The 67,899-nt window shown below is 37.8% G+C and overlaps 1 long non-coding RNA gene across 1 annotated transcript; it reads right to left on the bottom strand.

The window, feature by feature from the left end:
* Window positions 1-8,619: 8,619 nt before the first annotated feature.
* LOC109143930 lies at window positions 8,620-47,108 on the bottom strand. The gene is made up of 5 exons (XR_002044334.3): window positions 47,046-47,108; window positions 42,019-42,086; window positions 26,279-26,362; window positions 10,529-10,959; window positions 8,620-9,095 (listed from the first exon to the last, which is right to left on the bottom strand). It is a non-coding gene; the product is annotated as an uncharacterized LOC109143930 (long non-coding RNA).
* Window positions 47,109-67,899: the final 20,791 nt, after the last annotated feature.

Raw genomic sequence — 67,899 nt, 5'->3', positions numbered from 1 at the left:
TTTGAGCACAGCTGTTTAGAAGAAGGCTGGGTGCATTTCAAGGCTTATCACCTGGAATGCAGGTGATGTACTTCACTGCCTATTTATGGACATATTTAACACCAGGCTTTCTAAATATCCCTTAGGCTTCTTATTGTATGGTCTTCCTAGGCAACCCCAAAAAGGAAAGCGAGATGGAGTCTGAAAGGTCTCCATTATAAAGACTGAAAGGAAATATTCTTAGGTTTTTTTACATAGTTCTTTTTACAGGGCAGATATGCACCTTGCAGTCATGATTAAGCAACATGTATAATAGTTTTTACTTGTTTCCTTTCTCTGACTCAGGAATTAATGTAGTCAATGCTATGGGCCAAGAATTGTTCCTCTTATGTGTCTTTTTTTGTTGTGCAGTGAAAGCTACAATGTTGGTCACTCTTGACTTTAGATGAAAAAAATTTAAACCACTGATTTTTTTCCTTCTACTGGCATTGACCATGAAGATAATGCATTATCTTAAGATATATGGTATTCAGAGGAGTAAATAAGGTGTAATTATGCCACTGATGTTTTGTATGAATCTTAGGTTGATTTTGAGACCTGAACAGAGATTACAGTAGTCACAGATGTTACAACAGCTACAGAAATGAGATTTTAGAAGATTACCTCTCCAGTTGTCATTTGGTTAGTGTATTTAATGGGGTTGCCATAGTTTGAATTTGTAGGCAAGAAAGATGTTATTTTGCCCACTAGAGATTTCAGGGCATGATGGGTATCCTCTTCCAAAAGTTTTTTAAATTTTCTGTTTTAAATTAGTTTAGAGCTTCTAATAGTCTCTAAGCTATTTCTGTGAAGAAATGAGCCTAAATAAGAGCTAAAGGAATAGTTCTTTAGCCTATTTATATCTTACATATTTGGACAAAATGCTGAAAATGCCCTAAAGTATAACATTCTTTCCTTCAGAGCAAGCCTGAAACTCTGCAGCAGCCTTTGACTGCCCTGATAGTTCTGCCATAGCTGGTGGGAAAACCTGGGTGATATAGAAAAACAGAAAGATTATGATTACCACTGTAACTAAAATTAGCTAATTTTTTCTAAATGCCATCTCCGAAAACAATTACTGCCTATATAATTGTGTGTGTGGTGATCCATTGTCTGTGGAAATTCACACAAGAATTTGACTCAAACAAATATTCTAATAAATTCTTCACTAAGAAGTATGCACAGTACATAGTATTGTCTTTCCTTGGACTTAAGAAGTCAAGTGTAAAGAATTTTACAAATCTTTCAAAAGCTTCCCCTGATCCATTGAACTTAAAATAGATTAGTCTCAAGGGAAAGGCAACTTTCCAGACACTGCAATTATAGTGAATAATAGCAAGCCAGAGACATCTGTTTAATGGAAACCTACAGACCAGTATAGCTAACTACATAATTCACTTTTTCTTCCTCCTTGTAACAGGGATTCTGTCATGTGCTGCTGATCTTCTCAATACCAACATCTCTGCCTGGAACAAAAGTAAAAAAGAAAAAAAAAAAAGAAAAGAAAAAAAAAAGTAATAAGAGATGTATTTGACATGCAGTGGGAAAATGAAAAATTACAGGTGATTGAAATTAGCTCTTCACTCACCAGAGAGACTTGCAAGAGAACACTAGGAAGAGACATTTTACTCTGCTTCTGGAGGTACTCACCCAGATATTAATAAAACTGCTGTGCAGTGCCTTGAGGTCTCAACATCATAACTTTCACCAGGCAACTTGCTGAAGAGAATAATTATATACAAAGCATGTATTCCTCTATACAGCCTTTTAAGCAGTGGGATTAGCTCTTCTAAGCACAAGAAAGCTCCAAATAGGAGCAATTTCAGGGGATAAACCTAATGTTAAAAATTCCAAACCCCACCTATGCAGTGACTAAGACTGCAGCCACACTATGTTGTGCTATACTCCTTCAGTTGTCAGAAAAAAAGCATGGTTTAGGTCCTACATCTAAAGGAGCATGACTGCTACTTAGAAGAGATGTTAAAATAGGCTAGAAACTGCTTATAGTGTAACAAGCACCAGTGTAATTTCAGTGAGCCATAGCCTGTGTTAGGGAAACTTCCTCATCCAGGAGCCCCTCTGGCAGTCACACTCAACCACCTGAGCTGGGACTGAGGCCCCTTCCCAGCTACACACCCCACACTCACTCAGTCACACCAGGTTTCCTCACTGGCTCGACCCCAGGTTTCCCTGGAGTATAGCTTTGTCAAAGTTAGAACATGTAATTCGGATTGCTGAAGTATGCTGAGAAAGACATCACAGCTGTACTTGGCTGAACAGTGGGTTTTAAAATGGGCACAGGCTTCCCTGAACAGTTTCAAACATGGCTCATTTTTGGGCCTTCTGTGTAGTATTATTCTAATTTTATGTCATGGTGTTTTTCGCTTTCTTTCCCTTCCTGTGGGAAGGGTGCAGAATTTAGCATCAACTGAGGATGCAACAATAGCAACTGATGGATAACTCTCAAAAAACAAAACCCCACTATTTAGGTTCACTTCATTTGTTAGAAGAGTGTATCCTGAAAAGATCTGAAGCAACTGGAAATTTGTAAAGTAAATAATAGAAGAAAGATGATTCTGGTAATTTTTTTTGCAGCCATATATCACAAGAAAAACTGTATAACCAAGAAGCTTCCATTGGAAAACCCTTGAGCAAGCTTATGATGTAGAACTACTGTTTCTGGAATATAAATTCTCACCTATAGCAGCTGCTAGTACATAAATTTTGTTATGTCAGTGGCTGCTCATAAACCCTCATCATGATTTAGCCTACTCTCTCCTTTATGCAGTAGTCCTTTCCCACTGAATCCTTTTTAAAAATACTGAGGTAAGCAATTTACTGGGAAATATTAGGAACTCTCCATATTAATATACAGTCCAGAGAACTTCTATCCAGAAAAAAACAGGAAATAAAAAGTGTATTTGCCAGCATGCCAGTTACGTGTTGACTTCTCCAGAGACCCATCTCATTTCATGGCCATTTCATGCATACAGGAAACTACAGTCACCAGCCATATCTTGGCTCCTCAAGGTGCCCACCTTTCCTCACTCTATTTCTGGACTACTTCCTCTCAAAAGAAGGCACTATTCTGAACTCAGGCAGCAAATAAAGGGAATCTGAAATAACGTTCCTGGTCTTGTCTGTTGATTTTCAGGACTTGTGATTCTGCTAAGTTTTTGAGCTTAATGTACTGCCTTAATTTTTATGATTTTGAGCAAGATGTTTGTAGTCAGGAAGGAATACAATTATCATTAATCCTGTGCAGCCCTGAAAAATCAAGTTGGGGTGATTTGGCTGCCCAAAGTCAACAGCAGAGTTTTGGTATTAATAGGGGAATGTGCTACAGACTCTGTGATGCCTCCTTAAATCCACCAATGATTTTAGATCATTCAGAAGTTGAGCTAGTTAACCAGTTTAAATTTAGTCATTTAAGTTGTATGTGTAAGAGGCTGATGTTTAAATTCCAATCAAACTATTTTTTCTTCCTTAAAATAATTTTAAATAAAATCTTTAAATTATACATTATCAGTGTCCCTTAAAGTATGCATTTAATGACAGATTTGTAATGCCACATAACAATCTGTTCTATAACATATATAACACATTTGCTTTTTCCTCAGAGCATCTAAATATGTTTCTAAATCTTTTGAACCTATTTTCTTCCCTGACCTATATCTTATCATCTTTGATCCATAACACTTTATCACTACTCTGTGGCTTAATCAGAGTCAGTCTGGATGAGGCAGTAGCATTGCTCCAAAGCTCTTTAATCATTGTATTGAATTAATGCAATTACATGGCTGATGCATTAGAAATATCACGACTGGTCTCCATATTTGCAGCTCCTTTTGAGCCCTTTGCAGCCTTTTTTCTCCCCTTATCCTGGAGGCAGGATTTCCAGACTACACAGGCTTATCTGTTAATGTTACTAAACAAGGCAGTACATAGAGAGAGATGTTTGCAGTAGAAAGAAGGAAAAGAAAGAATAAATAGCACACTAGCAAATAAAATGTGTTGCTTTATTTTCTTAACTAAATGGAGTCACTATATGTATAATTGAAATGGGTTATGTATTCAAGAAAGAACTTTCACTGTTTCAATACCGCACTCCCAAGGTTTGAGATCCAAGTGCTTAGTTATACATTTAAATTGCATAAAAGAATTGTTCCTTGCAATAATGAAACACTGAGATCCTTGCATTTCAAAGGGAAAAGGCTCCAAGGGAGTTGAAGGTAACTCAGAGAGAAATATTCACAAGAATAAAATTTAATATAAAGCTACAAAGAAATAACTTCCTTTCGTAAGCAAAGTGGATTCTGGTAAGGGACAGGTCTGTTTTTTCCAGTGTTCCTTGTGGCTGCAGGATGTGGTACTACTTTTCAGGAAATTCTCATCAGAGTTGGATCAATACAGCCTTAATGGTATCAGTGGAATAATAGTAACAATTTTTGTTATCTGGAAATCTGTCCCTTCATATTTAATGCTTAACCTATTCAATTTTGTCTTCAGTTTTTAATGGTTACTATTCCCAAAGAGAATTCCACAATCCATGATTGCTTTAACCTATTTTAAATCAAAATGCATGAAATCCTGGCAGATATCTCTATAGAAAAAAAATTTCAACCGTGTCACTTTTAGAGCAGTACTGACAAATGGATTGGCAAGGTCTAATTAGAAATGCAACACTGATACAAACCAGATGCAGAATGATATGGGCACTCTATCAATAGGGGTTTAGCTGGTGTCCTGTTGTAAAGCTGATTGCCTGCTGATTCACAAACTTCATCACAACTACTTTCTTTTTTCCAGAATATGAAAAGAATTCTTTATTCTAAATTTAGTTCTGTGTAGCTAGGTAAAATTCAGAATAAAGCTATTGGTCCTATAATACTTGCTTGTGGTTTAGTTTTAATGAAAAATGTATTTTCAGTTAATGACATCAGTAATAATCATAACAATTTAGCTTTGACTTTTTTCTGTAGGTTTTGGTAAGGATGACTTTTCAGTATTATGAGGGCATTTAATTAGAAACATTCAACAAGTTGTTTTTAAATATATGATATTTACAATTGGAGGCTTTCAATTAGAAGCTGCTCCTTTTTTTTTGTTTCCAGCTGTTTGGCCTAAGATGTGAGAGGGAGGATTTAGGAAACCACAGAAATATGTGAGGAAGATGAAAAGACATGTCTGGTGGACAATGAAGAGCTTTGCGATCAGGATGTTGAGTGGAGGTAAATGGAGCATGAGGGAACTGAGATCAGTGGAGGATGTAGAAGAGGTCACAGCAAATGGGAGACATCCACAGAGTCAGAGAGACAGAAGGTGTGGGTGCATGCAGTGATTAGGGAGATGGAGAACTGAGGTAACAGGAAGAAAAAAGAAATGAAAAAAAAGTTAACTTCCCTCATGTATTCTTACCATATCCACCATATCCAACTCCCACACCCAGAAAAGTCCTTTTGCATAGTTGCTCATAGTACATGAGCTCTGGTTGGGTCAGGCTTGTATAAAGTGTGCTGGGGTTTAAACTTTCTCCAGCAGACTTTATTATTAACCCAGTTTAAACTGGTGTTCATTAAAGCAAATCATAAGCAGAAACTGCTGCCAATAGGGAGTTAATGTTGAAAGTATGCTTCAGTGGAGTCCAGCCAACAAAATACCCTTTTCCACACAAAAAATCATCACCTTTTGAAAACCCAAATGTTAGGGAGTCTGGTAATGAATGGTTCAAGAGATGCAGCCAGTTCACAACTGAAATGTAATCCTTCCTTACTCATTGCTACCCTACTCAGCATATGCCCACCCATCCCAGATTAAACGGTCCCAGAGTAAAGCTTGCAAAAAATGTATGCAAAGGTCAGAATAGCAAATTGCTATAAAAGGTCCACTGTGGGAATCAAGTATGACAGGTGATCAGTGTTAAGGAAACAAAGAATGTACTGTAAAGGCATTGCTCGCTCTCCCTGCCCCAAATGGCCTTGAAATGCTCTAGCTCAATAAGAAAATCTAATAATGTTCTGCCTTATTAATAAACACACCATTTTTATATTTCAATAGATTTCATTAGGACACTAGATTTGGCCTTCCCAATGTTAGTACAGGCTGCATATCAAATTGTTTCATATTTTTTGCCCATCTTGCAATGAAAAAGCAATATTCATTCTGTTATAATAAGGGCAGGAGGATGACTAAATTATCTTTTTATGCTGCATATGTAGGTAAAGGATCCTTTCCAAATCTGTTCTCTTTTTAGGGAGGATCTTACAGATCTCCTAAGACTGAACATGTTTTATGTTGTTCTCCTCTGGACAGAAATCAGACAAATCAGAACAGACCTTTTTTTTTATTTTTTTAAGTAAAAAGCAAATGCCTCTAGCCAGCAGTAATTGCATTTGCAGCTCTGAAGTTGCCTCTGGGTCTGTCATGCATCTAACTAAATATCCTTTTTCTCAGTGAATCACAGGGTTTCTTTGTTTTCAGCTAGTTACAAATGTCTTGTGCAATGCCTGTCCTGCAAAGCTATGAAAAATACTTCATACATCGTGAATAAAGATGGCAAATTTAAAGCTCATACAGCCAGGTGCAGACTGCCCGCTTTATGCACCTCATTTAGGAAATGCAATCCATTTTTCTATTAATTGTTGCCAGGTGACATTCTGTTTAGTCTGTACAGTCAATGGAGAGAAAGAGACACCTCATTTACACATCTTGACTTGTTCTTAATAGTGGACTCTACTCAAACCGGCTGGTTTTGGAGGTCACACTTAGATTTTGGATTCTTTTCCTGTAGTCATGAATCACAATATTGCAGAAAGCCTTTCCTATTTGGGTCCCAGTTCTGACTTCAAATACACAAGGAGACAGGATCTTGTAGTGACCCTGGCTGAAGCCTCCTGAGAGTTTTTCCTATCCTTGTAGAAGAGGTTGCTTTTTCCAAGAGAGCAGGGGGGACCACACAACAGCCGTCTGGCCTCAAGGAAAATCAAGTGATCTCATTGTGTTTGTATTGCTCTCATTGGGACGCTTCAAAAATGAGTGATAGCTGCCCCCGGTTTTGATTTTGTGGGCCTCCAAATTCCAAAAAGGAGAAGCAGAAACAATTCCACACCTCTGGAGGAAAAATGTTTCCTAGAATGTATGACTCATGCTCATGGATGTGGTCATCCCTTTCAAACAAAGCAAAGGAACAAAGCAACCTCATAGTGCTGAAAAACAGCAGAAAACTGCCTTTTAAAAAGAAATTAATTCACAAACAGTAAATATCTGGAAAACTCTGGAACTTCTCAAAATTTTCAGTCTTTTAGGTAGATAAAGCCATTCACTAAACAGTATCCACATAGTGTCAGCCAGTAGCATGTCATTGTCTTTTATGTGAAGAGTGATTTACAGTAATTACATACAGTTGTCAGGAGAAATAAAATTTGACTGCTGATATGAATTTAACCCATTTTCTCATTTGATAAAAAAGTCAGCTCTGTTGAGTAGAATTCAGTCTTCAACACAAACAAACAGTTTTCATTTTGTATAAAAAAGATACTTAACGATATAGCACTACAGTTCTTTGAATTCAAGATAGAGCATTTGTCAACTGCTTGATATAAATGACAGATGTTTATATGTAATAGAGCAGTGGAACAAATTTTGTTAAGAAGGGTATGAACCAGATGTTCACAATATTGGTTTTTTGAGAGCAAAATGTCTTTTTACATTGTCTATGACTCACGAGCCAAAAGAAAATGTGTTTATCATAGGAACTCACAGTTGAGACCTTATCCTTTCAGCAGCAACATAAAAATGATAAAGCATTGGACCTAAGAAAGTATCTAAACAGCTCCTACATTTTATACATACTTGTAGACCATGATATGAAATTTTTCATACTTTCTTTATCTGCATTATATCAGATTTAAATCTAAGCACAAAGGGTTTAAAAGCACTACTGCCTGTAACATCTGCTCAATTATTTTTAATCAATCATAATGAAATCTGGAGGATTTTGAGGAGTAAATATGACACAGTCCTTTGTTTTTTCTTCAGCTTTATTATTCTGTACACAGAAATCAAAGCATTTTAAATTGTCTGTGTTCCTCTTCGTGATACCTGCTCACTGTGTTGAAAAAGGGTTAAAAGATTTAATTTTCCTTAGTCCTTGTGGTACTTCTGGCAAAGTTTTCCTCCTCTGTTAATCGAAATGTGAATAGTAATCCAGAAACTGCAGATTTTATCCCAATTAACACTCAGAGTAGCTTGAAAAACAACAACCAAGACCACTTTAATTTCGACTTGCAGAATGTTGGATTTAATCCCCTGTTTTAGAGATTGAATTGGGGACATAGAATAGGGAGAGGGTCCCTTGTTAAAATAGATTAATTCTTTGAAAGTATGCAAGAGGTGGATGGAATGGAAGAGAGTCCCCTTTGATAAACATTCAGCATTCAGTTCCTCATTAGTCTGCTAAGGTTATGCATTTTGAGGGTCAAATGAATGTTGTTGGGCTAGAGAGACTTATTAACAGATGTCCATGCCAATCTTGAGACAGCATATTAGTCCAAGACCAGCAGTGTATCTAAAAACTTTCAGAAAATTGGCTGCATTTTGCAATCTTTTCACAACATTCTTTATGTCTTTTCTAACTGAGGTTATATACTGTGTTGCTTATGGTCACATTCCACACCAAAAATAGGATTCTAAAACCTCTGAGACTGCTTCTTTTTGGCAAAAATGATTATATGAAAGCTGAATTTGTCTTCCAACACACTTGACATAAATGGAGAACATTTTTATTTGCACTTAAGGCAGCTTTCACAGGTGCTTAAAGGTGCTTAAAATAGTGGCAAGATAAATTCATACTTTCTGATTCTTGTGTCCAAGGTTTAATATGATAGATGAAAAAAAAAAAAAAAAGAAAGACAGAGGAATGTCTTGTTAATTACAACATTATCTTTTTATATATAAGTTTGTCCTTCCTAGGATGTATGTCTATTCTAGTAATTTGATGCGACACTGAAGTGCTTAAGGAAAATCAATGATGTAGATGCCAAGACAGAGTGCAGGCGCCTTAGAAAGTTCTGTCCAATCTGCAGGAAACAAAAATGAATTATCAGTGATGGTGATAGCCCATGTGATAAAAAACAATAAAAGAACAAGTTATAGCTCAACACTGTTCATTCAAATATTTAAGGTCCTTTTGCAAGTATAAGAAATGGGAAGAACATATGATTTTCTTAGATCACTTTCACTGCATGAGGCATTGGCACTGCACTTCACTGGAGTGCAAAAATGCCAGCAAAGCTATAAGTCAGGTATTTGTAGTTTATTTTATTAGTACTATGCTGAACCGCAAAATAGATAAAACAGTTTTATGGCTTACATCTGGTTGAATAATAAAACATATGGCTCTGGAGTAAAGCATGTGCAGCTGTAATTTACTGTAAATATCCAACTCAAGATAGCTATGGAGATAAAAAACTTATGGCATGCACTCAGGGTTTATCCCACTATCCATCACTACTTGAATATTTATGACACTCTGACATTTGTGGTTTATATGTTAATTAACTATGTTTTAGGAGTTTTCTTTAGGGCATTTTCTTCTATGTACAACAGATATGAGTTTACAAGTAGTGGACACTTTTTCTCCCAATATACTGGTTTAGCACATCCTTCATTACAGAGTGATCGTAATAATAGGGTTACTATTGATATTGTAGGACATTTTCCAGTGTAGACTAAAATGTGACATCTTTCTAATGATTTATTTTAAAAATCCTTCTTTAATCATATTTTCTATGAACATGGACAAAGAGTTTCTTCTCTTGTTTTATTCTTTTGGGTAGTTCTGATAATAACAAAAGATTAAAATAATCACGCTTTGTTGCTTTTGGGGCAATACAACAAAATGTGGAATTTTTTTTTTTTTTATCTTTTTATATTTTGCATTCAAAAATCAAGAATACTGAACCTTTTTGGACCCTTTCATACAATTGTCTGTGACTGGACTGATAGGTAGTGTTTTTTGTTTGTGTTTTGGATTGACCTTTCTTTAATCATTTGATTGATTAGATGCGTTCTGTCTCAATTATTCCATCAACTTAAGTTCTAGCCAGACTGCAGTTCTGAATTTGGCATCTTAGCTTCAGAACTTGTTTCTGTGACTTTGGACAGGGATCTATGTCACAGCCCAGGTTAGAGAGAACTTTATTCCTGGTTTGAATCTGGATGTGGACAAAAGGGATTACACACCAGTGATACTACAATCACTATATCTGTATTGCAGTAAAATGTGGCATCAGACTTTGAAAGTTGTATTGATACCAATCAGCATTGATGCTAACAGCTAGACTGAACCCCAGCTACTGCTGAACCCAGAATACCGCTTTATTATTCCACTATCCCCTCCCATGGGCCTCTGGCACACTTTTGCTGTGCACCTAAATCTCCTTTCCAATTGCTGAAAGGTCTTAATGGATTTCTCTTAGCATCTAGTATCTCCTGCAGGCATGTGTTATACCTGTGAATAAAGGAATGCCATAGACACATAGATGGACTTCTTTTCTTCCTCTTTTCTCTATAGTTTTCCTCATTTTCAATACTCTTGTGGGAGAGATGCCACAGCATTGAATATTGACTTGAGTTTGACAGTTTCTACCTTCCCAGACACAGTAGTGAGTGGTAAAATTATCTCCAGGCTTCCTTAGTGGAACAGAGTTTTGCTTGGGAATACAGTTGTGCTTATGGAAACTGAGCTTGCTGATCCATTAGTCAGTGTCAGAAGGAATATCAGTGACTGAAGTAGTGAAAATAATTGCAAGAGAAGTCTGGAACAAGTGAAAGATGAAACCCTGTGTTTATCCAAAGAAGATTCCTGTAGTCAACATGAAACAGGGAGGCAATTGCTATCTCAGTTTGTCTGGAAAAACGTTCATGGGTATGTGACTGCTCCTGTAGAGAAAAAAAAAGAGAAAAATCAGAAGTCTCTATGAGACCCGGTGACACTGGGTCTGTTGTTGCAACTTATTTTCCCTTTCCTGCTCTGATAAATGCTTGTCCCAAGATCTTACTCCAATCAAAACTCCATACCTGAGGGGTGATTCATTATATAGTGCTGTCTTTTGGAGTTGTCTCTGAAAAACAGTTGCAGCTTTAAGGCAAAACAAAATGCAGTATGGATCCTTTAGGTGAAGTGAAGGGTAATAAGCAATACATATTTCCATAGGAATCCCATATGCGTAAGCAAGGACTTTCTGTTCTGTAGGACATTTAGTGATACTTTCTATGAAATCTAATCAGTTAGTGTCAATGCTATTTCATGCATGAGTTCTTCTCTTCTGTTACTCTAAGGCATTTTGCAACACCCCGTGTTTTATATGGACTGTGATCCAGCCAAGGATATGCTCATGCGTGGCTCCAGTGAGCTGCAAGCTGTGTGAGAAATGTTTGGTGTAACTTTAGTTTCTCCTATGGAGTGATGTATTATTCTGGGTTAGACATGGGGTTGAAGCTGTTGTTACCCAGGATTTTTTGTCGTTTCTGTGTGTCTAAGTCCTGATGCAAATATTTTTCTTTTTCAAAAGAGATGGGTTTTAATTCAGTGAGGTGTCTGGCCAGAGAAGTGCCAGGTGCGTTTCAGAGTTGATGCCGTTGAATTACTACTGCAATTTTTCTTCAACAGCTGGGGGGAGCAGGAGAGCCGGATTCTCTACCTGGCCCCATATTAGAATTCTCACCCCAATCATTTGCTCTAAAGGAACGTAAGGAAATCAAGAGGATGAAAATTAATCAAACAAAGAAGAAAGACTTACCCCCCCCCCCAACCATTGAAAGGCTTATCTTAAAGCAATTTCACAAGAAAATAAGATCAAAACCAAAGCAAATTGCATGCAACCTACGAACTCAGAAAAGCAACAATTACACAAGAGACTACACAAAAGACTATGCCCTATCATTAACTCTTCTTACTCAGCTACATTCTCAGTCAGTAATTATGACAGTCATGAACAGAAAATAGATTGATCACTGCAGAATCTCTTGGAAGACAAAGGAGAAAAAACCAACACATAAACCCAAAACAAAACAATAAGAAAATTTCTTATCAATAAAATTTCTGCCAAGCTACAGAAACAAATGAAATGCAAATTTAACAAATTAACTATGTGATTAACACACAGTGGGATCACTTCAGGCATTTTGCTTTGCTTCTCGCCAGAATGTAATCCTAGTGAGAGTTATTGCTGCATCAATATTTCCACAATGGTATCATAAAGAGAATTCAATGACATTATAGAAACTGCAGCCCTGTACTTTCAAAGCTGTAGTTTGAAACAAATTAGTGTTTTAAACATTAAGGCACTTTCATACTACTTGTTATATACCTTAGAGGGCAGAAGAAAAAAACTCAGCGGTCTTCTGGAGCCAATTGTGGGCTTGAATTTGACATCACTTTCATTCTGTTCCTTTTGAAAGCTGTCTTTGAGGCAGTGTTAGGCTCAACCTCTTTAGAATGATAAAAGCCTCCCATCAGTGTTGACTGGTCTGTAGGTTGGGATGCTAAAGCTTAAATGAAATGTATATTACCAAGTGTACACAGAATTCAGAATAAAACCAAAAAAATCCCTTTCTGATGCCTGCAGTTGGGGCCAGTGTTAAATAATCCAGCTCTTGTGGAGATTGTGGGAGGAAGGGAAGCCTTCTGTGTGCATCTAGTATTTTAGGAAGCTGAAGTTCATCTCCCTCCTGTGTGAAAGCAGATCTTTAAAAAGGATTGAACAGCAAACTATATTTAAATCAATGTCACCAACGCCACTTAATCACATGCAAGCTTAATAATTAAAATCACCCTTTGAATATAATTTTCAAACTAAAGAATGAGCAGTGGATTTTATTAATGATAGACTCTTACACTACTTTTTTTTCTTTCTTATTTCAGTCAGCTGTAGGTTTGTGTCCTAAAAGGTTTTACATGCAGATGTAAGGAAAACGTAGTGCTTACTCAAGCCAGCGGGGGATGATGGCTTAGACATTTTTGTGGCTGCTGTTAGGATTGCGAAACATCTTTAGTGCCACTTCACAGGATACTTCATTTCTTTTTTCAGACTTTCCCTATATAACGTCCAATTATCAGATTTTATGTGAGTGAAGCGATTTTCACTCTGAATGCATATTAAAGAGAACACATGTTTTCATTTTATGGACCTGTAACACTGAATCTTTACTAAAAGAGAATAAAATACTTATGAAAGGTTGTTACAGAGAGTGCACAGAAAAAGCAGTCTGGGTCTTATTTGCCAATTCCTTTGAGCAGTTACATTCCTCCTCCCATGTATCAATACACATGAATTTTCACTTATCATAGTTTCACTAAAAATTGCTGCTACACTGGTGATCAGTAGAGTCAATAGAGCCTTAACATAGATGGAAAAGGAGTAAAGACCACACTCTCAGCCACAGTGAAACGCTGAGGAATATGATGGGTTGAGAGGGGTTCTGAGAAATCTGAGAAAGGCTGCTGCTAACACAGACGTAATTCAGCACAAAGCCATGGCTCCCATGCACTGTAGTAGCTGGTGCTGACCATTTTGGCTTCTTCTGCAGTAGTAAATGAAACATGTCTGGGACTGTTCTCTGGCCAGCTGACAGGGAACAGCTAATGCCAGTGCTATTAAACTCTTCTTTCTCTCCTGCTAGGAATTGTCTCTGGCCAATGCTAACTCCTGAGCCATGCCCAGGCACAGGCCAAAAACGTGTCACTGGGTGCTGTGATGCTGGTACTCACTTAACAGCATTTACAGTCGATATTCAGTGCCTAGATATGTCTCTGGGTATGTGTCTTGGGACAATTGATTTTATTAGCTGGAACATAACCTAAACACTGAGCACAAGAAGTGGGTGCTGTCTTGATGTTTAACCTTCAGTTTATTAGGTGAAAATCTCTTATGTTTGTTTCTTATCTATGAAATGAACAAAAGCATTTCTGTACTTCACAGGCTACCAGGAGAATAAACATAATAAAAGACTAGGAATGGTATGATCGTGAGGCCTCTGATTTCTGTAATCAGAATAACTACATCCCTTCCTGTCCCATACTGTTTGTTCCATTCCAGAAGTTGAAAGGAATGAAGCAGATTAAAGTAGGATAACGGGTTGCTAGCTCAGAGAATTCCTTTGCCATCTGGGGAAATGTGTCAATTTTTCAGCTCTGCTTTCTCTACCAGATTGTGGTTACTGTTTTGGACCAGTATGTGTAAAAAAAAAAAACAAACCCTGCCTTTCCCCCATACTGAAAAGTCAACATTTTATTAATCCTATAATTCTTTTAATAGAATTTGTAAAGGAAAATTCTCTTCTTTTTAATAATCAGCCAGCCTAAATTCCAGCTTGGAATGTGCTCTTGTAGCCAAGGCATAAGTATAAAACCAGTGAAAAGGAGAGAAGAGATTTACAATGGAAATTCTGACAATCACTTTGCAATAATGGAGCTTGGAGACACCTGCTTTAATCAAGGTGGTGTGAATATTTAAAGTGGTCTATTTCTTGATTTTCAGTTCAGCTGATGAAATCATAATTTCCAGTGAAATAATTTTTTTCTTAGGGATGCATGAGGAGAAAAAAAGTGAATGATCCTAATTTTCTATTCACTTGGTAGAAATAGATTATAGCTTTTTTAACCCTCTTGATTCCAGGGCTGGCAGATGGAGCTGAAGGAATTGCTTTTGTTTAGAAGTGATTCTTTTGAGTGATAGTGCAGTGCAGATACAAGGCTGGCTTGGGGTAACAATAATTCATGTAGTATAACCACAGCATGGTTTCTCTCTGATGTGGGAATGATTTGCTAAACTTTCTTTGAATTCGGTAGCCATTCTTGTGCTGTAAATAACACAAAATAATTTGGGCTTCTGAAGAAAGACAATTGTTCGTTGGGGAGGCTGACTCACACTACTTTGGTCTTTACTTCCATCAGCAGTGGAGTGGTGCTACTGGTTTTCAGGTGCTGTATACCAATTCTTGCCATGCTGAATGAAGATATGTTACTAAGGATAACATATCCAAAAGATTCCATAATGACAGGTGTACCTTTTGTCATGGTATAACCCCAGCTGGCAGCTCAGCCCCACTCAGCTGCTCACTCACTGCCCCTGGTGGAATGGGGGAGAGAATTGAAAAAGTGAGAAGACTCATGGATTGAGATAAAGACAGTTTAATAGGGAAAGCTGTGCATGCACACAAAGCAAAACAAGGAATTAATTCACTGCCTCCCATGGGCGAGCAGGTGTTCAGCCATGTCCAGGAAAGTGGGTGAGGAGGGTGAGAAGCAGAAAAGGCTTTGACACGTGCAAGTGCTGCTCAGCAATAGCACAAGGCATCTACATAAAATCAACACTGGTTTTAGTACAACTCTAAACATAGCCCCATACCTGTTACTCTGAAGAAAATTAATTCTACCTCAGCCAAAACCAGCACACTTTTTCAAACAATGAGTTATATTGTCATGCAGGATAGCTTAAGAAGATCCACAAACTTCCAGAGAGCCATGTCATTTAGTTTACCAAGGATTTGTTTCAGCACTGAAAAATAGTTGGCTTATTTAGAGAACCACTTTAGAAAGATATATGACGAACAAATCCATGGGAAGACCACATGCCTTGTGAATGTAATTGTGAATTATATATCATGTCCTATGAAGAAACTGGAGAAAAATGTATGACTGGGAAGAAGGGTCGTGAAGTCAAAATAAGACTCCATAAAGAGTTAGTGTTATCTGATGTACCAACACTATCAATAGTACAGGATATATACCATAATCATAATTATTATGTCAAAAGATTAGAATGCTAAGAGGATAAAGCAAAGGGAATGCTACTTTACCTGTCTTGGTAGCTTAATACTTTTTTCCGTACTACTCTGTTTTAGTATTGTGTTGCATTCTTTATTTTTCCAGTTTCTTGGTCAGTTAACATAAATATGGTAAGACTCACTAGTGTCCGACTGTGGCTTTTTAGCTGGTTTTCCCCAATTCATTGTCAGTTGCTTCTCTGGCTAGTGTCTATTATTTAGATAATAATATAAAGCTCCAAGAAATAACATGCAATGTCTACTGGATGGAAAAGTAATTACTTTTTCACTATGGCCTAATTGTGCTGTTCAGTTCTGCCCTGCTTTATTTGATCTGATTTGACCTTCTTATTCTGTGACTATAGAAACAACTTGAAACATGTGAGGCACAGCAGTAAAGGATGCCTTTCTCTAATTCCCTTTGCTGCTTTCTTACTATTATTTCTTGCTATTATTTGATTTCACTAGATTTTCCTCCTGTTCAGGTCTTCTAGTTTCTTACCAAGGTGTGAAGTTCTGTTTCTTGTAGTTTTTTTCATCTTTCCTCATGCTTTTCCTTGCTTGGTGGCTGTTGACTCTTTAATTGTCATAAACATGATTCCTCAAAACATCTATGGTCAATGAACATTACCTCTTCTTCAGTGCCCCAAACTGACATACTTTTATCTACGTTGTTATCTGCAAATAATACTTGTTATCCAAGTAAACAGTAGTGACTTTCTGTCCTGGACCTTGCTCAGCTTCATGGTTTAATTAAGAACTCAGACTTAAGAGGAAATTTAGTAGTGTCATAAACTAAAAAATGTGCAAACTCTTCGGAGGACAATAGTACTGTTCAAGATGGTCATGATAAACTGTGAAAAGCAATTTTCAAACTAAAGCCAATATAAATAAAGTGTTATGCCTAGGAAGAAGGAAAAAATGAAATAAAAAACCCACCAAATATGAAAAAGGGATTAAATAGCTGGCAATTAATCCACAAAATAGAAGGCAGAAGGCTATCTTGTATCATATATATTGTACCTTAATAAGACTTAGTAACATTTATGTCAATATTATGCAGTCAGGAGAAATTCCATGGATTCTGGTATATGTGCATGACTCTGGCAAATCCACATTCGGATGGGACCCACACGCACACAAGCTTCTACATAGCAGGAGTCCTGTCTCCGTAAATAGACACTGTGTCTGTGCCACACTGCTCTTTGAAGAATGGTGACGGTAGGACACTGCAATATCCCACAGCCAGCACTCATCAAATACAAAACTTTGCAGCATCCATTGTGCAACTACAGCAAAAGAAAAAAGGAATTCTGTTCAGGAATATACTGATTGGAGTATTGTGCCCATGAAAGGGCAGGTAATTATTTACTTCCCATTGGTATTTAAGTTTCATCAGCCCAAGTCTCATCTTCCTAGGCAGCTGTCACACTTCAGGAAAAACTGTCAAGAATCTATAAAACACTATCAAGAAGAAAAAGAGGTTAGATAGCTATCCTGTGATGATGGGAATGGAGTTCGCTTAGTCTAAAATAGGAAAGACTAAAGAGGGACATGATTACATTATCTTCTAACGTGCAAAAGATGTTACAAAGATGGTGGCAATTAATTGTTTAAAATCACCCAATGATGGAAAGATGTGAAATATATTCCTTCACAATTTCTGAGGAAATAGAATGGCTATAAGAACCAAAAGAGGCTCGAATAGGCTTCCTAGAGGGACTGTGGACTCTGCTATATAAGGTTTAGGACAATATACACCCATTGTGTAGATCTTGCCCTGCTACTGTAGGATGTACTAAAAAAGTGTCTTCCAGCTCAATAAATGAAAAAAGAGACAGCATGAGACGATACCGAGATATTGTATTACTTGGCACTAGGATTGCATTATTTGTCTTCCAAGAAAGAAGACAATACACTGTCACATGGAGCAGTGCTTTTATGGATGTTTCTGATCACAGCATCATGAAAATGCAGTGATGGAAAGGACCTCAAAGTACCTTTTGCTCCAGCCCTTTAAACTGAAGAAGATTCAAATACGTCTGCTGCTTCAGAAGTGATTCAGAGCAGTGTGTTATTTGCAATTCTAGATTGATTCATTCTTAGTGTTGAATTTGAACATTATTATAAAATCCTTTTGCTGGTGTTTTGTTCTTTGGTCAAAAAAAACCCTTTATTTAACTTTGAGAGCAAGTTACACCTCTGAGGAAGCTACATTACTATAGTAAAAATTAACCTTGGGCTTGCACTTCTGATTTTTTCATAATTTCATTAAAAATATTTCAAAGTATGTACTTTTGGTGTGTTTTTTTAATCCCTCCCCCCAATAATGGGCCTATTATTATTTTTTTTTAACTTTATGAAATATTTTGGCCAAATATTTTGATACTAGAAAAAAATTGAAATGGGAATTCCTACTAAATAGAGAGTAAAATCTCCAAAGATTTTTATTAAAATTATGTTCTTTTTTCAACTTCTCTTTTTTATCTGTTTCTGCAATAATTTATGCTGTTGTAAATATTTTGTTATGATTTCCAAAGTTAGTGACTAGATGGTACCACCACAATGATTGAAGATCATGAAAATAACATCTTTTAAACTTATCAGAAAAGAAGGGTAATGTTGCCTCCAGGATCTGCTAGGAGTTGAGTACTACATATTTTACTTTATGAGGATTTCTGTGAGAAAATTGAGGATTTCTCTGAGATAATTGAGGATTTCTCTGAGATAGTCAAGGATTTGAATTTACATCAAGTTACTCTGAAGAAACTGCCTTTTCATGCATGATTCCTCTAAGCAAAAGGAAAGGTGTTTTACTGCAATCATCAACAGCAACTTTTATTAATCATGGCCTATGAAGGTTTAAAGGGGCTGTTTTAAGACAATTTCTGCCCCAAAACTGATATTATAAACTCACACTCTGGATTGTTTTGCAATGAACTCTTTATGTAACCATGCTTTAAAAATAGCAGTTTATCTATAGAGAACATCTCTGAATTAAACTGGTGGAGCCATAGCACCATTTTTAATGCTATTGAGAGTCCTCGGTGCTTTTTGCCATCAAAGTATAGAGTAGTGTTTTCTGGAGAAGTGGCCTGTGTTTGTGTGTATGTTTTTGTGTGTGTAAGAGAGAGAGAAACAGAAAAATAGAGAAAAAATAAGAAAGAGAAAGACAGTGAGAAGATAAGAAAAAAGGAACAAAAGAAAAAAGAGAAAGAAGGAAAAAATAAAGAGATGAAGAGGAAGAAAGCAAAAGAGGAAGGAAAGAAAGGAAGAAGGAAAAAACGAAGGAAAGAAAGACAAAGCCAGTAAAAAGGAAAAAATAAATAAATAAGCCTTTGTGTTTACGAATGCTTTGCAGGTTTAGTTGTTCCAGCAGTGTTATTAGAACCCACACCAAGAGCTGTTTTGGGTCCCGGGGCAAATAGATTCTTCTCCCCCTGATTCCTCACCTGGAAAAGTACCTGGGTGGTCCTGCCATGACACTCCTCTCTCCTCAGTGCCCTCCTCCCTTCCTGCTTGCACTGTAGCACAGAAAACTTACATATGGGGCAGCAGTGGCTGCCAAGAAGTGAGAGAAGCTGAGCCAAGCAGAGGAGAGGGCTGCAGCCAGAGGAGCAGGGGTGCTCTTCTGGCCCCAGTCCCTGCAAAGGGGAGCTGACCCCTTCTCCAGTGCCACTCAGCCCCCACTTTCCTTGTCTCAGCTGGCCCACCAAGCAATTCCTTCTCTAACTGGTGTCAGCATATCCTCATCAGCATTTTCAGAATTCACCTTATGTTCTCACTGCACTTACAATGGGCCTGAAAATAAGGGCTTGGTTTAATTACCATGACTTGATGGGAGGATGCTGTGTCCACCTGTGCCGGAGCACAGCACATCTGCCCAGTTTAGCCACCACCACTGTGTGGCAGCCACCAAGCAGCCCAGGAAAGTGCCTGAAGAAATCACATTGCCTTTGTGTGGCCTCCCCACTTCCTCTTTTTGATAGGGGACTAAGTGGTGTGCCTCCTGGCTTATACAAATTTTCCAGAATAGAATACCCTCCTGGAGATTGTGTTCTTGAGTTCAAAATTAAATTTTTAAATCCGCAGAGGTCTGTTAGACTGGAAAAGGGTTCATATTGTCACATTTTAGCATGTTGCAAATAATGATTTATGTGACTGAAAAAAAGCCATTTTGTTCAACTAGGTTTCATTATACTGTAAAAACACTGATCACAATGGTGCCATTAGCCCAGTCACACTGGCAAAACTTGAGAATGATGCCTGTGAGGGAGAAGACTGAAAACATCCTCCTCTTTTTCCTAAAGCATGAAGGGTATATTGATTTAGTTTTTCTAAAATGAAACTGCCAAATTCTACAAAACAAAAGCTTTTTCAAAACAAGATGTTAATCTATATCTAATACACATATAAGGTTAAATACAGTGTGAGAGGCAATAGATATTACTGCAGTTCTCTGGTTCACTGCTTTAACAGAGAGAAAACTAGCACAAATCTAATTTTAAAAGGAAATTGCTGAAAGAATGGATGTAATAGAATGGATATAAGAACAAGATATTTAAAAATTCCATGCTCAGATGGATAATAAGCACTTCAAAATTATACCTGGCCACTGAGAAATGTGCACTTACTCCAAAGCAACTACTGCTCTTTAATAATTGCTAGCCAGTGTTTTTAATTCTGACAATTTGATTTTTAGTATTAAGGTGACTTTGGTTTGAATATATCTAAAGCCAAATGATCTAACAGAATTTTTAAAAATAAAACTGTGTATTTCTGACTTGAAAGAAGTCAACTACTAGACTTTTCCTGAGCTGTATTAGAATAATCAGCTTTTGAGGATGGTGAAGGAAATACCTTAATACCCAAACAGTATGGCTGAAAAGCAAATATTGATACTTTCTGGGAAACAGGATAGAAAATGAAAGACAAAATAGATTTCCCTTGTACTGTGTGTCAAGTATTTTCACAAGCCTGACAGGACTGATTTGCTGTTTAAAGCACAAACGGAAAATCATCACAAAAAGCACAAAAGACAGTTCATTTACTTTGCTCAGAAGACTAGCATTCAACATAACACAAGAAGAAAAGATGCTAAATGATTAAAAGAAGTCCATGGTGCACTGGGTCCAGGTTAAGAAGCAAGCTTGTGTCTGTTGACCCGAACTGGTGCTTGAGGGTGACTCAGCCGGTGCTTGAGAGGTGACTAGATAAAACATGGTAGTATAAACTAAGATTTCAAAGAAACATAGAGACCTGTGGTCCCTCAGAGCTACTGCTGTTGGATTCAGTGGCAAAACTCCCGCTGACAGAAGGACTGGTGTTTGCAGGACAAGTCAGTAACAAAAGGACCCACCTTTTGCAAATTAGGACAGACATTTGCTATGTAGAAGTTTGACTTGCTAGTAAAATTGTTGCAGAGGGATTTGAATTCACTAGCTGAAAAAAAATGATAAATGTATTAAGTTGTTTTGCATGCTGTGACAGATTAAGGGTAATCTTTTGAAAAGCTCCTACATTTTATTTCCAGGAGAGTCACCGAGGTGTTTCAAGGGGCTTTGGATCAGTGCCTCAGTTAACTCGTGTCTGATTTTCCCTGTCAGTTGCTCCAACAGAGAGTCGTATGGCAGCCGGCAAGCTGTCTCACTGTGCCTTGAGGAATCACTTTCTGACTCACATCACAGCAGCTCTGCATAATAGGGGAGGATTGTAGTCTGCATTTGCGGGGCTAAACTCTGGCATTTGTGCCCCTTGTCTGTGCAAGTGGTATTGAGCCACTGTGGTCTACGACAGGCCCTCTTGGGCCACATGAGGTACCAGTGCTGGTAAGTATTGCAGTTGCAGCAGGTGCTCCTGCAGTGTGTCAGCCCTATTGCATGAAACACCACGGACACCGGGCTAACAGTGAAGTCATTACACTGCTCTTTCTCTATTCTTTGTCTTTCTTATGGTTCCTATTTTGTTGGTTTTTTCAGGCATCTTAGAGAAATGCAAAGATTTTCTACAGGGATAATTTATGCCATGAACAAAGCAGTTCATTGCAGTTAAAGCAGTTGCTCACAGAATGAGACGCACAAAAGATAGCTAGGAATCGCTAAGTGCTAGGCTAAGCACTTATGTGCTCATTGCCCTGGTGAATGAGTTAACCATAGAGTTGCTACTGTCTGGACCAGTGTTTGCCAGGCCCCAAAGCACCAGAGAGGCGTCACTGTCTTCAGCAGTGACACGCATGATACACTCAGCCTGGGACTCCTGTCTGGTACCTCACCACACTAATCGTATTCCTGTCTATATTTGTGTTTTCACACTTAAATCCTTGAGTTATAGATGACACCACCTAAGCAAGCTCAACCTTGTCTGTAATTTTGGCCTTTCTTATCTCTGTACAGTCATTCTCACAGCTTTTTCTCATCAGAACAAACCAGGGGGCAGGGGGAAGTTTTCTGTGGGCGCTACAGAGAAACTAGAGCACGAGCCCTACATCAGAGAAAATAGAGATTGCTACAATGGAATAATTACACTAAAATTTGTAGCCAGATGAGTGACATTCCTAATATTTTTTTTCCTTCTTCTACACTGTTTATGCATTATACTGCATTATTGGGATCTCTCTTTTTAGTGTTAGCCCTTATTTTGACAGTTGTCCTCAGACGACAAAGAAAAATTCTTTTTTCTGTTAATTTATAGAAGTATACCAGAGGTGTGTTTTCCAAACTGGGTTGAAATGAGCAGCTAGCAGCTTTCTTGCTCCATATTCTAAACATTCTTTCCAATTATATTCCTCCCTCAAACATTCTTCCAAGGTCATACCTACACTGTTTGCCCATAGCTTTCTGAGTGCTTATACTTCTGGCTCTGTCTGAGCATAATTCAAACAGCATCACCAATCCTATCTAAAACACACTTTCTTGGTCTAAAGTTCACCCCAATTTACTAGAGGCCAGCTGATTTGTGGTAACTCACATGGCTAGTGTGATGTAATTCATATTAGCAGAGCTGCCAGTGAAAGAGGAGAAATCAACCTATGGCAGTGAAAAGTGGCTGACCTAAGTCATATTTGCATTAGGGGTTAAAAATACATACCTGGGGTATTACATGTAATTTTTAAAATCCAAACTAGTTTTTAATATGCTTATGCTTTTAGCTACTTATCAGCCTGTGCGTTAAATGGCACTATCCAAAGCTTCAGCTATACTCTAGATAAGGGTCATAATTCCTTCCACAGTTTTCATGCATGAAGAGTAGACATCTTCATCAACATTTTGCTCTATCTAAGCCTAACCTATCTGCCTTAGATACAGTACTAGTAGTACTTATGCAAATAGGAAGATTGAATCAAATAGGTAATGGCTTATGTGATTTATATGCAGTTTACTGTCGGCAGAATCAGTAAAATCACATCTGTGTAAAGTGCATATTAATGCGCTTGCTGTTATGTGTATTGTCAAAATCTTTTCTTGAAGAGGTTTTCTGAAGGAGTCTTTGCATTGAGGATGAAAATTTGATATGCAAGGCCTACTAAAAAGAAGAGTACAAGGGTTCAAAAGAATTCATTATATTTGTTGAGAGGAAAGTAATAAACTGAAATAAGAAGCATACCACTGACGCTTCTCATGACAGGCAATCAGACAGAGAGGCTGAGTCCATCTGAAACTTGTAGGTGCCTCAGGAATTGAGCCTGTGCAATTCTCTACAGGTCAGCAGGGGATAATAAGAAAATCTGTCAAACTTGAGGGAAGAGTCAACTTTCTAGACCGCAAATCTGATCTGAGCAGAGTTGAGAGACAAAGAGTTCAAAAGGTTAATGCTGCTATGCTTATTTAAGTGAACGTTAGCACTGTTGTGAGAAAACAGATGGAGAAGAACTGGGGGAATTATTTGACTGGTTAGGTTTGTAAAACAGTGAGCTGAACAACAGACATTTTAGGCATAGAAGCTAGTCACAGTGAAAGCGTAAGCTGAGGTCTTCTTTCTCTTTTGCTTCCAAGTAGATTGGATTAATGGCCTTCCAATCATCACAATTATGTGCTCCTATTTAAGAAATCAGTTGGGAAACATCTGGGTTTTACATAACATTCACCATTATGTCTTTCATCAGATAAATTAACAGCTTTGTTTTGCAGTGGCTGTAGAAAGAGACAAAACCATTGGAGCACAATGGTACTTGCCATTTTTCTGTCAAGATGGAGCCACTATTAGGGATGTTACTATCAGTGATGATCAATGTGAAGCAGACATATTTACTGGGAGTCTGTTCGAACACAATACAAGGGAACAAATAGCAAGGTGGGGCCATTTTGTGGATAGATTACAACCTATTGCTCATGACCTGCCTTTATTACATCCCTTTCTTGCGATCTGAAGAGAAACCCAAATAACAGCGGGTTCTGTTGCTCTGATGACAGCTTGAGAAAAAGTAATAAGGAATTCCTACAGCTATAAAAACAGAGTGAGGAAAGGGTGCCAAGTTACCCTTGGAGCTGTCACTCTTTGCAAGGATCTTTTCTTTTCACTTACTTTTGTATAATACTTTATGGCTAAACAGCTATTTTTGTGGCCAGATGAGGACATAACTCATCCTTTGAGTCGTCTTGGAGAATTGGCGAAGAATTTCTGGTAAAATTTCAGATGGCAAGTGTTATTTCTCATCTGCTTAGATACTGTATATCTTGAAATTTCAGGCATCTGAAATTATGGATTACCTCATGTTTATTGGATCTGTTCTTTGGGCTTGAGCTATGTCCATTTGGAACAAACAATCAATCCCAAAAAGTGTTTTTACATTATTTCTTAAATAATAATTTGTCTTTCAAAAATAAGGCAACAACCTGAATGCAGCTACACCAGAATATGTGAATTGGTTCTGAAAACACTATCATTTCATATTCTTCATTCCTTTACATTCTGTTTTAATTTTTGTTTTCTTTTCCATAATGCAGAAAAAGCCAGATCTGGGTGAATATTGAACAACAGTATTCATGAACATTCACAGGAATTTGAAATGGCTGTTTGATCTCTCCATATCAAGGCCCCTTGTTATCGGCTGCTCCTGCGGTTTCAGACAGAAGGATTTTTGTTCCTGAGGAGGTTTGAGGAATGGCTGATTTGTGTGAATACCCGTATTTGCATGCGAACGAGGCTACTCCTTTACAAACAAGAGCGTTCATTATTCCTCTGTTTAAAAGGATACACTAACCCAATTAGTGAGCTGGAAGAATATCCCGTGACTTAGCTAACCAATAACATGCTCCAACTAGGAGGCAGTGAATACTTAAACTGTGCAGTGTCTGAACTCCCATGTTGGCATTTCCCAAACCTTTGAAAGTTGAACCCTCTCTTCAGGAAAATAAGAACAATTGCACTCTTCACCCCTTCCGTGGTGTTATTAAAAGCATACCGAAGAGAACAGAGGCTCAGAGAAGTCTGTATGGATCTGGGTGTTCAGATGCTCTCCCTCCTTCCAAAACACGCTTTGAACAGTGTAGAAAGAAACTTAATGTTGATGCATTAAACCAAATTAGTTAACTCCTCTTGAAGCAGAGTGCCATCACACTTCTACAGCCTCAGGCTTTTTGCAGAATCAGGCAGGTATCAGTTACACCCAAGTAACATTTACAGCACAGCCTGTGAAAGAAATCTGAAGGACTGAGACTGGTCATCTACATATTTCCTCATGTTTGATTGTAGTCAAATGTAAACCACCTTTAATGATGCTGACAAAGGTTAGAGTCCACTCACCTAACTTGTGCAAATGCTAATTTCAGACAGTAGGTACATAACAACAAAAAAAAAAGGCTCAGAGGAATCAATGAGATCAAGAGTCATTTCACGTTTTGGAGATCAGACTTAAAGCCTATTCACAAATGATTCTCAAACAGAAAAAAGGTTGTATTTGCCATGAGTATTACTGAGGATGAATAATCCATCCAGCTGTGCTAAGTAGCATCAGAAAAAAAAATGAGTTCTTAAGTTATTTCTGGCTAAGTTATGCTACATATAAGGAGGTTTATATGATTTAGGTAAGATCTGGAAAAGTATCCAAACTTCTGAATTTATACTCAAGTTTCCACACCTCTGGGTTCAGGGTAAAAGGGAAGATTTACAGAGCCTGGCACAAAATTTAAAAGCCTACCTAGTAATCATCAGTACTCCCAACCCTTCCCACAGCTGCTATTTACCTCCACCTCCTTTTTTTTTTGACTCTACGGGTTTCTTTTTTTCCCCCTCCTCCAGTCTCAGTCTAACCCCTAGGATATTTAATTAATTTTCTAAATTATGCTCTTTTTATCTCAGCTTCTTTAATAACTGTTACTTCTTTACCCCACACTGTTCACTTTATCTTATCATGTGGCTTCTTACATCTACTCAGCAGATGCATTTTCAGGGCTCTTTGCAGCTCTGCCTGAGCACCTCATCTTTCATCACCCACCTCTTTGTTCCTCTTTATAGTGTTTCCTCTTCATACATTGTTGCTGCAGCTGAAACTATGACATTTCTACACTGTTCCGTGGGCCTAGGAGAAAAGCAAATATAAATCAGTTGCATTCCAGGAGATGATGTTGGCATGAGAATGTATATAGGCACTGCATTCAAGCACTGGTAAAACAAGACCTCCATGTTAGCTATTGAAATACAGCACATAAGTCTCATTCAAGATAGGATTATACTTTGTCTCTGAAATTTGAACTTTTTATTTTTTGGCATTGACTTCTATCTTTGACCAGTATTTGTTCTGGATTTAAATCAGAGAAACTTGATCTATATTATCTTACTTTAATGACAAAATGTACTGTCTTAACATGGTGAAAATTTCAATGACTGTGCTAGAAAATGTTACTGACTTTACAAGCTACCTACCAAAATCTTCAGATGACTGAGGACTAGCTGTAAGGCAGACACGACATTGCTCAGAGAAACAGAGAAAAAGTATCTCTGAAGTTGTTTAACAGAGGAGAAAAAAAAAAAAATGGAGGTTCCATATATCCTTTTCAGGGTGTTGTGCTGCTGGAATCTATAATATTCCCAGAAGGCCATTCTGACTTGCTTTCTTCCCCAGCCCATGATATGATGACTCAGTGTCCTGAAGCATCCCTGATTGCTTGCAGTCACATGACATAACTTGGAAGTTAAGCTTGAATACCCTTTTTAGGACAAACAGAAAAGTATTACTACTAGGAAGCAAATAATCTGATCTTATTTCCTCTTCCTTGTGTTCTCTTATCTTCTCCCTTTTTTCTTTTTTTTTAAAACTAGACAGAGCTTGTAAGCACAGTATATTGGTTTTAAATTACTTGCGGTGTTTGCTTGTATTCCAGAATTCCTTCTTTGTTTGCCTAGTTGCAGGTTCTCGGCTGAAATAATGTACCTGCATAATTTTCAGTTCACTCTTGTCTTTAGCTCCAAAAAATGCCTTTCAAATGGCTTTAATTAATAAACTTTAATGATAAGTAATGTAGTGTATGAAGTACTTATATATCTAGCTTTTCATAGTGTCCCTGTATTTTTCAATCTTTTTAAATGAAGTGAGGGTTTTAAGATTTATAAACTAACCACAAAGAGTCATTCAGTTGTTAAAGAAAATAGTGCACAGAGCTGCTGTGCTCTTCTAGCTTTATTAATTCAATTTGATTTCTCAAAACATGCGAGAGGTTCCTGTTGTTGGATGATCCCATCCCTCTGAACTGAAGTGGGATCAAGATGGGAGTGTTGGCCAATTTCTCTTCAGACCTTTAAAGTCACAAACAGACAAAAAGAAAAAGCTTGGTCTCCATCACTTCCTGAACTTTGAAGAATGGCTTAAAATCTCTTTCTCACCATTGGTTAGAATAACTTTGCTTGAGGACTTTAGCCAGCCCAAACATTGTATTTAAGAGCAAATTTTTTATACTTCTGTCTCCTTCATCTCCAAGGTCTTCTGGAAGTTTTGGAAAAATTAGCATGTCTTCTTTTGAAAGTCTGTCCCAGCATATTGGAAGACATTTGTACATGTCATTTATACCTGCCTTCTGTGAAGCCCTGGAACTGCAGGGCAAAAAAGCAGGATGGGGTTGCCTTGCTAAGACTGTTCCCCTCTCTTTTCTGTAAGTGTTAATGTAAATTTCTGTGTAAGCTATTTCAGCTGTTGAATGGACAAGGCTGTGTGTTGTCACTGTAAAACTCCTTTACCAGCTAAGGAGAAGTATTCTGAGATGCCCTTCCTCAACTTCCAGCCTCTTTCTATCCTGTCTGTGCTTTTGCCAGCTACAGCACAGATCTGTGCCTGTCTCTTTTGCACACCCAAAGTCCCAATATTTCAGGCTGAGAGAAATATTTCCTCCATCAGCATCAGCACTCCCACAATAAAGTGGCTCTTGTAAAGCAAATGGAGGTTTTTGGCTGAGGGTGAATTACATTCCCCTTCTAAAGAGAATGAAGATGCACAAGAAACAGAATCATAGATGTAATGAATTAGGAAGTCGTACTATTTTGCTTTTTAAAAACATGGTCAAGATAGCAACAACAGAAACTCCCCAAATGCTAGCTTAATTGAAATCTCCATGTCAGCTTTAAATCAAGCAACTATCAGCTTATGGAGGACATTAAAGGAGTTAAGAAATCCCCAACCACTAGTTCTGTTTATACGAACCTGGATGTTTCAGTTCCTTCACTGGAAATAACCCCAAAATGATGAGCTCCCAGCTCTCTGTTTTTTAATCTTATGGATATTGAGAGTTGTCCTGGTTTTGGCTGGGATAGAGATGATTATCCTCTTAATAGCTGGTACAGATCTATGTTTTGGATTTAGGATGAGAATAATGTTGATAGCACCGGGATGTTTTAGCTGCTGTTGAGCAGTGCTTGCACAGAGTCAAGGCCTTTTCTGCCTCTCCCTCCATCATCAGTAAAAAGGCTGGGGTGCACAAGGAGCTGGAAAGAGACACAGCAGGGACAGCTGACCCCAGCTGATCACAGGGATATCCCATACCTTGTGGCTTCATGGTGAACAATAAAACCAGGTGGGACTGACTGAGAGGTGGTGGCCCAGTGCCTGGGTAGTGGCAGGGCATTGGTCGGGGCATGGTGAGCAACTGGATTACGCATCACTTGTTTTGCTTCTTTTATCATTATTATTATTTCCCTTCCTTTTCTGTCCCATTAAGCTGTCTTTATCTCAACCCATGAGTTTTACCTTTCCTGATTCTCTTCCCCATCCCACTGGGATTAATGAGTGAACAGCTCTGTAGTGTTTAGCTGCCTGCTGGATTAAACCACAACAGGTATATAAGAGCAAATCCTAGTATTTCTTTTGAAACAGCTCTTTTCACTTAATTTCAGTTCACTTACAGCAGAACTGGGCACTGCTCCTGACTCAAACCTTAGGACATTTCCAAAACACTACTAAGTAGCTTAATTAACAACAATGAACATTCTCTGAAAATTCAGAATGGAAGCATAATGCTAATTTCAATAAAAGAAATGAGATATTTTATTTCTATTGTGCTCAATGAAGCACTAGCTGTGCTGGCACTATGTTCATCTTCATGTAAATGTAGGCAGGACTTTACCCATATTTCTAATAGAGCATGTTTTCAAATGTTAGTTTAGCTTGGGCAAAAATAATCTAGAAGTTAGAGCTGTCGTTAATACCTGGAAGGTAACCCTAATATGTGGTTACTGAGGTCCTTGGAAAGTGGGTATTGATGGCTTGGTCCAGGTTGATTACATTTTTATCCATGCCCTTAACCCTGAATGAGTACCTTTTGCACAACTGTAACAACAAGTGCTTAAAGTAATTTACAGCAACAGCAAAAGACTCCACTGGGGAACAGCATGACATCTAACTGCTTTCTGCCTCCATTCCCACAGGGCCAACTTGAAATGCCTTGAGGGAAGGACAAGCTATTCCAGCTATGCCAGCTGTTCTCCGTAGCATCATTATTCCCTGGCACAACTAAGAGTAGTTCTGAAAATGCTCTAACTTATACAAGGAATTGATGTCTAGGTAGGAGCTTTCAAGAGCAGAAAAGTGGGGGACTGGGGGGGTCTGGTGGAAAAATCGTCATTCTAAGGGTCACTGAGAGCTCCTCTGACACAACAGGAGTCGAGTCTTTAATGTAGCACTGAAAATTAGATGAAGAATTTTATTTCCACTCCCTTGTATCAATCATTCTTGTTTCCTGTGCAAACACAGACATTTTTGTCATTAGGCTAAAAATAAAACCTTTTGAGAACTCAAGCAACTGGTCTGTCTAGTTCTTTTCGTGCAATGTTTTTTCTGGTAGTAGCAATAACAGGATGTGCTGACCATTTCTCAGTGTAATAATCTGGTCTAGTCACTGATATAAACAACTTCCCCTTTAACCTTATAATTTATTCACAGCAGGCCTAATCCAAGACACCTTAAATAACAAAAATATTGATAAAGAATTTGCAATTATAGACACTCTCCTGTGTTAAGTATAATAATATCACAAATAGTGTCCTGTGGAGATAGGTGTCTTTCATAAATCTGACTAAGGTAATATTGTTATCATTCTTGCCTTTCCAAGCAAATTCCACTTAAAAGCCTGAGCATGGTTATGGTGCTTATTCCAGTGCAGGAGCCTAGGAGGCTAAAGTGTTGTGCAAAAGGCATGTCCCTGTTTGGGGTAACTAAATCCTTCCTTGCAAATTGGTTGTACTAGTAACTATAATGCATGCGTACGAAGGAGAATTAAAAGAGTTTGTATGAGGTGGAGGGTTCGCTGTCATTTCCCTCATTCCTCCCTTATTTCCTCCTTATTCACTGAACTCTCGTCAAGACTTTCATTGCCCTCTCCCCTGCTGATTCAAGGAAGTGTTTTTGAATGGTGCTCTCTGAGTTAATTTTAGGGTTTAGGTCTGAATGGTCCATGTTTCTGTTTCCATCCTGATCAGGAAATACAAAGCCACAGTTCGTATTCATGCTCAGGTTTGCAGAGAACCATTTCCCCAGCACTTATTTTAAATCTTGTTCTGGGAGGAAAAAACCCTTCCAGTTTGAAATAAAGCCAAATTAGTTTCCCCTTCCTGAAGTATTTCTTGTGCTTCCATACTAAAAAAATGCTGAAAGTCAGGAAAACATTAATCTATGTGCAGACCTATACAGATGTTCATTTTTTGTTGAGAAAAATAATGAGATTGCAAGTAAAGTTTCTGAACCTTATCTCGTATACATTAGATTCACAAAGGGAATTTTAGTTCTACTGGAAAACTTTTCCCTGAATTATAGGAATATATGTTTAAAGTGACTCATTACTATAATGAGTTATATCAGAGAGTATGACTGTAAAGAACTGCCACTTTACTCAGCTACTCCAGCCATCCTGTGGGCTGAGCACTCACTGCATTTGTAAGGGTTGTGCCTTTTATGTTATACACAGGGAGTTGTAGTTAGACCATTTAAAACAGAAACTGACGTCTATGGGGAGACCGGGTATGAGACAATGTTTTATGCTGCACAAGCCAAAGGCTTGTTAAAAATTTCTTTTTCACACACATTACTTCCATGCTAATGCATTAACAAACTGCGGTGAAATATTCATCATTTATAAATAAACATTACAAATGGTCCCACAGCATACATAAGGGAAGACTGAAATTGCAGCCAGAGTAGGGGTTTACCACTAGCCCAGTGCAGATATAGGTTAAGAGGGATCTTGTCAGAGCTGCTGCCCTGGGAGATCATGTTGGGGTGCACGAGTCAGTATCTGTAAACTGGCTGGCTATTGCCAGAGCATACTCATCTGATGCCTTTAATTTTAACATGTCAGGGGGAGAAAAACCTGGATACAACTTCAGTCTGGGGGTGAAAGATGGTAGCTTTGATTTTTTGTGCTCACACCAGCTCGGTGACTGTTATTTTCTGGGACATGCTGACTTCAGTGGAGTTTCTGTGCACAGTGCTTGTAGAAAATCAGGTCTGGTGGGTGCTTCCATGAGAGCTGGAATAGATGACTGACCTTCCATAGCTTATACCTCTTGAGGGAACAATTTACAGAATATGGGATATGGGAGATTTATTTGGAAACCATATGGAAACATTTATGCGTAGCTTTTGTGAGTCTGGGATTAATGTAACAAAATATGATACTCCATATTTGTTGGCAGGATGATGTTGAAATGGAGGGTTCACCTTTCTATACATTAATTTAAAAGTGTTTAGATTTTTTCTTCCACTAGAATGTGTTGGGGACCAAACATTTACAATATAAATGGACTCTCAAAAAACCTCAGTTGAAAAGGCTGGTTTTCATAAAAAAACCCAAACAACAAAGTAAAGATTGGCTTGGAATACAGCGTATGAAATGGCTTAATCATTTGGGTCAGTGTTGTCATTCCCTACTAAAGTAATTTTTCCAGGATCCAGTTGTAACTGGTGATTCTGGTAAATAGTTGTCTTATGTCCATGGAGCCTCTTTCCTTTACTGTATTGGAATCACTAGACTGGTGTGACTTATGTCAGATTAGGTCTGATTTTCTGATCTTGCTTTGACTGGTCAGCTTGACAGGAGATTTAAATAGAAGTTGCCCTGCTGGAAGAGTTCAAGGAGGAATCCAGTCTGTGGTCTTACCCAGAGCTTCTGGAAGTGCACAGTGAAAAGCTAACCCCCGTTCCCACAAGAGTTTGCATCACACAGTTCTCTCTACTGGTTTCTATGTACCACTCAAGTTCCTGAATGAAGGCTCACAGTAGCTCTGCCTGTAGGTAAAAGCAATGTTAGTTTTCCTTGTAGAGATTGCAGCTGAGTTCACAGTGGAGATTTAATAAAGAATGATGATCTGTAAGGCTGCTTCTCTTCTTTGAGCACCTGTAAAAGATGATTAATTGTTCCCCCCAAGAAATATTTTTTAAAAAGCTTTCTCACCTTCCTTTTTCCACCTGTCTCCTCTGAGACTACACCTGAGCTTAGAATTTGTCACAAAATGTAGGTGGTGGAAATGTCTTACCTTCTGCCACACAACTGCATTATTTGGAAGAGAAAAGTGGGAAAGAACTTAGATAGCAAAGTAAAATGAGTACAAACCCATACCATAAATTGTATCAGTCATTCTCTCTCTAGATTCTTCTGTTATCTTTAATATTACAGAAATTAATATAATCAGATAATATTCTCAAATACTGTTAATGAGCACAGGAGATAGACAGAAGGGCCAGTCTGGACAATGTTGCCAGAATTTCAGCTATAAAAAGCCTAAAGGCCATGGGGGCCTAATTTTACCTGGGACAGAAAGAAAAGTTAATGTGATATTTTCTGAAAATAGTGTACATGTTGATACATGCTAACCAGAAACCCTTTGGTGATAGTGATATGAGTCTTCTAGGGAAGACAGATTAGAAAGGGGCAGATTGTTGTTGTAGGGCCAGGTGGCCCCAGGCCAATGAGGACTACATGATTAATGTCCGCACTGAACCTGTACCTTGCACTCTAGCTGTAAAGTACCTGACTTCTGCTGGAACAATGAATTCAGAATAAAGAGGAGGATGCTAGAAGTAGTAAAAAACTCTCAGGGGAGCGAAGAAAGCCTCAAAGGGAAAATGAGACTTATGACAGGATAGTGTTCCCTCAAACAGTCTGGGTTGCTTGGACGTGTCTATGGTGAACAGCTGATATTCGGGTCTGAGTCCTTCCTTCTAGGGGACTTCATGGAGCAAATCCAGGTCCTGCTGCTCTAGCCAAGAAAGTAATAGCAACTCCAAGATCCTAGAAAGCACAGGGTTCGTTGTGACTTGGCATAGTGATTCACAAGAGAGGAAGGTGCCAATGCTCAGACAGCATGTCGGGCATGTCAGCTGGTGAAGGAATTTGTTGGCATTGCACCCCAGCTGGTGCAGATACTTGGCCTTTTAAAATTTGATGGAGGCGCTGTAATACCTAATGTATTCTGCATCTCCAAAATTGCTTGTATCTGCCTTTTTTTTTTTCTGCAAATAGAAGCACTTGCCCTAAAAGTGGATACAAAGTTTCTGTTTTATGAAAGCTTTTCTGACCTATTGCAACCTAGGTAAAACTTGAAGGATGCTATGCTTAGGGAATGTGACTCCTGAGGAGGCTACTACAGCTAATATAATTCTCTGGGGAAGTATTCAAAATATATGTCCTAAAATAAACACCTCCTGCTTACAAGCAATCTTTTCTACTGCTGCAGTTCTTTGGCAGGAACGCTGTCTTCTAGGTTTAATCCCTTAAGACTTCAATACATTTTATCAGTGGTTGGATTTTTGTGTGGGTTTTTTTGTTTGTTTGTCTGTTTTTAATTATTTCCTGTTTTCCACATCTTTTCAAGAGCACTGCCTTTTATAGCAGAAGCCAGGTGGTGTCTACTGATTGTTCACTAGTCAAAAATGAACAGAACCTATTAATTGTTCAGGCCTTGCAAATCCTAGACTTCCTACTACTAGAAGGAGAAAGCTGGTGTGTTGCAAGATTGTTTCCATCCTTATGCTTTTGTCTGATTTCCAGCATATGCTGTAAATATGGTAGGCATATGTGTCTATTCCCTTTATGAATCATGGAAGAAAATGTGTACACTGAATGTGATGCTCTTGTTAATTTTTATGCAAGTGTTTTATTTTCTTTATTAGGGTGAGATATATCTTATATTAGGCTGCAATATACAGTCATTTCTCTTTGTACAGATGGCTGTCTAAGTATTCAAATGTTTTTACAAACTTTTTTGCTAGGTCCCTTTTTTTTGTATAGGACACCCTTTAATTCTAAGGCAAAAAATACAATCCTTCAAATCTTACTTAAAAGAATCAATAATCCTTGTTTCTCCAATGATGCTGATTTTACAATCCTTCATTAAATAGATCAATGCATTTCCATCACAATGTTATTCTTACTTTACTGAGAAATTAATAATAAGTTTATCTTTTCTGAAAATTGCATAAACTGGTAAAGAAAAATCGAACTTAGCCTTTATGTTTCTTTCATTTTTGAGGGAAAGAACCTTATAGAATTTCTGTTAAGATCTGCAATGTTAAATGTTAAATGCTTCTGCTGTAAGTGGAGCTCTAAGAATTCTCTTTCTTTTAGAGAAACCAAGTTTCTCTAAGCCACAGAAGGCTCCAAGATTATTACTGAGTGGCTGCAAAATCCAGTTATTTCAACTCAATTGCAGCTCTCAGGGTTTGACTTCAGCTGTGACTGCATGTTACAAATCATATGGTATGCACAATGGAAGCAAAAAAAAATCAGTAACAGTGAGATGGAAAAGACCTTAGAGAAGTAAATTTCTACGAACAGGTTGGTGTTCACAGTGCTGTCCAAATTAGCCTTCTAAGTGCCGGCCTTTACTGTTATGAAAAAAAGAAAAAAACCCCAAACAACCAACATTCCCTCTAAAACTTCAGTATAAACTCCCCTTATTAACGTGGCTGCCACTAACATTTCCTCCCTGGATCTCTTTGGCTCTAACCCACCAGAGAATGGCTCCTACAGCAATCATTACCAGTGAGGAATTAAGCCACAATGAACCAGGTGAACTTCAACAGGGTTCTAGCACTTATGAACACAAAAGGTGACTAAAATTGCTAGTGATTTTTCCGGCCACATTAGCAAGGAAAGGAGAATGCTTTGAGGGAAAGCACTAAAGTATCCAAAACAACCCTTAGAAGAATAAGGGTATTCATAAATATTCATAAGGGGAAAATATCTGTTAACTCTTTATTTAATTCTATGACTGAAGACATTTAATAGAAAATGTCTTTTTTTACTATATTTAGTCTGTGTTTGATTCTGTTTTGAATTAGTCTAAGCAAGTCTGGGTTGTAAAATTGATAAAAGAAGCTTTACTTGTGAAAAGCAGCTGCTGGGATTAATTGTTCCATTTACCTAGTCAGATATTTAAGGTTTGGTATAACTAATCTGCAGATACTTTTTTTATCTGGGAAGTTTCCTGATGTAAAATACTTCTTGCACTTTTCTTAACAAACTCCAGATAAAGAAGGGTAGTTCCTTACCCATGACATCTATAAAATGTTAGTTCTGCCCTCTTATTTCATACAAAATTTCACTTACGTAGTTTTCATACATTTATAATAATAAGCAGAAATAAGTAAAACAAGTAAGGAACTTGTTATTCTATCATTTATTATCTCTATCATCTTTAAATTGTGTAGAGATTGATCAAACAAGTGAAATAAAAATATTTACCTTTGAACATATTTTTAATTTTTTTGCTTAAGAATGACTTATGATTAAAGAGAAGTGGAAAGGGGAAAGAGAATTGGAAGACAAAGTGATTTCTCAGGTCAGATTTTCGTTCTCTGTATAAAATGTAAATTGAGAAATGCAGGGGGTTATAATGGCTTGAATTTAAGGAGTCTCTACCTCTTTCTGCTGAGCTCTATGTGTTGAAGAGACTTACTGGCTTCTTATGGTGTCTAGGAGTAGCTAAATGAGTTAAAAAACTGTAAAAATCTTCCACCAAACTACCTTGGTTATTTGCAAGGAACAAGGAAGAATTTTGTTTGTTTGTTTTTTGAGAGACGGATTGAAAGTTTTTGAAAGATGATGAGCGAGTCAGCAGGGTTTGGAGTACTGAGATGATCCTTGATAGCTGATAGTTCAAGAAAATGCTTCATCAAAACAGAGCTGGCAGGCATCTCTTCACTCCTTTGAACCTTCAGAGTTGATAAGGAGGTTTTAAAATATGTTATTTGTAAGAAAATTTGTTTTTCATGTATCTGGTTTATAAGTAGGGGGTTTTCAGTATACGGAACACAACAGAAAGTGGCTATGTCTTCATTTGAACAAAGGACTAATATCAATGTCAAAAAAATCTGCCTTTCAGCAATTCTGTTAACAAATCCATTGAAAAAAAAATCTCTGGAATCACTTAGAAAACTCTGTCAGTAGTAGATTTCATGTGTATGTGTGAAACCAGCAGACTAGTCATAGGAACTTTGTAATTAGTGATTAATATTTTGAAAGATCCCATTAGTAGTAATCCTAGTAGAAATAGAGAAAAGGACGGTGTGTCCATGGTTCACCAGCAGGACAGATTGTGGCTTTACAGAACTTTCAGATGTTTCAAGTTCTTAGACATTTCTTAGATGAAGAAAACAACTGGATCCTGGGATATTTCACTGAAGGCTGCTTTTGTCAAACAAAGAAACAGGAGATGGCTGACCTCTCTCTTTGCTTACAGAAAGTTTTATATTTTCTACTGTTTTATATTTAAAACACTTTATATAACAGGCCAGGCACTAATGTTATGAAGTCACCAAGCATACATGTACAGTGGTTCCTGTCAGCAGCAAGAGGTGGACGGGTTTTTCTGGAGACCAAAACAGTCATTGTGAGAGAACTGAAAATTGATCTTCCCCTCTCTCACTCCCTTTCCCTGCTAGAAAATGGAGCAGGGTCTGATAGTTGGAGGCAGGAATGCCCAAACAAACTGCTGCTAACTTGTAGAAATCACCGGAAGAAATACAGTTCTATCTGGTATCTTAGAAACCCAACACACTTTAGTCATTTAGTCAGTCACTTCTTCCATCACACTCTTATCTCCCTTTTATTATGCTTTATCTTTCTCACAAGCCATTCCGGGTCTAAGTCTGTAACATATTTACATTGTGCTAGTTTAACAAGGTAATTCTTTTTCTGCAAATACCTGCCCAGTACATCTTGTCCTTCTGGTGGGACAATATTTATAAATAAAAAATAACAAAGAAAAATATTTTTCCTTAGAAGAACACACTAAATAGACCCATAAAATTTAGGCTGCAGCCTTCTCATCTGCTTGTTAAACAAATGTGTTTCATCTACAAGACAAGCAGAATCTGGTATGTGAATATCAAAGCAGAATCTGACCTTTAATGGATCTGTGTGTATGACCTAAAGGAGAATTTTTATCTCTGCACTGAAAGTGCATAAAAATGTAAACTGGAATTGGTGCTATTGATTTGGTTCTGGTACTTGTTTCTTTGTAAGCCTACTGCACTCTTCATGACTTTTGGGGATTTTTAGAATAGATGCATGTTTTTTGCTGAAAGAAATGGGTGTGGGAGAACTGCAGTGAGCTGGGCTTGTTTCCATTATGCTTAGAGGCCTTTTCCCTGTCACTCAGGTTAAACTGAGAGGTCCAAGTTAAAGCATCCATCTGTTAAACTTTTCACGACACAAAATGTGTTACTCTAAACTTGTGAGAAAATAAAAAAATTAAATCTTCTGATTCTGGAAGAAAAAGAAATCAGAAGTCATCAAACAAGCATCAAAAGTCAAGGGGAATAACCAGCACTAGGACGGGGAAAAAAGCAGGGATATAGCTGGTGGCAGGATGATGTGAGTTATGGCTGTATAGGTAAGAAAGGTCTTGGACAGATGTGGGTGGAACAATTTTGAGGAAATAGCAGTACCTCTCACCAATTACAGTACAGAAACAAAACTCTTTGAGGATGGACTGCTTCTGAAGTAATGAGTGAAGGGAAGGCCTGCATCAAAAGCTGAGAAAGTCCTTTTATTTTTCAAGCAGTGTGTATGAGCTATTTATTTTATAGATCTTTCAAGCCATTGCTCTGATGAGTTGGGAAGGACTGACTGGTGAGATTGACTCTGCTGGCCCTTGGTGAACTCCTATCCTGGGATTCAGCTGTGAATCTCCCTCCACCGTCTCAAGAGCATGCCTAATTTACACAATCTATCTCCTTCTGTACAGCTTCCACTGGAGTCAATGGGAGTTGTGTGCCTGAAGCCAAGGGCAGAATTTGGCTCAGAGAGAGTATAACAGCTCCAGTGCTTTGCCAAATGAAATACATTTAGAGTCTGACATGCACAGTTGGATGCAGTAAGTAAAAAATCAGTTTTACTGGATACAAGGCTTCACTGACTAGTGTTACTTCCCTCTTGTCATTGTTAAAAGATGTGCTTTATAGGAAAAACTGTGCTGGTTCAAGCCAGAGACTTATCTTTACCTACTGTTCGTAGAGTGATGCTTTATGTATCTCCCTAGTTTCCAGTGCTGTGTGGCTAAGGACTTTCTGTGTCAGAGGCCACATTTTTTATTTAATTTTGCATCAATTATAATAAAAGTTGTGCAAAGTTTAATCGATTTCTTTGTCACAGCTATTCAAAACACCGTTCTTTTTTAATTCATTCCAAGTAATTTTCCCAAATGCAGCAACAGTAGCAACACAGTTGACTAAGATCTATACCTCATTTAAAACAGACATTCAGCTTGTGTAGTCACTGCTAAACAACAAGTATTTTACTGCTAAGTCCCAGTATCTCAGTTCACCAGTGTCAGGAACATGAGTTCTAATGCGGCTTTTTCTTGTGAGGTTCTTCTCATAAAAAGCCATTTTGAACTACATGCAAATGACTGTCTTATAGAAGTAGCCTTTTAGTCTTTATTGACATTATATATAGGTAATTCCTATGGGATCATTTCTTCTCATAGCTGCGAAGTTTAATTCAACAAAATTGCACATATGGTCAAGAACTCAGCTATTCCCAGACTTTTAGAGTCTACAGGAGTCTTCCATGGGGACCATTAGTTGCAGCTCTTTGTTCTTCCCTAAAAATACAGTGGCTTACTGCTATTTCCCTAAACAAATAACTGTAGAAAAAAAATACAGTGCTTTTCATCGGTAATTGCATATCCCTGAAGTGATCTGCATTTGTTTCTGTGCTGTGTTTTTTGAGGCTTTTCTTTTTTTGTTTTGATTTTCTTCAGTGATGCTTCTGCTTCTTTTCCTTAGTGGTTTTTATCTTTGCTTTTAAATTTACAGTTCTCTCCTCTGGTGAGAAAATCCAAGTGAGGAAATCTCTTCACTAGAAATTATTTTCATAGAAATCATCGATTTGTTCAGCCTCCTTAGAACAGCCAGTCTTCACAACAGTAAGGAATCTGGTCTCTCTGACATGGTAAAGTTCAAGACTTGTATCAGTTGTTTCCTTTAAAGCAAAAAAGCAGAAAACCTTGGTTTTGGATTATGTGATAGTTTACAATACTTCTGTGCAGTGCAATATACAAGACCAGATTATTTTTCTTTAAAATTATGTCAGGGCTTTGTGCAATATTCCCAGGAAGCCCTATTTCCTAGCTAGATGTTTCAAGAATGGAACTATCAAAAATTTCATAGATGCAGAAGAGATTGATATAAAAAATCAAAGTGGAAATGTTTTGGTTAAAACAGTGGAAGATGTCTGGGATTCTTTTCCCCCTCAACATGTGGATTTTAATAACTGCTGTTTGTTGTTAATTACAGAACATACTGCATCTTCTTATAAACATGCCAAAGGAGAATCAAGTTAATTTGTTATATTCCCCTTTGGATATGGTGTCCATATACAATATTTAGACTAAATCCTGTGACTACCTTTTTCCAATTGATATATTAGGGAGGCAGGTTCTCAGCAATCTGGACAATGAGAGGGTGGGGGAGCTGAATCCCTAATCATGCTCATAAACTAAAATGCCACACTGTACATGTCTGCGAAGTTAGGTGCCTTGAATAGACCAAAGATACCCAACTCACATGCATTTCTTTGAGCAATTAAATCTTAGTACTTGATGCGGAAAGAATGCCTCTATGTGTGAATTTAGCTTTCAGCATGTGAGAAAGTTTGCAGAGCCTAAAAGGAGAGAGAGAAAAGCACCAGTAAGATGAGAACATTATGTCAGGTAGTGACTATCACCTAGGAGGATCTTAAAACATTATATGCAGCATCTGAAATATTTCCATATATGATTACATTTTATGGTGTACAACTATTAGTTAGATGTGCCATAGCTGGTACCTTATTCCTTATTCATATTTGCACAATCTATACATGTAAAAAAGGGGAAGCCACATATATGGAATAGACAAAGAAATGGAATAATCAAAAGCCTGCATTTGAATAATTAAACAGCCTGAAGTTACTGAAGTCCAAGAATAGTTTAATTAATCAGAACTAATAAAAAAACTTAAATAAAATATAATTAATTTTATATAAGTTTCGGTGTTTCTTAATAGAATAAATCTCTTGTGTGAAATATTTAGGTAATGACTATCATAAAGGAGACTGATTTAGAGTGTAATAATGTGTTCTGAAAGACTCTGCTTTTCTGTGTCAGTTAGGAGGAAGATGTCATTATACTTGACAGTGTATTCATTGTGCCTAATACTCAGTTAGTTGTAGCAGAGTGTGTACAACAATACTTCCATAGTATTTTTCACCCTGCCCATACACCCACTCCATCACTGTGGTTGTCCCCAAAATATTTTAGAGAGTTCATTCTCTCACTCTTCATTTTTTTTTTCTTTCCCATTTCTCAGCAAGCTGAATACATCAGAAACAGGCTGAACTGTTGGAAAAAATGTGGGATAGACATCTAAGAGTCTGTCTATTACTTTTGTAAATTTCACCCATGGCCACCCACAGAACAGCTTGGGGTTTTTTTTTTTTTTTTTTTTTTTTTTAAATTCTTCTTTCTGTCTCCTGTCATATTTCCAATTTTATGACTGTTTGGAATACCAGAATTCCTGTAAGTCAGTAAAGTTAGGAAATATCTGCTAAAGCTTTGATATGTTCATTTTCCAGAGTTATTACTGTACATGAATGATGTGAGAACATTGTGATCCTCTGCTGCTCATTATGGCTATGTACCTCCATTTAAGAAGGTTTGTTAAAAATACCATAAAGTTCATTATGTACTACAATGGCTAACTATACTCATTAATTTTGAAAATGCATGTAATTTAAATTGGTATTGAATACACGCTAATGCATGGAAAGGTCTGATTGCATAGTAAAGGAACAGATGGTCTTCGCCTTGAGGAGTTTACCACCTGAAAATACAAAAGCTGTGTAGGGAGAGGGTGTAAACACAGAAATGAAGGGCTCACCACACAGGAGGAGAGTGGGGATGAGAAGGGTTGAGTCACAGGGAAGGAATGAGCAACAGCCTGTCAGGAAACACCCTGTGAGTTCCAAACATTTTTATTTTGTTTGATAGGGGTATGGGTAGGTGGAGATCAGTTAAACAGGACAAAGAAAAGGCAGGGAAAGAGAGGCAAGGGCATTTCAGGATGTGGAGAAGAGAGGAGGGAGCAGGCATGCGACAAAGAGGAGGGTAGAGATAGGGAGAGATGTGGGGGCGAGATGGATTGCAACAATCAGCAGCGGGAAAGGATAATTAAAAATCATGGGTGTCTGTCAGACATTAAGCCTCTTTTACCTTTGCTATGTCAGCTTCATTGTCAGACTGGATCCTCCCTGTAGTCTCTTCCTCATTCCAGGCTGCTCCTGTCATTGTTTAACACAGTTGTGCATGAACCATGCGTTCAGACTGAAGCCATAAAATTATACAGTACACTTAATTGAAAGATTGAAAAATTACTTTACACCGACAGACTACACAATGGTTGACACTTAGGGACTGATCTTAGGCTACTGTAGTCAGTGAGTGTAATTTAATGTTGTAACTTTCAAGTATGAAACCAATGATTTTTCCTTTGGCAGAGGGAAATTGTTCTTACACCACGTTAACTTTTAGTGTTGGAAAGGGAACTTCTCCCTTAACCTAACCCTCTTAAAGATTCAGATAGCTAATAATATTTCTCATTTATGCTTGAGATGGCCTCACTCTCAAGAATTGTCTGTGTGTGTGTATATTTCCTTAGGTCGAGTGAGCTATTAAATTTCCTTAATATTGAAATGTTTTGCTTATGTGCTGAGAATTTTCATTTTGCTTTCAAAAACGATGGCAGATTAATGGTAAATAAATATTCTGATCAGAAATCCTAGATCAGCTCTAAGTCTTTTGTCACTGCCACCCTTCCTTTCTCAGAGAAACAAAACCCAATTAAGATCCAATTTTATTTGTCTCCCTCCTTGCTCGCCGCAACTTGTTTGAAAAGAGAAGCTTGTTTTTCTGAAAAGCTACATTAAACCAGAAGACTTTGAAATGGAGAGGCTCTGTGTTCCCTAATTTCTTCCATAAAACATGGCAAAAACAGCAAAGTAGATCCAAACAACATCTAAATTGTTTGAATAGTGACACATATCATGGCTGAGCTTTATAGGCTGCATTCCTGTTTATTTAAGTCCAGTTACTGGCTGCCAGAATTACACTCATGGGACCCAAATATCTCCAATCCATAATCTTATTTTCCAGTCAAAATTCAGAAAAAAACCCACCCAAAAAATAGAGGAAACCCAAACAAACCACTCTCTGTATGAAGCCAAGGGTTTTTTGCAATTCAGTAAATTCAGCCCTTCTATCCATAAGCTTGGCATTTGCATTGTCAGCACTTACTCTTTTAAGTCGAATTAGAAAAACAAAACATCAATGGAAAATCAAGCTGATTTCAATATTGTTCAACAAAGCAGGAATCAGCTGACACTGTAGGAACTTCTTATCCCATTTTCTCTGAACAGCAGGGTAGGAGCACTTTTAGTATTAAGATAGTTCATTTTCTCTAAAAATTACACTGAAGACTGCAGTTTGGTGTCATTTACAAATATTTGAATTTCATAATTGTTTCCATACAATATGGAGAGAGAACCCACTAGAATTCCTGATTTATTGAATATTCTTACTGCCAGAGTCTCACTTTCAGTATGTAGTGTCAAACTTGCATCTTTTGATCACATAGGCTGAATCTCTCACATTAGAATAATTTTTTTTTATTTACTTTTCAAACAGCTTCTCTCATGGAAGTGCAGCTAATGGCACATTATTTGCAGCCTCTGTTCAGTAACACTTTGTTCAAACTAATACCTCTACCCAGAGCTCATTAAAGCAGCACTTACACGCCTTCAATACAAAGGGAATAGTTTCAGGATGAGCACTGGGTGTCTGATCTTCTTTTACACAGATTATCCCTTTTTTCGTCCCTGCTCTAGGCAGTGCACGAGTGAACTTATTCCTAAAATACTGTAGCAAGAAATGGCTTCTTCCACTCTCTTATTAAACTGTCACAAAACATATCTGAGAACCAGATATTACACTGCAGTGTACTAGGAAATTTAGGAGATCATATAGAAACTCTCTCAATAAAAAAATGAAAGTGTTCATCTTCCACTGACCTACAAATCACAATTTCTTGCAAACACTATTTCTTTTCAGCTTTGTAGAATTAAAACCTTTTCATTAATCAAACCCATGAATGTTAAAAAAGTAATGTACTATACATTTAATATATTTAAAAATCTGATTTTATATCTGATAGAATGAGATATGATCATATTGCCAAAAAGCCTCCTACTTTTTTGACACAAAAATCCTAACTCAGAAAATGTAACTTCAAACATCTCTGGTTTGCTTTTGCTTTCCTTTTTCATTCATAGCTTTACAAAATGCAGCTACTGACTCTCAGAAAGTGAAGTAGAATCTCATTCCTATGAAATGATCAGGCACCTCATTCCAGGAGTCAGGTGACACCAAGCACACTGGATGAGTCTTTTGGAAAGTGTAGTTGATGAGATCAGGCTTGGGTCTCAAGTAGTTAGATGCTTACTTTGATTCAGGTCTCATTCTACTGCCATTAAATAAGTAAATGAATACATCAATGTTGTTGATGACATAAATACATAAATAAATTAAAGTCTTCTCTTTGTTTTTTCTGGATCTTCATTTTACATATAGATCCTTGAACTGAGGGTCCTGGTGGGATGAGGCTGGCACAAGGTGATAGCTATAGAAAGAGATACACCTCCTTTGCATGCGCACACAGTTAAGTAACTGCAGCAGTGTCTGTATTCTCCTGACTAATCATTCTGGCTTGCCTTCTGTGTTAAATAATGCTTTAAGGGAAAAAACCTGGGAACTTAAATGTCCCATCCTCATGTATTTCCCAGTGAAGTGAGTACCCAATCTATGCTTAGATTGATAAGTTTGCCTGACTGCCATGATAGGACTCCTTTCTAACTGAGATAGCAGAAAAGCCTAGTCTAGTATCTATCTGGGTCTCTCTATACGTGAGAGAAATCAAGCTCCTTCCTGCTAATAGAAAGCATCATGAAAGAGAGCAGTGAACAATGCTAAGTCGTTCACAGTCTTACATTTTTCATACACATTATTATTTATGTTTATTATTGCAATAGTACCTTGAAGCTCCATCCAGGATTTGCCAACAGCTCGAGAATCACTGTATGGGTTGTCACAGACAGCCATAACACAAAAAAGTTTATACCCTGAAGACCTTAGATTTAAAAGACATGACAAACACTGAGGAGATGATTGGGATGTGAAGACAAGAAAGGTATCAAAAATACTTTCTGCACATCACAAATCTGTGGCAGAGTCATGAGTAGCCCACTGTTGCAGCATGTTGACCTGTGTTTAATCATAAAATGAATTTTTTCACTGTGTTCAAGATTTAAAGCTATGGCAGCAAAAGCCATTGCAACACCTATTACTCGGACGGTCATGTGTCTCCTAGAATTTACAGTTGCAGTTTGGATTAGATCCAAACTGGTGTTAGATACTGCACAGATGAGCATTGTAGTGGACACCTTATTGGCACCTAAAAGGACATCAGATGCCATTTGGAACCATGAGGTGAATACCTAAGTTCCACTTTAAAAAGTGAGAAGTAAAGAGTAGAGAATTAATGTCCGTTTTCTCCTTAGGAGTATGTATCAAGTGAAAACCCTTAGGGGTCTCTCCTAGATCATGTATCTTTCAACATAGCCATAATTATCTGGACAGAGAACAACTAACAGAGAAATGGATCCCAAATTATTAAACAAAACAAGAAAAATAAATTTTCTCTCTGTGTAGAAGTATCTCACTGAATGCACTGAATGGGCAATTGAATAGCAAGTCAAAACCAGAGCAGTAAAGTTCAAAATGGTATAGGAAAGGATGACAGCAATGATGAGGTGTGGAATGACTTCAATACAACACATAACTAAATAGACTAGGATTCTTCAGTATGAGAAATTGTTTAAGTGGATATGAATCATTTCTGGAAAAAATGGATGGCCCAGAAAACTTGTGTTAGAATTTATTTGATGTTTCTCCTAATGCAAGAACTAGGGGAAAACAAATAAAACTGGCAGGGGTTAGGCTGAAAATGAACAAAAAAAAGAGATTGTCTCCATGGTAGACAAGCTGTGCAACTTGGCACCTTAAATTATTGTGGATTGAAAGATTACCTGGTTTCAGAAAAGTGATTAGACATGTGGAAAAAAATACCTATAGTATTCAACGTGAAGTTATGGAGTGGCTTAGGAAAGCTGTCTTTCACAAGTTTATGGAGGAAGAGAAAGTCAATAAGGGGACTATAACTGTATTCTAGTCCTGTTCTCTAGGCACCTGCTGTTGGCCACAGTTGAATATGATAGGTGAGGTTTTTTTGCCTGCCCCTTTACAGCTGTTTTTAGGATATTATAGGCAATGAATGGGCACAATTAGGTCTGTCAGTATAACTGATAACAGGTAACATGCTGAGTAGGAAGCCATCTAAACCAGCCATATACACCCTGAGAACAGGCCTGTCACAGCAGTAAAAGTCCCATTTGACCTCAGCAGTAGCACAGTGTTTGAGTGAGCAGTGGTGCTTTCTCTGGAAGATGATGGACCTTAAGCAGGAAACACTCAGCACCAAACAGGGTCAGGCCTCAAAGCATAATTAGGTAGGAAGCTCTTATCAGATAATCTTTTGCTTTGAATAGATTGCAAAATCTCACTCAGGCAATTTGGCTGCTTTTATCTCACCAAGCAGCAAAGCAAGGACAAAGGCAGGATCAGCTCTGCGGTAGGGTTCTGCAGAGTTAATTCTTGCATCGTGTGGCTCAGAAAATGAGCTTGGTCTCACTGGAGTCGAGGCTGATTTGTGATCAGGCTGATTGTCCTGGACTGGAAGTGTTGCATGAGCAGGTTTTGGAATAGGTAACACAGACCCTTTAGGGATCTTCTGCGGTGTGTAGCCCCTTTGAGAGCAATTGGATTCTCTTCATCTGTCATATTAACATTGCAGATTTGAAATTAAAATAATAATAAATAAAAAATCCTCAGGCTTGATTTAAAATTAGAAAGAAAGAAAAAAAGAGTTCCACTTCATTAAATGACCTTGTAATATATTTGGCAACTTTGACAAGAAGTTTGCAGGATAAAAAAAAAAAAAGGAAGAAAGAAAGAAAGAAAGAAAGAAAAATCCAGTGAAGTTTACGAGTGTTTTTACAAATTATTATTCTCCCTCCTCCAAATCTCTGGCATCGCAGGTAAAGCATTGTGCAGCTGGTATCTTGACTTACCATTCGCTCTCAGGCTCTGCAGGGAGTGTCAGACCATCAGCACTGATGTTCAGAGCAAAGCTGTGAAAACAAACCACAGCAGATTAGTTGGACTGATGACCAGGTTATTTAGAGCTAACCACTTTGTGTGCCCTTACATCTCCACCAAACAATTACTCTTTTCCATCCTTTTATTTGTGCATGCACTTATCAAGAAAAACAGTGTTTGCAAGGGGACATTTTATTAAATAGAGTGATTCATTTAAGAAGTGTTTCTTTGACTCTAGAATGCCAATATATTTTTCTCTTTAATTAAGAAGGCAAACAACACAAAAGACATATCAAAATGCTAGTTATCTGAAATACTTGATTGTCTGAAAGAGAAATTAAAGGCAGCTGGAGAAATGTTGGAGCCTGATTCTGTCATTTTGAACAACTGTTCTTATACTAGTAGCTTGGTTGTTTACCTTAAGGTCACTCACAAAGTGAGGGCCATTTTGTGAAAAGTGGTATTGTTTTATAGCCTTTAAAATTAAAATATAAAAATTATGAGATAGATACTTCAAAGCTGAAAATTTATCTCTTCACTCATTTTTTCTCACTTTCCAGAAATGTTTAAAAATTATTTGTCAACTTGATTTGTCTCCTCTTTATAACTTAATATGTTTCAACTTGATTTGTCTCCTCTTTATAACTTAATATGTTTGTGGTTAGAAGTAATGGCAGGTGAATGAAGTAGAGCAGTCATTTCTAAGGTGAAATCACAGGGAATTAAAGAAGAATTGTTATGCAGCTTTTTATTAAATGTACCAGAGATCACGTTCCCTTAAAAGAAAACACTACACTATGTGATTTGAAAATCATTTTCTTTTTTTTTTTTTTTTTGACATTTTAGAACTAGAGCACTTTCTAAAGGTTTGTCATTTGTTCTTAAGTATTGAGACTTAGCATCAACTTTTTATTTAGTGCAGCAGCAAAAACACTGAACTTGTCCTGGCTTTGTTGTGAATAAATAGATGCCGTCAAGTTACTAATGCTTCAAGAAATTCACTCAGTTATTTATTCTGCTTTTGTTGTTTTAATGCTTATGTTCTTTACAGTTTTTCCTCTGGGGTTTCTGTCGAATTGTACACAGACAGTACTTGTTCATAACTATCCATGGAAAGCCCTGGTTTATAATATTATCAAATGCTCTCAGGAACAGTGTGATTTGCTGTTACTGCACATATATATCTGCTCCATGTACTCGTGACAAGCCTTATCCAAGATTAATAATTTGCATCTTGTCCAAGTGATTGATTTCAAGCTGACTTGAAGAATGGAGGAGAAAATAAAATCTTATCAAGTACATATCTCGAACTTTGGACAAGATGGTAGGTTTGTCTTCTCTGTGGAGAAAAATTGGCAAATGATTCACAAGAGATGTGTACCAGTACTAGAGATCCCATTTTATCTTTTCCCCATTTTGAAGCCTTAATTTTAATCTTTTGAACAGAGTATACAAACAGGAAGGAGAGATTATCGCAAGAAGATAGGTGTTAAAGAGATGTGTTGAAATCCATTCCTAGGCTGCATAAACATCACTGTGGTTAATTCCTCCATTTTTAGACATTCTGCACTCAAGTTATTTTTGCTTATCAAATTCACGCTTCATACCTTTAAAGAAAGGTTGAATAAAAGACTCTTGCTCAAGGCTATCTTAATGAACCTGAGATGCAAAGTCTAATTTTGAAAGGTAGATACTTTGACAGCAATTTCAAAGCCAATCCCTTACACACAGTCTTAGCTCAAAGCAAATGCTCCAGGAATAACTTGTTTATTGTTTATATAAAAGCTCACTTCAAACTATTACTCCTGGGGTGGAGACTAGCTGGAGTAAGCACAGCATACATTTGTTTTCTTTCTTTCCAATAAGATTATCTCAAAGACACTTCTCTCCTTCTCCTCCTTTGCCCTTTATCCATAAAACAGAACTAAGCACAGCTGTTTGGGAGCAGGAAAGGTGAAAGCTCATCTTTATGCAAATCTGTACCTTTTCATTAAACTAATTAACTTAAATCAGTGGTAAACTCATGTAGACACTCTTAGCTTTGAACCATCTGATTTGCAACCATCTTTACCACACTGGAGCAAGTGTATTTGCACAGCTTCTTACTCCTCTTTAAGAAAGCAGGTCTAAAACCACTAGCAAATGTGGTTTGCTCAATTTTCTCAGTGTGTTAATTTATCACACACTAAAAATATGACAAATGAGTGGGGGAATATTTGATTGCTTTTAGGGTCTACTGGAGCAGAGCTATCTCAGATCACCCAAATCCCAGTATGGAAAGGCTGTGAAGTCCATGTCTTTTAAAGGGTAAATTTGCTGAATTTTAGATTATAGTTTGAATTTCAGCTTTACCATAAGTAAATTTCATGAAGTTTCTCTGGCTATATGATTAGAAATTATATTACTAGATGGTTTTAGGAACTCTTTCCTTCTCCCCAGCTCTACTGAGGAATGTACCACAAATGCAGCAACTCTAGCAAAGCTAAATGCACACTCTAAATACTCTAAATGGTGTCTGGGGCACCAGCACACTGCTAGCTGAAGAAATAATTCCTCCCCACACAACAGGGACTTTCCTCTTTCCCTACAGGTGGCCTAAAAAGAGGAATATTATGGAGACAAAAAAGACATTTCCCTCTGTCAGCTCATCATTTTGGGTTGTGTGGAAGCAAGTTTGTTTGTTGGGAAACACAGAGGGACATTCAGTCTATGGCTCTTGCACCCCAGCCAGCAATGCCTCCCAGTTCTTCGTGAGCCGGCAATGGTCCAGAAATACTGCTTTTGACTGCCATCTTTTCAGGAGCCTAATGGTATCTCCTCCATCATTTTAGACCGACGCTTTTTATGCTGTAAAATTCACAGTCTGCTTGCTTTCTCTTCATTAGGGTAGAGTCTTCAGGAAGTCCTCGCATTAGAGCAGTAGAAATTTAATGACTTTTTTTTGAGGAATGTTTGGCTTTCTCTGATGCTCAGACTGATTGTCTCATTAAGAGATGGACTGTGTGATGTCTTATGCTCTCTCATAAGAACAGGAGATCTGGTTTTCCAGCCGGGCAGGTTTTTCACTTCTGCTCAAGGGGCAGTTTTACATGTCAGCTCTCCCCATAGCCTCTCTTGTATGAAAAATGAGAAAATTATCAAAACCCTGTGACACATTGCCCTGGAAGTGGCAACTTCTAAGTTATGAAGGTAGGGGAGAGATGCTGAGTTTCTGCCTACTTATTATGAGAAGCATAATAGATGTGTAATATATGATTATTCAGTGCCAAGGTCCCACCAAATCCTGAGTGGAACTTTTCTCCTCAAGCAACTTTGCACATGAGCAGTCTCTTATGGTGTTGAATCCTTTCTGACATCTGTGTCTACTGGGGCTCTCGCATTTATATCAAAGATTGACTGATACGACTACGTGCACAAGCCAACTCAAAGGTCTGTGAAATATTGTCTCTCTGGAAACACCTGCGATTTGTCCAAACTCAGGGAAAAATGTGTGAATTGTACTAAATTGGGTAGGACAGTTGGTAAGCTGTTTTTTCAGTTCTGGGAGAAGAAGCTGGAGCAGGGGATCAAGAAAGCAGGCTGGCATGGACTAAGGACATCAATGTAAGTGAAATAAAGGGCATGTAAAAGAGAGATGAAACAAATAGTACTGAGAGCTGCTATCAGAGAGGATTGGGGGGAAAAAATGATCATATATCCTGATTGCAGTCATTTCACTATCTTACAGGTGGCAGATTTATGTGAATGAGGAATCCTCTTATGACAGCATTGTGAGGTACATCCAAGGAGGCAAATGTGAATAAACACAATAGATACCTCAGATCATTCTGAAAGAAACCTAAAATAAAACAGAACAGGCAAGACTTCCTGAATCCTCAACATTTGTAGAGGGCCTGTAAGCACTTCTACAGGGTCACTGCAATGGTAGGAGCCTTGCTTGAAGAGGACTACAGTTGTCTTTCTCTTAATTCCTGTCTGGAAAATGTTTCTGCATTAAACCTGGAAAGACGTTTTGCAAGGAAGGTAGCGTACATTAGCCTTTCTGAAGCAGAGCTGTGTCTTGGGGAGCAAAAATGTGTGTGTATGTGCACATTTGTGTAAAATTGGCTGGAGTCATTATAGTTCTGTGATGCCTATCTCTAAACACCTCCTCTGGATTGTGTCAAGCACCAATGAAAAAAGATAAAATAGTCTGCCTGAGAAACACACGTGAGAGTGCTTGCAGTTTTGACTGAATTTTGGTGATGGTTATTAGGGCGTGTGTAGAAAAAAGATGAGTACAATACAAAGAGCAAAGGTATTTGTGGAAATTGCCATTCAAACCAGATCAAGATTCAACTTTGACGTAGGAGACATTCACTTCTGCTGTAATGAGGACATTAAGTCAATAAGGAGTGCATTCTCTCAAAGTCAGAGGACTACAACACACACTTGTTTAGAATTCCTGTTAAATTGTGGTACACTTCACAAAGAAATAGATGTGAACATTTCAGAGAGCAATCATCAAGCACCTTGTTGTTTGCCAAGAAAAATAGGCAATTATGGACATTATGTCCAACTATGCATCATATCGGCTCCAATCAAAACCATTTAAATCCAGTCAAGCATTGCTTTCACACATAAAACCCTACCCAATGCTTGATTATACCTCAGCATACCAGGTATGCAGCCTAGGATGTTGGCCAATAACAATATTCCATTGTCTAGGAATTTTAATCCATGCATCTATATTTATAAATGTCATAAATTTGATTGCAAAAGATTGCAATTATCAAACCCTTGCTGTTTTCATTTTTCTGTCCAAATATGTTAAAAAGTCTTTGAAATCAAAAGCAAACAAATAAACAAAGTCTGATAAAAAGGGGCACTATCAAGCTTTTAACAAAACTGGACATAGAAAATGACTTCGCTTTTATACAGTTCTTTAGCCCTCCCCAGGTGATGCTGCCTCTCAGCAGAGTAAAATTACTATATGGAGAAAATGATTTAGACTGCACATACCCAGACTGAGGAAAAAATTGCTTCAATATAGATATATTAAAAACAAACAAAAAAAAAAGCCTTACAGGCACTTTTGTGGTCTCACAGAAACAATGAATTCTATTCCTCCTACTGCTCTGCTGAGGTAACTAATTAGCTTTTTTTTCCCCTCACAAAAGCCCTTTATATTGGAGACTTATTCTAAAAATGTGTCACTTGCTGGTATGCAAGCACCAGGTCATCTCAGCTAGTGTCAGTAGCACTGGGAGTCTTAGCATAGTAGAGTGACCTGTGTTTTAACATTATGTCAATTTGACCTGCTGTGAGCATGCTATTGAATTTACAACACTGACAGACTAATTGAAGTAGGGCTCTCCACGTTTACAGGAACTGGAACTGAGTCACTATTAGTAAACCCAGGAATTTTCTTCCTAAAACAGCTGCTCAGGGATTCAGCTTTGTGGGTTTTTGCTGCTCAGCCATCTACTGGATGTGTACTTCCTTTCACCGTCTTCATTCTAATTTTTTTTTTTTTTTTTCCTAGCATGGCTTTCAGTGAGAGACACTAGCCTGGTTTCATAATAAAAATGATGGCTAAAATATCTCTGTCAGAAATCTCTTTCCAAGAGCAGTGTTGCTGTCAAACACTCCAGACAAACTATGTGGTTAAATGCTTAAGTCTCAAGTACAATGGCCACGGCTTAACTGAAAGTACGATCTTATCACCGGTATTAAATATGGCACGTACAATCTTAAACAGGAGAATGGAGGGATCAAATAGCTTTGGTCTGTCACTTCATGACCAGACATTCCAGGAATCTTTGAGAGACCCTCACCCAGTGAAAAGACACATACAGTAGCTGACAAAAAAATATTTTTTCAGATATTATCAAGGGTGAATCTGCACAGAAGTAGATTTCATGCAGCCAGTTTTGGAATGTACCTGCCAGAAACAGGAATGCTTCCTTCATTTAGCCTGCTTTATCATTACAAGAACTAACAGAGCTCCTCCATAAACTACTGGAGCTCAGCTCTGGCACAAGTCCAGCAAAGTTGCACAACTTACTTAACACCACAAAGAATATAATGCTTCTATTTACCCTTCAAACAATGCCCATCATTTCCCACATTGTACCAGAATTCAAGAATTGATTCTGACAATATGTAGGGACAAAAGATATTTCTTTTTCCCAGAATATTTTGAAAGATGGCCATGACACCGAAAGTTCAGGTAGGTACCTTAGATGCATTATAGACCCTAAATTGAATTTCTTGGAAGGGGTGGTAGACACCTAAATACCTTTGCAGTGTGCTGGCAGTAGACAGCTGGGTTCTTAGGGAGAGACTTAGGCATGAGCCACTCCCTCCTCACACCCACCTGCTGGATGACTTACACCTCCACCTAATTTAGATGAGTGCTGTCTTTTTTTCCCCTTAGGGCCCAAGAGAATTTCCCTGGCTATTTGCCTTGTGTAGCTCTGCCTTTAAACATCTGCGGTCTAGCCACTTTCTCTAAGACCCTTTCACTGTGGGTGCAGGGTAAATTGGTATCAAATTGGGACCAAGGTTAAATAGGCACCGCTGACCATCTTTCACATTCTTTTTTGCATATTGTGCATGTGTGCAAGGGGAATGTTCATGTTATGCAAACAGTGATAATGTAATCCATTCGTCAGTGCTCCACGACTTTCTTGCACTTAGCCTTGGTTCCCTCTCTGTGCTTGACTCTACCAACCTCACTATTTTTCTCCTTACCTTTATTCAGGAACTGAGAGTTTGCATCCAGAAAGATATTAAGGGACTTAAATTTAAAGATGCCTAAATTATTTTGATTTTAAGAGGAATAAAAGATGGATATTTGACTATTTGTAGATCTGAGTGTTGGTGAATGGTTAACAGCCATCTCAGTTTGTGAAAAAATAAAAGATTTATTAGAGTAGTTTTTGGCCAATGTGAGAAACTGCTACAAGAGCAGTGAAAATCCTAACATTAATGCAGAGACATTAATCTGATTTCACATTTCAGTGTTGATATCTATTCATAAATATATTAAATGATCAGCAAATCAAACTCTGAATATTATTTTAGTTCAGAGCAAAAACTAAGCACATGAAAAATGAACCTTGAGTGCTTTTTACTTGAACTTTGTATGTAACCATATTAAGATGCTGAATGTTTCAAAGCCTGAAAGTATTTATAGCTTTTGACTTTTAACCATATTATATCCTTTGCCTTATTTCTTGTCCTCAGCAAATGTCAAGTGGGTGTTGTGTGGAACTGAGAGAGACCAATCTCAAGAGAACATCCGCCTTCAATAAGTGGAACTCCAGATTACACAAAGCTGCAGGCATAAAAGCAGCTGCAAAGGCAAGTTCATTCTGAAAATGAAACAATTTTCTCTAGAAAAATGAACGTGAAAGTTAAAGTAAGGACTTAACTGAAATCATCATGCTTTTAGAGAATATTCTTTATATCTAAGAGTATTTGCAGTCAAATTAAATCTGTGATGTTGGTTTTAGTTTTAAAACTTTCTATTTCCTTTTCCTGGAGTTGGCATATTTATATAAAAAAGCCAGTCCAAATACACACTCTGCTCCTGAGAATTATGGTCTACCAAGCAAGTCTGAAGTTCTGAGAATTATGATCCACTGAATAGGCTTGAATTTCATTGCAAATTCAAGTCATTCTTTTAAGAAGAACATATAAATGCTCTAAGCAGGATGTTTTTTCAGAGATGTAACTCAACTCCAAGGGGCTGGAGTATCTGTCTTATCTCATAGTAAAAGAGCCCAGAACCAGAGCTTGCTTTATAATGCATGTACAGAGTGCACAGTGCAGGTGATGACTTGAGGTGTGAAAGCTTGTATTATAAAACCTGCACCCACACATTCTGAAAACTCTGCCAGCTTTGTCATAAAGGTTAGCTAAAGTTGTGAACCTTTCAAATAAACTTCTGGCTAATTTTGAGTGAATATTGACTGATTTATGGCCACATATATCTAACATGCCAAGGTTCAGGGTTTTTTCTTACTGTGCTACACTTGGAGCTATTTTGGTTTATTTAAGCCTGGAGTTCAAACTGAGTTTCATGAGAGACAACCCCCTAGAAACTAAACCCGAGGACACTGATAAAAATCTGAGGATGGAAACTGCTGAGTTTCAAATAGGTCTGGATGCAGCAAAGCCTCCTGTTCATCCCTTTTGCAATCTTGCAGTCTACATTGAGAATAAAACTGAGGTGTATTTAAGGGAGTTTTAGCTGAGCAGAATGATTGAACTTTGAGAAAGGCAGAACAAGCAAACAAATCCAGTTTGTCAAGAGGAGATGCAAAATAGCTGTATAAGCTCTACATCATGTAGTGATCTAAGTTGCTTCCTAATTTCCCATGGCACAGTTCTGTAGGAAAACTCAGGACATGGTACATCCTTGAAACAGGAAATGGAAACAGCGTATCTAGGACATGCTTACATCCTGTCTAAGCTTGACTACTGCAGCAAACAAAACGCAGGTCTACAACTGTAATGTGCAGCAGGCCCAGGCCCTCTGGTGTCAGCTGACAGTTTGTGTCCCCTCTGGGTTTTGGTGTAACTCCATGCTTGCTTTGGGCTTGGCCAAGGCACGTGGAGGCAGGCAGAGTGTCTGCGTGGCCACACAGATGCACCGAGAGATGCCGCATTGTGCTGGTTTTGCTAGCCTTGCATCTCTGATATAAACCTGTGTCTCCCCTGTGGCCTCTGTAAAGTTTCTCCCATACAGAGGCAGCAGAAAGGCTGAGCCTTCATAAAGGGGCAGTACAAAGCAACTTGGGCTGTGCTCCACAGGAAGGGGAGGAAGAACAGCATTCCTCTTTCCTCTTTTGTTCCAGCCCCCTCCTGTCCTCACATGGAATTGCATCTGGGCCTCCTGAAAAACGCTTCCAATGTTTTGCAGGTTGACATAGGGTTTTTTTGGTTTCTGCTCTGAACTGTCCTCTGGAGGAATGTGGCAATGTCCTATAATGATATGGCAAACCCAGGGATTCCTGTATTTCTGCCCAAGTATATAAGTAACATGAGGGGTGGTCTCACTATCCTGCATTTCTTAACGAATTATGTAGTTTTACATAAATGTGTTTTAGTACTTCAGTAGATTAAACAGATAATAATGACCTTGAAGTCATGTATGACAACTTCCAGATTAAATTCCAGCCTCACGTCCTGTACTGTCATCAGTCTACAAGATGAAGAAGTGAGTATATACACAATACAGAGCCTATTGTTTCCCATCATCTGGATGGGAAACAATCATCTGGAGTATGATTTTTACTATTCTTTATGATTGCTTTTTATGTCTGTCTTGAAATAGAGTTCTTGTAATTGTACCGTTTGCTACTCTGGAGAAGCCAGTTTGTTTTCCTATTCTCTTTTGAAATTTAATGAATTCCTTCATGAATGGTTAGGAGCTGAATAGAAAAGACCTGCTTATGGGTCAGAATCTCCTGGCTGTATAAATATATAGGTTCCCCCGTCTAAATAGAAAAGGGTTTCCTGCAGCAGCATCAAAATATAAATATGAGAAGCAGCCAGCACATAATGAAAATAATTACTAGTTGTTAAATAACTACTGCTACTAAATCAAGTACTTTATACAAAAAATAAGCTGCCTCTATGGCAATCAATTCTCAGCAACTGTGGTAGTACAGATAAAGGAAAAAATTGGAACAAGATAATTTATTAAGAGAGTTATAAAAACAGCTAACAGATAGTTAAATGCTGACATTATCTTTCACAGGATGAACAAATGTCAGCTATATAATTAAATGAAAACCACCTATGTTTCAACCTGGGTTTAAATATTTGGAAATGAGCACCTTCATTATTTTTTTTAATGTGCTTCGTTAATTAAGTCAGTGGGACTTGTGCTCCCAAGTCCCTCAGGCATTGCTGAAAGTGTGCCCCTACGTCAAGCTGACAAACGTCATTTATGTGATTCAAAAAGCATACCAAATCCCATCCCATGCTTCCTAGAACTCTACTAGTTATTCAAAGTTACAAAACTAAATAACGATCTCAGGGACTCGTGATATGTAGTATATGTTTCAGCTCTCTAGACCATTCTTCTTTCTGTCCATCTCAAATGTCTGTCAAAACGAAGAGGTCTGCAGTGCCATCTCAAAGGCATCACATCTGAGGCACTTAACCAAGGGCCTGGAGAGCCCACTATGGTGACTGCAGGGTGAGTAGCAGCAGGCTGTCATGGGGGATACAGCACTCTGTGGCAAGGCTGAGATGGGTCAGGCTTCTCACTTTTGGGCAAAAGGCTGAGGAAGTGTTAAATAGGGCACTATGAAGGACTGTGGGATGGATGTGGTACATGATGGCACCAGGAGAGTCATAATGAGACCAAACCTTGGCAGTGTGGAGACAGTTTAAAGTGTGAATATAAATGAGTATTACCAGTTGGGGAGGTTTTCATTGGGTGTTAACATCTGTGTGGCTCAGACCTTTCAAAAAAGGCCTATGCAAATGGGAAGCTCCTGATTACCACGGAAGGACCACTGAGAATTAGTAGAAGTTTGCTAGTCTTGCAAGCCTGTGTACTGAAAACTCAGTATTGTTTCTGACGTGAGCAGGATGATTAGTCCATACAGGACTCTGAGGACACAGATAACTCCAAGTCCCATTTGAAAATCCCCGAGTTCTTAAGTATGGTTGGTTATGTTTTTCATTCTGTAATTCTGTACGGTGAAGTCAAAATATTTGAATGGACTGAACTGACCTCTGTCGCAGCAACTAACAGAGTGACTTAACAGCTATAAGTTTGTCAGAGAGTGTTGATTTGAGAAAGAATAATAGAAACACTGAAAAAAATAGCTGAATATGACATGAGGTGCTCTACACATGACTCCTTTTTTCTTTATTGCAGCAGTCATTCTTACCTTTGCCTGAAGGACCTGAGGAAGGAGGTGGAGAGCAAAGTGTCCACTCTTTGATTTCTGCATGAGAGACTAACAGCTGCATGGTAGTGAGGGACCACTATACCAATGAATTAGAAGTGCCTGAAAATGTTCCCAGGCTCTGCTGCTGGACTAGAAAACAAACCATGTTGCTTCTAATAAATTCCATCGTTCTCTGAAATTAGATGACTGCATGAAAAAGTGCCTGTTGAAAATGGTCCTGGGAATATTTATACTCCCAAGCTGGTTTGGGAAATTTTTGTATGAGTGCTGGATGGCATGTGTGTGGAGTGCCAAAAGTGTGCCAGGAAATGGTTTGACAATTTAGGAAATGCCTATATTAGGAGAAGGCCCAATAAGAACAGATCTATGGCAGAAAACATCTGCTGCTGAGGATCACATCCACACTGGCATTCAAAGTCTTTGCATTTCAGTTTTACTGTTGCCTAGCTCTAGCTTACTTCTGCAGACAGAAGGCCCATTAGCAGTCAAAGTGCATTAGATACCCTCTGAGACTGAGACTGCTCCTCCAGGTTTATTTTTATCTGAAAGGAATTCATTTTGCACATTCCAAACATGATGTGAACCAAAGTGCAGGAAGTGGGAACTACTGGGAGATTTGCTTTAGTAGCGCATCCTGATCTGAACTAAAATGTTACCACACATACACCCAGAGGCAACTGCGTCCCACTGTTTGAGAACATTCTCAATCACAGTTTAATTTACCAGTTCACCCAGTTCAATAGCACATAAAAATTGTGCGAGGCTTTGGCATGCTAAGTGGAAATTGGATTTTAAATTTTATTGCTAAAATTGAGTAAATCTCCATTGAATGTTTGAACTGTCATTCTTCAAGTGCCTAGAATAAATTTGGGAAAGTTTGCAAGTGGATGCAAAAACCACGGCTGTTATATATAGACCATGTTCATGAAGTGTTTTAAATGTGTCTCGCTAGTGTATCTGAAAAGAGAAAAGGAGGCGGGGGGAAAGGGAGAGAGAGAGAGGGAGAGAGAGAGAGGCTGTGAATGTTAAAAGGAAAGGGAAAGGTCTAAACAGGATTTATTCTTCTTTGACAAAAATCTTCACAGTAAATTTGCAACCAAAATGTCCAGTACTGACTAAAGCAAGTGATGTTTGGCACGCTGTATCTGTAGGTTGTGAGTTTTAATTACACCACATTATCTTTCACTGTAAGATCTGGATGGCAATTGCCTTTAGGTTGGAATCCAAACAGATAAGGAGCTTTTTATCACTACAGAGTACATCAGACCTAGTTTGTACGGAGCAGATAGTCATCTGCTGTACCAACCTGCCTATTCTAGTTGAAGTTGCCCCCAGGGAATAGATACCAGAAACTTTACATTTAGAACACTTAAAAAGAAAGATTCCTGGCAAATGTGGCAGCGTAAGTGGTATTTAAAGAAGAGCTGTGTAATATAGTACCTAAATAATTTTATAGTCCCACTGCTATTTTAGTATGCTGGTAGGATATCTGAACCACTTGCTCTTGACTTGTACCTTGTCTGTAATGATGTTATGCATAATGCAGCAAAAGGAATTCTTCATTTCTGAGCAGGGGAACAGAAGTGAACAGAAGTGCTTTTTACAACTCATCTCTTATGGATCAAAGCAAACCTCAAGCTTGCCTTATCATGTAAGGGAGTTTAGTGTCCTTAACTTTGCTGTTACTGTTGCACATGCTTAGCCTATAGCTCTTGCTATGTTTGCATTAACTGAAATTGCGCGCGTATAGGTTGGACAGGCTTGATTTCTCCTGGTAGTTAGCTGTTCAGTGTGTCCATTAAAATGGCATATTTTATGGATTTACTGTGGAATGTATGCAGAAATGATTAAAAATGTATAAATATTTATTTTGGTCTAAAATTATCCAAAACAAACCCCAAACCAAATTAATTTCAAAAATAGTGTGTGTGGGGGAATATTAAAAAAAAGAAGATCCCAATAAAAATTATTCTTTTGGTGTACACTTGTTCAGATTTTATTTTTCTGACTAGTGTTTGTGCTTTCTGTATTTCTAAAACATAGCTTAAAACCAGTATAGATGTGAAGGCTGAATGTTAGGAAATGAAACCTTGCTGTGGTCATACAATTAAAATGAAGGAGGTATTTTGTTGCTTGCTACACATACTTTTCTTTCTAAAGCAGTTTATACCTTCATTGTATACTGAGTATGTGAAGTACAAATGATATAAGTGATGGAGTAACTGCTCTACAAGGCTAATCAACCACCTAAATGCTGTTTTAGAAACAAACAAACAAAAAGCACTGTAATGTTTGACCTTAATGTCTTTTGGTGGGGGATCTAGTACATTATAGGTCTGGACAGCATTGCTTGTCTCATTTAGATTTCAAGGTTTTTAGGGCAAAGTGCATGTTCTGTCTGGGTTTTGTGTCTTGCTGAGCTGTTTGACAGTTTCTACTAAATCATAACAATTAGAACAGCAAAAATGGCAATTGGTGTCTTTGAGAAAAAAGTGTGCCATGAAGCTTCCCCAGTCAAACAGTCAATACATACTTTCTTATCTGAAGAGATCCATAATAGCCAAGAAACTTCTTATTCCTAGTCATGCATTTACCCCATTCCATCAAATCTATATTGTGCTCTTGTTATAGGAGAACAGTTTAACTGGTTGGGCGGTTGTGCTGCTGTTGGCCTCTGTGGCTTTCCAGCCTGCAGCTATTATCTTTGCTAGTTCAGCACTTCTTCAAAAGAATGCTCATTTTCCATGAAAAAAATGCCATAGAAAGGATCCTGAAGATGCACTCTGGGCATATTTATGTATTCAGCTACGCTCTACTTTCATCTGTTGTTTTTTGTAAACCAGAAAGGGATGAGCCAGTTCGCATCCTGAAGCCATGTAGTTATGTAAGAAGCTCAGGTAGAATTAGGGTAATAAATCAGGACTTACATTAAAATTGTGGATCCAGTTGCCCAAAGAGCTCTGAGTCTGGAGCTGATGTTCTTTCTGCTGGATTTGGACCCATGGGCAGAAATAGTGCGCAAGTGACTACGTAGAGATTTCCTGTGACCAGCTTTCTGTGCTGGTGCCAGCTTTCTATCAATTTTCAGGCCTCTTCCCCTGTGACAGAGCTCTGGGTTTGGATGCTAAATTGTGATATTCTCTTCTTCCATGGTACTTAGAAAAGAAACAGTGGATACCTACCTAGGTACTGACGTTAAATATTTGCCCAGTATTGCAAAAATTAGTGAGAAAAAGAGAATCTTTTCTTCAATGGGAAACGTTATACTGGCAGTAGCGTTTGTTTATAACAGTAAATAATTTTTTGTCTCACCAGTGTATGCTGTCTGGTTTTCTTTTTCTGTAAGCTCAAAGAGGCAGAGGTTATTAATGGAAAGTGCAGAGTAAGTTTTAGCTCTCATCTAGAATAAAATGTCACAGGTCTCGGTTAATTTTGCCCATGGATAGCCTATTTGTTCTTTCCTTTAGCTGACTGTACTGGGGTTTTGAGCCTGTGAGCAAAAATATCTTTCAACTTCTAAGTCTTATTTTGGCACTCAGCTACTCAGGCTTTCCTTTGAACACTACCCCTCTGTACCAATCAGAATACGCCTTATATGGTTGTGTTCTGGCATCATTAACAACCTCTGTGAGTTTTGTTGTTAGCAGAATACGGCCAAGATTTCACCCTCACTCCCCAGAAAACTATGCAAACCTGCTTCAGGTTTTTATTTTCTTATTTGTTTTTTAAAAGTCTACTGAAGATGTTTGGGCTGGCATAAACATAGCAATGCCAAAAACACTGGACTGGTTAAGGAAAATGTCTGGGCTGGCATGAATTAAATATGGTGCAAAATTTGGGTCAGGACTCTGTTGACTCCGTGGTGAAAAAGTGGCAACAGCAGCAGCAGTTCCTCACATCTATGTACAAGAGCAGTTGAGGGCATATAACTGTTCACCCAAAGTTCATGTATACTGCAGTATGAGAAACCACGAACTAGATGTTTCACTTAGAGGTTTCTCATTTATGCATTGCTTCAACCTGACCTAAAAGCCTTGGTATGTGTGTGCATACATGTATTTTTATATATATATATATACATATAAATATTCTCTGAGCTACCCACTAAATATTCAAACAGATTATAAATCCTATGTAAAAAAATAATTTCCTGTTTTAGTAATTTCCCCATAAAATAGTAACACAGAATTCCTGCATGTTGATGCAGAAAATAAATTACAATATGGAGTCTATGTAAGCTTAGATCTTCTTTGCACAAAACCAACATGCCCAATTCTTTCACATACAAAATACTCCGAGATACATACTAGACATGCACTATTCCAGTCAAGTAATTTTCTTCTCAGGACAAGGAGAAAATGTGTCCTGTAGCTCTGTTTTCAAGTGTTTGAGAGTTTCTTAATGTTACTTTTAATAACTTGGATAGATATGTTCAAGAATTGTCATTATTTTACAATGCATTGGATCCAAAGATTTTTGAGTGGGATCAGGTAGAGTTCTCTTAGCATTCATGGCACCTGTTGTGGTCTTGGATCTTTTTGGCTTTGGCCATAAATTGATTGAAGTACTGTAGAGAAACATGGAGTTTATTGAATTCAGGGTTTTCCAATGTTACTGATTATGAATTACAGAAACTCCAGTGATAATTAGGCCCAGAAAAATTAAGTTTTTGATGGATTCCATAGTGTTTCTCTTCAGGAATTAAAGCTTGGCCTGTTCTGATAAGAGGTATCCTTCCTTCCCTCATCCTCCCTGCCAAGGATAAATGTCAAATCAGTTATAAACTTTTATGCCTGTTTATGTATAGCATGAAATTGCTCTCTTCTTTACATGATTAATGCTATTAACTTCAGCGCCACTACTGAAGTAGTGGGTGAGCTGGATTTGATTGTGTATGTATGCACTAGGTATTGTATATGATATATAGGTATCATCTCTTATCCTCTGTATTATTTTTTGAAAGCATCTCTTTTTGTTTGAAAATCAGTTATACCAGGAATCAGATGTGCCATCTGTATAGCAGTTGCTATTGTCAGCTTTCTAACTTCAAAAATTGTGCATAATGTAAAGTAACCATAAACTGTGCTTTAAAAGCTAAGGTACACGTGTGTCTGTTATTTTTAAAGATACTTCCTTTGTGAAAGATACAGGTTGAGAACCTGCTTTCATTTATTTAAGATATAGTCTTGTCATTTATTTCAATGGGAGAAGTATTATAATTTGATGACTTGATTGTGAAGTCACTCTTGCTGGACCTAATGGCCACTGAATGTGTATCAGTCACAGCTGCAAATGAGAAATCACATTTATTTCAGATAAAAAACATAGCAGAGTGGCTGAGGGAGCTGGGGTTGTTTAGCCTGGGGAAAAGGAGGCTCAGAGGAGACCTTATCACTTTCTACAAACACCAGAAAGGAGGTTGTAGGCAGGTGGGGGTTGGTGTTTCCCCCCAAGCAACCAGCAACAGGACAAGAGGAAACTGCCTCAAGCTGCTCCAGGGGAGGTTACAGCTGGACATCAGGAAGAATTTTGTCACTGGTGGTCAAGCACTGGAATGGGCTGCCCAGGGAAGTGGTGGAGTCACTATCCATGGAGGTGTTCAAGAAGCAACGGGACATGGCACTTAGTGCCATGGTTTAGTTGACGTAGTGGTGTTGAATTCAATGATCTTGGAGGTCTTCTCCAACCTTAATGATTCAATGATTCTATGTGGGAGAAGGTAAGGGGAAAGTACTACAATAAAATGTAATATTTTGTCTTATATTTAAGTGCAGTTATTCGCACTTTGAAAAATTACTCCATGGATCATGAATGACTGCAGTGAAGTCAGTGAGTAAGACTGGGGCCTGATCATACTGAGTTCCTTAATATAGACCTGATCCAAGGCTTATTCAAGTCTGTTGGAATTTTTTCATGCATTATGAATATAAAGTTGATTGCATTAGCAATCCTTTATTTCCCCAATTATTACCAAGGTTTGAAATTTACCATGTACAGAGGGGCAACAGTGTCTACAAAAGACAAGTAATGATTAAAGCCATCAGATTAGATCTTAAATGGGAAGAAAATGCTGCAGAGGCCTTTTGTTGCACTAGCATGTAGACTGAATGATTGTGAGGATGACCCTTTATCCAATTTGCCCTATCTTCCCATAGTTTGTCTACAACTTGATAGCATTATCATTTTATTAATTAAAAAATAGAATACTTTTCCTCCACTGTATCAAGATAAATGCATTTTACCTTTCATATGCTGGAACTTCTGTACTGTAATCCTAATAGCAAAAATAATTATGATAATGAACATCATGTGGTAGTGGATTCTTATATTAAACCAAACTTGTACCTCAAAAATATTTCTTTAGTTTTCTGATTTACTGTTATAAGACATTATAACTATTTCTAACCCCCTCAATAAAAAATGCCTTCTTCTCTATGAAGGCAAAACATAACTCACAAATGCACTTAAAAAACAGCTGTCATATTAAATGAGACCTCTACACAATGAAAGTTGGTTTCAAGCTGTCCCATGACTCAACTAATTATTATTTCTCCAAATATTTATACTTGATTGTTATGCTTACCACAAGGTGCCTTCTTGCGTAATCTGACATTTAGCATGTTTTAGTCTAAAATAAATATTTTTACTTATAAAGAAGGTAAAAATCAAGACAAAGACTCATAAAACCTTGGAATAGCAAAACTAGTTTTAAACTAGCTTTTGTCCCTCCCCCGCTTCAATCCACTAGCAACTCAACTTTTGCACTATTCAGGGAGCTTTCTTTTGTGAATAGCTTAGGTTTATCAATTAGCATGAGAATATTCCTTCCTTGCATAATGTCAAAATCACCATCTAAGGAAGCCAAATCATTTTATGGTTTTCTAAATTACCAAAAAGTGCACAAATGGTGACCTTCTTTGGTGTGAACTTATCTTTTGGAACATTTTCAGAATAAAAAGTATACAGAAAATATTTTTTGGTTTTGGATTTGATTTTTTTAAAATTTCTGTTAATGTTGACACAAAAGAAAAGGTGATTTTCCTGGTGGGCTATTGATAAAACTCCAGCATCATCAGACTGCTTAGTGAAGATGGTGATAGTGTTGTTTGCATTGTTAAAATGTTTAACATTCAGAAAGATGCAAATCCTATAGAATGAAGCACCTTTTTCTCTGGAGGCAAAATGAATGCCTAGTAAGTTTTCCCTTTCCTTCTGCAAGATGTTTTAGTTTCACTAATAGAGTGGTGAAAAAGCTGAAGTTTATATACAGTGCTTATGCTGTTAAAGCAAAAATTGAGTTTTTATTATCTGACTAAGGAAACAACTGCTTCCATCTAGGGGGAAGAAAATGAGATTTTCTAATAAGGAAGGACTCTTCCAATTGCTTCTAAATAAAATCTGAATATTTTAGTGAAATGAGAGACCTCAGAAAATACGGATATTTAAAATAACTGCAATCGTAAAATAAGTAAGTCCATCTGCTTGCTGATCCACAGGGTCTGAACTTGGATTCAGTCTCCTCACTGCAGAATTAAGTGAGATTAAAGATTTGCTTATATATTTGGTATGAATTAAATTAACCTAAACATATGGGGGTCAGCAGCAGACCTAGGGACCCTGTATATCTTCAATTAGTACATAAGTACTACATGGCTCTGGCCTTTTCCCAGGGATAAATTGCCACAAGGGTTGCATTTGTCTCCTTGCTTTACATTACAGTGGATAGACAGGCCAGAGCAGTGTAGAGGTACAGTGAAACCTTTTTCCTGTGCTGGGTGGTGATTTCTACAGAAAAGCCATGATAATGGCTCTCTTCAGGGACCCTCACAGCAGCAGTGAATATCCATATCCATCAGTTTTCTTGTGATGGGCGACATAGAAAATGATGGGGCAGAGTGGTGGCTCCTCAGCCTATGGCCGTCTGTGCAACACCAAGCCTGGGCCTGCTCTCCTTCTGGCTGGGGCAAGAGCAGCAAGTCACCAAGTCATTGCTCCTAAAGCCCTCCTACAGGACCTATAAGTATGAAATGAATTGCCATTAGGACAGTAATCTAATTTATCCTTTTCTTGCCATACTCTTACACCTTTTTTTTGTTTCCTTCTTTCACCTTTCCCTTTATTGTCCTTCCTTTTTGTGCACACTGTCTTCCTCTTTCCCTTTCCTTATTAGTCATCAACTTCTTCACTTCTTCCTCCTTCTCTTCTGGCTTTCAAAACGTCATTTTCCAGACCTTATTCTCTCTTTTTCTCTTTCTTTGTCAGTTCCTTCAAATGCTTTTTCTTAAACCATATAAAGGTCTTACATTTAAAATAGTGTCTATAATTTTAGCTTCTATTTTTAGCATGTCTTTTTTTTTTTTTTAATGACTGGTTTTGGTTCAATTTCCCTTATGTTTGGCATAAATAAATTGTACTCTGAAAAGCCCTTATGATTAGTTATGGGTTGAAGTACATTCTTAGAGGAAAAAGGGGATTAAATACATCCAGTAACACACAATGGAAAGAAAGGGAAGTTGGGAGGGGTGAAACCAGTTGTGCTGACAGGATGTCTGAGGAACTGTTCTCTCCCCTAAAGCAGATATTAGCACTGTCTGTGAAGATTACAGCTACCCCTGTTTGCAATGTCCTTCCCTATAGGAAGCACACAAAGTGAAACAGAGTATCTGAACTTTGAATGCAGGCTGCAGAGAAGCATAAACAGGCAATCAAATCCAGCTATAAAAACATCTATATGCAATACATTTGAACCCTAGCATATTGAATGCTTTTTATTATAGTTATTAAGAAGAGTCTGTGAAATCTGAAAAATAGCCTTATCCTAAAGGGAAAAGAAAATGACACTCTTTATTTGAAACTATTACTTACAGTACCACTTCAGGAGGGTTAACTGCATTGTCTAACATGCATCATCTTGGCATGCTAATTTTTCATGGGGGAATTCAGTTATGTAATTCACTGCATTCAATACTTACTGGAGTTACATGCTCTATAGAGGGGATTACAATACGGACTTTTGTGTGTACTTAGCAATAAACATATGGAATAAATTATCAGGGAAAAGCAATCTGAAATAAAGGATACAAATGGGTAAAGTTTGTTTCGTGGAAGGAACAAACAGACACTTGTAATCCAACAGCAGAAAGTCTGGGACTAAAAGACACTGAAAAGGGTCAGGTAAGAGCAAGCGGTCCTTTCTTAGTCTCATAACTGCATGAATTAGAAGCTGTCATGTGTGCCTTTCATATTAAACACCAAATTTGTGGGCCTAATTACTTAGCTGCACTTTCATATGTCATCTTCAAATTCTTTAACCTCAGTGTTCTGAGTCTACAATCATTTCCCAATTAATCACTGCAAATTGCTGACAGCCTTTAACAGCCACTGTGATGAAGCAGGAATGAATCTATATGTTCATTTCCAAGGGACAGGTTTCAAAACTTCTTACCTTACTTTTAGCAGATGAAGGCAATAAAGATGGTGTGACAACTTGCTAAGACATCATTTCTGCACTGTTACTAAAATGCTAACTTTTGTGGCCAGAAAGTATCACAGCTGCTTACAGGGAATGTTGAGAGCTCTCATGACTTATGAGGAAAAGACACAAAATAAGAAGCAGGCCTTGCTGTTCTGAGGGTGGAAGATAAGTGACTGGGTTTAGGGAAGTGTCTTAGGTAAAATTTATTAGGAAGTGCTGGTGGAAGGAGGCTAACATTGCTAGAAGAAAATATCAGTGACATGGTGAATCTATTTGTGTTTAAAAGATTCAAGAGAATTTGTTACCTCCTAATAAATCTGGGAAGAAAAATGTTGTGGTTCAATGTTTTCCACAAGTAACAGAAGAAAGAGAAACTGAATTGAATAGAGCAGTGTGTAGAGTAATCCCATCCACCCATACATAATTTTTGTA

The sequence above is a fragment of the Corvus cornix genome, chromosome 1 (genome assembly GCF_000738735.6).
Source record: "Corvus cornix cornix isolate S_Up_H32 chromosome 1, ASM73873v5, whole genome shotgun sequence".
NCBI classification, from domain to species: domain Eukaryota; kingdom Metazoa; phylum Chordata; class Aves; order Passeriformes; family Corvidae; genus Corvus; species Corvus cornix.
The sequence above is the reverse complement of the archived record's forward strand: the minus strand, read 5'-3'. Positions and strand labels throughout refer to the sequence as shown.